The following is a 71,651-nucleotide window of genomic DNA, read 5'->3' as shown; positions in this document are numbered from 1 at the left end:
TAGATGTGGTGCTGCCGGGAATGTTCGGTGGAAGCAGGTTGCTGTTGGGAAGCAGGACCGGAGGCACCGTCTTTTTCCTGATAGTCTCATTAATTGGATCTGTGTCTTGTCTGACACAAAACTCAAGTGACCATGTGTGGATTGTCTCTGCACCATGTGTACACTTAAGTTTTTGTAAGTCTTGCTAAGGTGTCACCTTGCTAGAAACATCACGGTTGGACCTAGTCACCTTGGGAGCTACCGACCAGGCACAATAAGTTAATGACAGCATCTTCTACATAGTTATGCACAGTGCAGGTCATGTTCACATTTTTGTGCAATTGCTGAAATGGGTACAAAAGCTGTCATTTTGGGCCACTGGAGCCAGCGCAGTTCACCATGACCACAGTGTAGCAAAGCTGCAACCCCACAACATCAATGGCCACCAGCATGAGGCTACCGACGGCACTCATGCATAATACATGTCCTGACACAGGCGCAAACCACGTACTGTGAAGATGAATCCAGACTGTTTTTTATACCTACCATTTGGTGGTGGTGGAGCTGCCATCTGTGCTGGGTCCTCACTAGCACCTTTGGCCACAGCAGATGAGTCCTGCATCATCCAATCAAACACAAGTTAACGCACAACAAATTGGCAGCCTTTCTGGTTCTGCGTTAATGTAATGCCCAATTGCCTACACTTTAGAATTCAGGTATCGGAGTGCCTCATGCACAGCTCTAGAGAAATTAACTCGTCAGCTTGAGCGCTACGATCCGAGCTTTCAAAGAAACATCACGAGGCAGCACAGTCGTGCAAAGTCAATAAGACCAAAAACAACACAGTGTCTGTTTACTACAAGTAGCAAGTTTTAGGAGACCGTGTTCTGCGGTGGCCACGGTACGGCTGGTAAGGCTTTAAGCGCGCTGAAAAGCATGCTTCTAAGTTACGGCGCGAGCTCCCAGTAGCAATTTCGCTGCGCACGGCAACGGTACGCTAAAACCGCCCATTGAGATGGCATGCACTTACTTACCGACACTGCAGCCGAGATGCCGAGTAGCGACGGACGAGGCGCGTCCGCCCTCGAAATCATGCGCCTTCTTCCGTGTCTTAGCGAGGAACCTTTCTCATATGGGCCAAGATTCTGTCCTACTCCTCGAGTTCAGCGAGGACACTTGGTTCACGTCCCCCACTAGACTGCCGAGTGGTAATCGCGACGTGAAAAAGCCCGACTTGACAGCAAAAATTCCAAAAGTAAGGCAAATCTTCGTACAGACACACGAGCACTTTTCGTGCGACATCCACCGTCGGCCATGACGATTCATCACGATCGCGATGCAGCTCACGCATTGCGATCATCTAAATTGTTTCACTTACGTAAAAAGACATGATTCATGCGACCTAGACTTGACACCGGTAATTATATTTAGATTGTACCGCATTATACATTTTCAGAAGTTAAAAATGTTGCTTTTACAAGATCCTTCGATGCGGCGTTGCGCATTTCCCTCTAGGGACATATTTTGGGGACAAATCCCGATGAAGTTTCAACTCAATCGCCACTCTCCGTCGACGTCATCAACGCGCCGCGATGAAGTTCCCTGCCAGTTGAGTTCGCCGCCGATTGAGATTAGGCTCCTCCCACCAGCGACGTCACGATGAAGTTTCTTCATCGCTTTTTCCAGCATAGACAGACAGCTGACCACCGTGACTCCGTGACCGATGTGCTCAGCCAACGCTCAGCCAATGGCCAAGTGCCAAGCGGTCAAGCGATGTTTGGAGCTTTCGATTTGAAATTTTGTATTTCTGAATTTCCAACTTTCAACAAACTCCGGTAGAGATAAGCAGTCGACGCCGCGAAAAAGGAAAAAGAAAAAAAAAAAGTGAAAGCATGAAGTTTTCAATTTTGAGACGAAAAACAAATCGCATGATACAAAAAAAAAATGGCCACAAGCACATCATTATCATCATGGCCCGTAGCAGACAACGTAAATTCTGTCTGTTATGCACGGCAGTTTTGAAGCGCATAGACGAGCATGGCAGCAAACTGCTCCTCTTTTGCCAGCGTATTAGATGCACAGGGATGGACAAACAACCTAGTGGAAGCTTCTGCGGTATCGGAGGGAGACATAGAAAGATGTTTCAGGGAAACAGCTCCGATCTCTGCAAGACAAACGCTCGGAGGGCGGAGCTTCAAAGAAAAGTTTGTAAGGGACGTCCAGTTCCTGCGAAACAACGACTGTAGCTGCTACATAAAAAGCACCTGTCTGCCCTTTATGAAGGCACGCCACTACAAGCAGCTTGTTTTCATCTAGGATGATCCGGTGATGATACGTCACGCATTCTGCCAGTGTGAGATGAAAAGACAGCAGGGTGAGATGTTTCAAATAAAGCCTTTTTTTATTTTCTGCAACTTTCTTTTCTTTATCAATCATAGAATAGTCGCAAATTAGATCAATTAAAATAAATGTGCACATACCGGATGAGGTCATTTGCTTTCCAGGCTCAGCCAAATGTGCCAGCACGTCGCCGGCTTGCTGTATGCGTTGGTGGCGATCAAAACGACCTCGTGTACAGGTGCACTTTGCACATGGTTTATCCGAAGCAATGGTATGATACACATGCCAACACTCATGTCCTAGTTAATCAACAGTTAGGGGTGCTTAAGACATTAGAGCATGACTGCGCTGCGTCGCATCAGGAAAGGCATGCGTCCTTTGTTAAAGGATTACAATAGGATGCATACAAAGATAGTACGCATGGTCTCCAAACGGATGCACTGGGTTCAACCAAATGCAGATGTCTGAAGCACCCTTAAGTAAAGCAAAATTATGGTTAGGAAAGCAGGTGATGCAAGACTGAAAAACCAAACAATATCACTTAAAACTGTTAACATGAACAGATGCATATCTACGGATCTGGTCTAGTCTTAACCAACTCTTGTCCGCTTTTCTACCGTTTGTTTCAAGAAAAATATTAGGTCATCCCCTCCATCCATCATGTCAAATATTATTCACAGCTGCAACTGTCAAGAATATGTCCCCACTTTGCTAAGGCTGCAGAATTTGTTTTGAGAAGGATATTGAGTTTAAATCATGTGGGTCTGAAAAACAAAGTTTGTTTCAAGAAAAACATTAGGTCTTCCTCTCCATCCATCATGTCAAATATTATTCACAGCTGCAACTGTCAAGAATATGCCCCCACTTTGCTAAGGCTGCAGAATTTGTTTTGAGAAGGATATTGAGTTTAAATCATGTGGGTCTGAAAAACAAAGTGCTCAGTCCACGAGTTCTTTCTCATTGTGTGTGTGTTGTACTTTTTCATTGCTATTAGGATTACCCCGAGGATTACATTGATGCTTAACTAAACTATGTTAAGTTTTACATGTCACACTTTTTTGTGTGGTATACCTTTGAAGGGCGGTCATTATCAGTGTCTGAACCACTATAACATAACCTGCCAACCAGAAAGGTAACAACATGCTGCCATGACGACAATAAGGTGCCTACCAGAACTATTCTTCTGTCTGACTCATCAATTGGACAACACAAATATGAAGAAATAATGACTAGCTCATGCCATTCAGCCTTTTTGCAGAATGTATTAGTGATTAAAGTCTCTGACTAGTTCATGCCATGCAGCCTTTTTGCACAATGTATAAGTGACTAGTCTTTATTAATGACTGTCTATCAAACCATGATTACAGTGTGACCAATAAAAAAAAAAGTTTTACTTGATTATCGAACTGACCGTCGCTGCTAAATCCCCAACTGACATGCGCACAGCCAGATACTATATGCAGTGAGGATGGTGTTCGTGCAATGGTCACTTCTTTTCCTTGAGAAGTGAGCGTTATTAAGCAATTATTTTGCAAATTATAACGCTACACTCGTGCCCGACATTTATTACTCTGGAAGAATCATTTTTCTATCTTGAGAAGCCTTCATTTTCACTGTTAGGTCGAATGCCCTATACACACCGCCTGCTGACAGGACCTAACATCTGTACATTGTTTTGCTAAAAACTACAGCAGGCTGAAACTTCCACATTTGCGGTACTGCCAACGTAATTCATTCTGAGAGCAAGTGTCTGCTTTAAAGCGAGACATTTGACTGTTATGGGCACATAAGACCTAAAAATTTCTCAGATATATTTATCACCAAAAAACCTGGAATTCGCTCAATGTCATACAGTGGTCGATAGCCCACAATTTCTTGCTATGTTGATGCCTATTTAATCACAAGTATGTCTTCTGCACAGAAGAGACCAGCCCCAACGGAACTGGACAAGGTCCAGTTTTGGAAGGTGAAGAACGGGAAGGCGGCCCTTGACAAACCCAAGCAAAGGCTACCCAGCACATTACTTCGATGGAAGAGGACCCTTTCCATGTTCTTGCTTCGTCGCTGGAAAAGACGGTACCAAATGCGCCCTGGCTTCGCTATGTGAATGGCAGAGCCAGCCAACTGAACCTGTCCCCTCCTTTTCCGGACACAGAGGATTTGCTATCCAAAAGTGCGCAGTCACTGTGTGACGAGCACTTTGAGGCAATCAGGCCACTCAGTCTAGAACGAGACTGGGACCAGACAATCTCAGCTGGGCCGGATGGGTAAAAACCCGCGGCAGTCTTTATTCATGACCTATATACAAAACATAACAGTGAGGCGGCGCCATCTATGATAGTACGTTAGAATCGTGTTAGTATTGTTAAGAGCGACACTTGCCAGTAAAAAACAACACTACATCCCCCCTTCCAGAAGGATGCACAACTCTCAACTGAACTAACAACAATCACAAGTTCAGTCTCACGGGTGGAATAACTCATCGCCCTCATCTTGTGTGGCGATGCTGCTGCTGCCTGAAGTCCCCTGATGTCGAACTTCCGTTCACCCGTGAGCTTCCACTCGTCGCTGCCGATCGTCACTCCTCAGGAACTGGAGACCAGCAACAGGCTCCCCAGAAACTGGAGCCCCAGGAGCGTGAGCACCACAAGGTACAAGATACCGCCGTTTCCGCTGCAGCATGCCCCGTCGAGTTTCCACGACATAGGAATGTGCACGCTGCGCACCACTGAGCACCCAGGCAAAGCACTGAGCGTCCGTCACCCAGACTTCTTTTCCTGGCGAGAGGTCTCGAAGCACCTGCCCCCATGGCGACGGTTGAGGTCCGCTGCCTGCTGCCACCTCGCTGCACAGTCCCCTCTCTTGGAAGGCACCCAGGGCCGGCACCTCAGGGCCCAGTCTCTCCTTGGCCCTTGGCATCCGAGAACGCAGACGCCGCCCCATCAGCAGTTGCGCCGGGCTGAAGCCTGAAACGCCTCAGGTGCCCCGGTACGACAACAGTGCCAAAAAGACATCCTCACTCTTGCGAAAAAGGTCCTCAATGGTTCTCACCGCGTGCTCCACCTCCCCATTCTCTTAGGGGGTAGCCGGAAATACTAGTGATATGTTCAAAACCATAGTCTCTTGCGAAACTTGCGAAGTCATACAAAGAAAACTGTGGCTTGTTGTCGCTTCTAAGTACTTCGGGTATACTGAAGCGAGCCATGGAACTCTCGATCACTGAAATCACAGCCTCGCTTGATGTACTTCGAAGTGTTACGAATTCTGGGTAACGAGTGGTGGTCCACCAGAAGAAGAAAATCCTGACCATCCAGAAGAGATCAGCTCCCACCTGTTTCCATGGTAGATCCACCAGAGGCATTGGCAGCAGGGGCTCGGCTTATTGCGTCCTCGTCATAGATGCACACCGTTCGCAGGTTTGCACGATGGCCTACCTGCTGTCCAACATGGAGCCACCAAACCGAGTCTCGGGCCCGCACCTTGCACCTGTTCACCCCCTGGTGTCCTTCATGGATCAACTGCAAGACTTATGGTTGCAGAGCTGCTGGAATCACTACACGATCACCCTTGAGAAGCAGCCCATCGCAGACGCTCAGCTCACCATGGAAATTCCAGTACTTCATGACATGGCTAGGAAGCTTGTTCCTCTGAGGCCAGCCGTGGTTGCAGAACTTCTCCAGTGTTACGCACTCGCCGTCTGATGCTTGATGCCGACGGACATCTTCAGCGCCGACTGGAGAACCTTCCTGGATGGAATAGACGACGTTTTGCACGTAGAGCTCCACAGAGCTTGCTTCTACGGCTGATGTCAATGGGGCCCTGGACACTGTCGGTTGTAGTCAACAGCTTCTCGGGAAAGTAGAAGATCCTGTACTGGTACCTCATCAGCTTGATCCTCAGCCGTTGGATCCTTGGAGGCAAAACGTCCACGTCCATTTGTCTCAGCAGGGCTGTTAAAGGCTGGTGGTTTGTCTCCAAGGTGAATTGTAGACCTGACATACTCGTTGAAGCGTTGTACAGCCCAAACAACTGCCAAGGCCTCTTTTTCAGTTTGACCATACCTCTGCTTGAATGGCGTGAGTGCACGAGATGCAAAAGTCACGGCTCGGCGTTCGCCTGTTGGCTGGCCCTGCAGCAAAACTTCTTCAAGTCTAAACAAGCTGGAATCTGCCGATATGATGGTTAGGTGCTGGGGGTGGTAGTTGGCCATGCAGACAACTCAAGAAATCGTGACCTTCAGTCCTTGGAATGCCACTTGCTGACTTAAACCCCAGAGCCAAACACTCCGCTTGCTCAGTAGCTCGCGGATTGGTGCTGTAATGTCGGAGAGATCTGGCAAAAACCTTTCCATATGGTTGACCATGCCCAAGATCCTGCACGGACCGCCGACGTCAATCGGCGGTTCCATACGCCGCACGGTTGCCACCTTCTCCGGATTTGGTGCCATTCCGTTTCCGCTCACGATCACGCCAAGGAAACCGACGCTTGTGACACCAAGCTTGCATTTGGCCTTGCTCAAGGTCAGTCCTGCCCTCGCCAGATGATCCAAGACTTCCGCCATGCGATCGTGTTCCACGCTATCCTGGCCGAAGACGAAGACATTGTCTATCATGTTGACGACCCCGTTTTGACCCTCGAGGATGTAACTCATTTGGCGCTGGAAAAACTCTGGTGCCGACATAATCCTGAAAGGCAACCACCGGAAACAGTAGCCCCTGAACCGAGTTATAAACGTCGTGAGTTCCTGGCAGTCTTCGGACAACTTCACTTGATGGAAACTGGATGTAGCGTCCAGCTTCGGAAAAACTCAAGCTTCACCAAGAAGTTCCAAGACCTGGTCCACCATCGGAAGAATATGGCACTCTAAAAGCACCACCTTGTTCAGCCTCGTGAGGTCGATGCAGTAGGCGCCAGACGGCTTGGGCCTGATACCATTCCCGCGCACCACGGCGTAGGATTTGACACCAACCAGTGACGCCCTGGGCTTCCATTTTGTTCCACTCTGTCTTCATGACGTCCCGCAAGGGGATAGGAACTCTTGCCAGAACGTGAAGCGAGAAAGGATCGCATCGGGCTGAAGGCGGATGATGTACTCTCTTTTGAGCTCAACCCAACCCTTGGAACAACCGTGTCGGTGAAGTATCGTTCCTTCCTTGCTGGATGGTAGCCACCGACTCAACGAACTTGACCACGCCGAGTGCCTGGATACCCGGCAATCCCAGGAGCGGAACGACCTGGGACCGGACCACATACAGCTTCTGCTTGGTCGTCTTGTTCTTCCATTCAAGTGTGGCGACGAACGCCCCAAGAACATCCAAAGGCTGGCCCGCTAGACCGGTCAGCTGTCCGTCCGGCGGCTCGAGCCGCGCCGAAATCCCAGAAAATGTGCTGGGGTCACCGTGACTTCGGCTCCGCTGTCGACCTTGAAACTCAGTTGCATCCAGTTGACCTTCACCTAGACGAACTTCGCCCGAGTGCTGCAGTCTGCACTGACGGCACCCAGCTCAATCAACGCGAGCCTCTTGCTGTGCCTCTCCAGCCTTGTCCCGGAGCGACATACCGCTGCGAAGTGGCTCTTCTTGTGGCATTTGCTGCAGAGTGCCCATCTTGCAGGACACTCAGGCCATGGATGAAAGGTACGTCCGCAAAAATTGCATGGTGAGGAAATCGCATAGCCTACGGCAACGTTGCACGCTGATTTCGGTGGACAGTTCCCCGTGACTCTCGCTGCGTCGATGCTCATCGCCTTCGCTTCGTCAGATGTCGCCGAGGCACCAGTAGAATCGCGAATCCTCCACTAACTCTTGGCATCTTCAGCCTGACTGACTTAAATCAGGGCCTCTTCGAGTGTCAGTCTTAGATTGCGACAAAGCCCGTCTGACAACTCGATGTCTCGAAGGCCCAACACGAAGAGGTCCCGCGTCAAACGGTGCTCAAGCGGGCTCGGACAAGTGGTTCAGGCAAAGAAAGGGCAGAATCATGGCGTCAATCGTAGCTAAGGTGATTTCATACTGCACAGGAGTGGAGGGGGTTGTCTCCCAGGTCGTGGGCTACACGGAGGCGCCGAAAGTGTCCAGTGTAAGATAGGACAGAGACAATGAAGTAAAAGCTAAGAATTGCTTCATCAATGACGAAGGACCAAAGCACAAGGGCTTCGAGGTCAGAAGTTGTGGCTTGTTCGTAGACGAAAAGAGGCCCTACTTATACTTCGTTTCAGCTTCCGTCCGAGCGCAGTCAAAGCTACGTGTGACCGGAACCAATCACACGCCGGCAATAGGTCACGCGATCTCGCCTGCACTTTTGTATCACTCCGCTGCGCCACTGGTCGTCCGAGCCGCCCGCGCTCTTCGAGTATTTCGTCTGCTACGGGTGTACCAACGGTATCGTCTGCTACAGGTTTAAGAAGTGCCCTTTCACGTTCTGAAATTTAGTCACAGGGCATGTTAGCATGTAGGCTGGCCACTGGCGTCTGTGTCCGAGCTCTCCACCTGTTAGGCATAGTTTCAAGATGTAAATACACATTGCAAGGGCTGCGATGACCTGGCCGTTGATGTTCCCTTGTATTGTCTGGATATACCAGGCCTCGAGGTGCAGTCCTTTCTATCATCTTCTCGGCGTTCAATCTGATCGGCAGGTAAAAGGGTGCCCTGACTTCGCAGCGTATCAGTGAATTGTAGTGGCCCGGATGCTTTTCTTGTATACAACGCATTCGCGTATACGATGCGGCCCGGCCGGAGTCTTCTGTCGAATTTGAAAGTAAACATTCATCATGACCGCTCGCGCCCGACGCCCAGACGTGCCTTTGCGAAAGGACGTTTTAAAGCGACTCTGTGAGGAAAGCGGCGAAGCACATGAATCGGCCATTATGGGAACGTAATCACCCAGAAAAACCGAGCGCTGCAGCAGTGTTGCCAGCAGAAGTATGTGTTTTGCCCAAACCACATGCATTTACGTATATTAATAAAAGCCTAAACTTCAGATATTTCATTCCTTTTGTTGCAAATCCTTCTCAGCAGTACACATCTGGAACACTGTGCAATGTTTACGCACAAAACAATTATTAAAAAGAAAAAAAACAACTTTTGCGGACTACTTTGTGGTGCGTAAGAGTTCTGTTCTCGAAGTTGCGAACCGCCCCTCAGCCTTTGGCTGCGCTCCGACGGAAGCTGAAACAAAGTATAGGTGCTTCTCCTGATGGGATAGTGTCTTGTAGCTGCTGCCAATATACGGTATTAGAAATCAAATGTGCGGCATCATGTGCACACCTAAATACTGATGCCGCCAAGAAGGTATTCAAGAATGTGGACGAAGGGGGCCGAAGCACCCGCCGAGAAGAGACGACACGCAGCCTGGTTGTGAGGGTGGACGATGACTGACCGGGGCGGCGTACGCTCCACAGCGTTTATTTGCGCGGTGACCAATGCTGCCCGCTGAGCCTGGCAACCATCGACAAGTGGACTGGAGGGGGCGCTACATACTGTCACATTCCTCCCCCCGTTTGTTTTTCTAAAAAAAAAAAAAATAACAGAATAAACAATGCACATGGCCGACAGATTTTGTGTCTGATCGTGCCAAGTCCTGGCCGGTCGACGACGAAGGTTTCCCCGAGTAGCGGTCAGGTGGCCTTCACTGCCGCGCACTCCGCCTGGTCACTGGTGTCGACGGGCTAGGTGCGGCAAAGCCGGGCGCTGCCTGTACTGGTCGTGCTCCATCCGGTGGAGCAGCAGGGACCGGATTTGAGAGTGGCACCGGTCCAACTGGTACCACAGGAGTGGCGACGCTTGTCGCCTTCGTGGTAGTTGGCGCTCCACTGGCCGCGACTGGTGCTGTCGTTGGTCCCTCTGCAGGCTGGTCCTCTGAAGCGACGGCCAAGGGTGCAAGCCAGGTCCCAGAGCGAGGCCTTACATGGTCGGCGTGCCGGCGCCAGGTCGTCCCGTCGGGCATGTGGACTAGCAGCGACGAGGCACTCGCTGGAGAAACCACATGTCCGGCAGACCAGGGTGGACCAGGACGGAAGTTCCTGACGTAGACCGACGATCCCGGCTAAAGGCCCGGCGGGACGGGACCCTCGGTCAGCAGCAAGCTTCTGCTTCAGCTGCTTCAGGAGCACCGTGAACCGGAGGTCTGGATGCAAGACGTCCAAGAGTGTCTTGACCACCCGGCCCAGCAGAAGCTCGCAGGGGGCACGGCCAGTGACCTCATGGGGTGTGGTCCGGTACTGGAATAGTACCCGGGCCACCTGTGTCCGGAAATCCCTGGGCTGGCTCTTCTTGAGCTTGTCCTTGATAGTCTGTACCACCCGCTCGGCTGCACCATTGGAGCGGGGTGGTACGGCGGAACCAGCATCCGGCAGATCCCATTCCTCTGCAGCCAGTCAAGGTACTCGGTGCTGGCGAAAGCGGGACCATTGTCGGACACAATACTGTAAAACCCTTTATTTTCGCGGCCCCTATTTTTCGCGAATCGGTCACAGATGCATTGAAAATCTTAAGAACCGAAATTTTCGCGCGGCCTTAAATTTCGCAAATTCTTTAATTCGTGAAATTCGCGAAAATTGAGGGCTCGCGAACATTAAGGGTTTTACAGTTATGTCCGGCAATGCCTGCGCCGCGAAGACCTGTTGCAGCGCCGTAATGGTCGCGCTTGCCGATGGAGTAGTGACTGGCAGTGCCTCCACCCACTTGGAGAAGGCGTCCACTAGCACCAGGAGGTAGTGGCCCTTGAGGGGTCCCGCATAGTCAATGTGCAGGCAGGACCACGGCCTCTGTGGGAACGGCCAGAAGGTGATCTCCACGTGGCGCGAGGCTCGCTGGTTCTCCTGGCAGACCTGGTAGCCTTGCACCTGGTGCACGATGTCCTGGTCCAGGCCAGGCCACCAACGTGCGACCGTGCCACCATCTTGGTCTTTTCAACGCCAGGGGGCCCACAATGCAGCAACTGCAGGACCTTGGCCCGGAGACTCTGTGGAATAACGACCCTGGAACCCTGTTCCAAGCTCAGCTCGGTGGCCTTGTGGCTGTGGGCCTGGCGACGCAGCTCCTCCCCTCGCGAAACCGCCTTGACCACCTGAGACAGGACCGGGTCCATCGTAGTCGCCTGCGCCACCGCAGTCCTGGTGAGTACCCCCGGGTAGGCCCACTTCAGCCAGAAAATGTCAGTTGGCTCTGGAACGGCAGCAGGCACCTCCGGCAGGGGCAGGCGGCTCAGGGCGTCAGCAGGTCCCAGGTCCTTCCCAGGGCGGTAAACCAGCTTGTAGCTGTAGGCCGCCAGCGTCAAGGCCCAGCGTACCACACGAGGCGATGCTTGCACTGGGACTGCCTTGTCAGGCCCCAGCAGCGGCTTGTGGTCCGTGACCGCCTCGAATTTCCGTTTCCACAGGTACTGGTGGAAGCGCTCGACCCCGAACATGAGGGCCAAGCCTTCCTTGTCGAGCTGGCTGTAGCGTTGCTCTGCCGCATGCAGACGACGAGAAGCGAACGCCACAGGGCGTTCCCGGCCATCCTGGCCCCGATGCGACAGGACTGCTCCTACCCCGTATGGCAACGCATCCATGGTGAGGACTACAGGCTTGGCCGGATCGAAGTGCACCAGCACCGGAGCCTTGATGACTAACTCCTTGCTGTGCTGGATGGTCAAGTCCTCCTCCTTCTTCCAGGCCCACTGCTGACCATCACGAAGCAGACGATGCAGCGGCTCTAGATGCGTCGACAGGTTGGGCAGGAACCTCCTGTAGAAGTTGATGAGGCCGAGGTAGCTCTGAAGCTCCTTCTTGCTCTTGGGCTTCGGCGCCTTGAGCACGGCCTCAATCTTGCGGGGTGCCGGGGCCAGGCCAGCCTGGGAGATGTGTCCCAGGTACTCCACACAGGGGATCAGGAACATGCACTTGTCCAGCCTCAGCTTGAGACCGGCGTCCTGTAATCGTGTGAGGACTTTGCGCAGGTTCTGCAGGGGGTCCCCGTCATCGGTACCGGTAACCACGAGGTCATCCAAGTACACCGCCACGTGCCTCATGCCCCTGAAGAAGTTGTCCATCTCCCTCTGGAGGATGGCTGGGGCCGAGGCCACGCCGAACGGTAGGCGCGTGTACTGGAAGAGTTCCATGGTTGTAGAAATGGTGACATACTTCCTGGCGGCATCCTGGAGCGCCAGCTTTGCGAGCAAGATTTGTGAACGAACAAAGGTGACCCTTTCACACTGTCCCTGCCACTGTTATTTCCTTGGTACAGGATGGACAAGCCATTTGCCATTGTGAAATTTCCTCTCGAAAAAGACTGCGTGGCAGTTGTTCCTGTGACAACCGAAATTTTTTTTGAAATAGGTTTGAACCACCGGGAGTTTCCTCCCATAGAGATGCGTAGGGTGGGAATTGCATGTTAGTTTGAATTAATCAGATTTGGCTAATTGATTTTCTCTAGTCAGAGGCATTGTGCTTTACTAATGTTCAACCATGGGATATCTTTGCAGCAACCATCTCTGCAAAAATCAACAAAGATGACAAGACATTGCAGGCAATCATTGGAAGGTGGCTACCGGGATCGGGTGACCGGGGTGGCGGCAGACAGCGTAGATTCATTATGATGATGGGCGATGCTTTCACCCATGTCCCCAGTCAAGGGGGTTGTCAGGTCGAGTCATGTAGGGTGGCATTTTAGCGGTGCCTTTTCCATGGACACCGTGGTTCAATGCCACCCTATGTGACTCGAGCTGTTTCGCTATTACTTTTTATTACTTTTTTTGTTTTGCTTCTAATTTTTTTATTACGTTTCCTTTGAAACACTAAATACCAAAATATAAATTTAGAATTTTTTTTACTTTGGTTTCCAAGTTTTTTCTCTTTCACAGTTATTCCCCTTAACAAGCTTCCTTCTGAAGCAAAAGAATAAAGGCAATTGTGCAATAGCAAAACAAAAAAAGAGGCGTCTTGTTTGTACCGTCTTTGTAGCCTCTGTTAAAGTGTTAAATAAAAGTTTCGCAAAACCATTGGTTCTGAATTCGTAATTTGCATGCTGTAGAGCACGGTACAAAGCAGAGTAGTTTTTCTGTACACAGTTCTTTAAAATGACTAAGTATTGGAGTAGTGGATATCCAGAGCACTATGCCTAATACCCAGGTCATGGAAATAATTCCTAACCATAGGATAGCTGTGGATCACCGGAACAGCCAATGTCGGAGTAAAGTATCAGTGGTAAGAATACATAGCAAAAAGTGGCCATATGTCTGGAACTGTGGTTGGATAATTGCCTACTAATGGTATCGATGACGGCCAAAGTTGGCTGAAACGATGGTTGAGCAATGGCCAAACATTGGCTGGAACGATGGTTGAGCAATGGCCCAACATTGAATTGGGTAGTGCGTCCAGTATTGTCCAAGATTACGCCGGTCTTAGCCAATGTGAGACAACCATTGGCTGGAATGATGGCTCAACGATGGCCGAACCTTGGCACAAATGGCTGGGCCAACGTTGGATTGGGTAGCGCTTCCAATATTGTGGCCGATGTTTGCCAATGTCAGGCCACTGTTGGACCAACATCGGTGTGCCGCCTGGGTATGCACCTATTCTCAGGATCACGCTGTTTACAGCTGGGTACTATTAGACGATTTTACTGTTTAGAAAAATCGCGGTCCAGCCAGCGCACGCTCGCCACTGCGGCCAGTCAGAAAAGGCTTGTGCGAAATGAACACACAAGCAATTAATGTGTCCTGAAACGTTTACATTGAAAGGTGTTTAGTCAGTAACACGACATCTTTCTTTCGATGTGGTGAACTCAGTCTGGATGCCCTCATGGGTAATGCACAAGTTAGCTGCCCCAACAGCAAATATGGGTCACGCTTAATCTTGAGGAGACACTGTGTGATCTCCCGACAAACAGGCAATAGCCCCTGACTTCTGCTCGGACATTTTGTATATCTGGGCTATGCATTATGTGCAGACAGTGTAAGGAAAGGCAGTTGTTTTCTATCTAAAGTTTTCCCTATGAAGTATACACTAGATGAAACGTTGAAGAAAAAATATCTTTTCAGCCTAAATAGGCACAGGTGGACTGTATGAGGGGTGTCAGTTATGGCTAGCTGAAAACAAACAGTGCCATTACCTCAGGGCATTGTAGGGGCAGCGGGAAGTCATCACTCTGATTGGTATGCCAATGAGAGTGCGGGCCCGTCCGTCGAGAGAGCCGATCTCTCGGCGGACGTGCCGCAGCGGGCCGACGGAGCGAGGCGATGTTTACGCTAGGATCACGTTCAGTTCTCCAGGTTTACGGGGCCTGGAGAAGACGACCGTTCTCGTCCGAGGTTCGCAGCAGTCTCCTAATATTTGTGAGGAATGAACAAAAACATATTTGCAGTCTTTTAGAAATTTAGAAGGCACAAAAAACGGGTATCATTGTTTTTTCTTTCCTATTTCTATAATAGAGTGTGTGCCTTCGATGACCCACGACTTTGATTATCTTTGGTGGTTGTGTCTAAATTGCAAAAAACTGCACATGACCACAGAGTTGAGACCGAGCGCGACTCAAAGCGGCCTGTTCTTGATTAACGGTGTTCGGGCAGAAAGAAAACTAATTTCGGGTCGCAAATTCTGTTCCGGTCCCGAAACGTCGGGTAAATGTTTATGAAATTTTTGGTAAAAGTCCCCATTTTTCGCCTCATATGTTATGTACAAATAAAAACCTTGGCGAGCATAAATACCCAGTCAGTGTCCCTTTAAGGCTAGTTCACGCGTACGTCAAAGCTAAAACAACACTAGGCACAGAGCTGATCGCAGATCATCGGAAGATGTCACGGTTGATTGCCCTGCGTCAGTTGTACCACGGCCGCTGGATCTTCTTTCTGCGCGCTCCCTTCTCCGGCCTCCCACTCCGGTTCGAATACAATAGGAGGACCGTGAAGACAAAGCTTCTCGACTCGGCCGCTTTTTTCGCGGGCGGCGCCACAAAGCGCGACGCCCCGCGTCCCGTGTCCCCTCCGTATCGGCGAGCTCTTCTCCCGCCGTGCTGACTTCTCAGCGCCGCTTTTCCTTGTTTTTCTCCCGCGCCCACGGGCTGCTGTCATCGTTGTTTTTACTCAATGTTCAGATGTTGTTATTTATTCTGCTATTACGCCCTGTTTACGTGACTGTATCTTCAACGCCGTGAAGGATCGTCCGTCGTCGCATCAACGTGCTACTATCATCGTTGTGTTGTGCGCCTTCTGGTGCAAGGTTAGTCACGTTTTTTTACTGACATCTGCAATGTCGTGAAGGAACTGTAGAGCCTGTTCGGTTTATGTGCGCACATCATGCCTGACTGACCGAAACAGCCCCGGCGACCACTATTTTGAAATACCAAGCAACGTGGAGCGGCGAGCGGCTTGGCTGAAGCGAATATCAAGGCAAGGCACCGCTAAAGGTAGCCCGTGGCAACCTGCTTCGAGGTCGGTCGTGTGCTCGCGCCATTTTATTGATAAAGACTACCGAGAAGGCTGCAAGAGAAAGCTCCTCCGGTCAAGCGCTATTCCCACAGTGTTTCCGGAATACCCCTCCTACTTGCAGGGCGGTGACTGTCCCAAACGAAGAAAGCTAAGTCGGCAAGAAAACGACGAAACACAATCAGATCGACGTTCCAACCAGGAGCGTGCCAATGAGAATGACAGCCAACATGCAGATGACAGGTCTGATCGAGTGGATGAGCCCCCGGCTGAAACTGATCCCGAGACGGAACCATCGGAAGAGACGACAACAACTGATCAAGAAAGCCAAACCGTGCTGAACGTTGCCGCAATGCTTGAAGAAAACAAAAGGAACACGCACCGCTTGCAGATGAAGGTGAACAGACTAAATTGCTCGATGCAAAAACTTCAAAAAAAGTGCGATGAGTTGAGCAGAAAAGTTCAAGAGTTTGAGCAGAATAAAGCGGTACAAGCTCTCAAGAACATCTTCGCTGCAGCAGACCGAGGGGACAAAACTGCCACTTTTGTGAGACACCAAATAATGTCGTTTGGAAAAACAAGGCCCAGCTATGAGGAGCATGTTCTCCGTGAGTGCGTCCTTTGGAAGGCATGCTCAAGCAAGGGATATGAGCACGTCAAGGCTCGGAAACTGTTCAAGCTGCCATGCCGTAGCACCCTCCGAAAGTTTGTTGGGCGTTCCACCGGAGAAGTGGGCGTCACAACTCTAATCAAAGACCGTCTACGTGCCGAATTTCAGGCATTGAAAATTGACCAAGAAAGGCACTGCTCTCTCATTATTGATGAGATAGCGATACAGCAGAAAGTCGTGTACGACCGTCAAGTGGACAAGATTTTCGGACTAGTTGACATGGGTATAGACTCGTCCGAAGCATCCAGTTCAGGCACGCCCCAAGTAGCAAACAGGCTGTTATGTTTTGTAATTCGCGGGCTTTCGACAGCCTACATTATCCCTGTCTGTTATTTTTTCACAAGATGCCTGAGGAACGACGAACTGAAGAAAATGACATTGAGTGTCGTGCAGACCATTGAGGGCGCTGGATTTCACGTCACGAGGATTGTCACGGATAACCACAAGACGAATGCCGCGCTCTTCAGGAGCATGTCAGAAGACAAGACACTGCAGCATGTAATCGCACATCCTTTTCGGGAAGACGACCCTTTATTCTTATCGTTTGATCCCAACCATCTCATAAAAAATTTGAGAACTAATCTGCTGGAGAGAAGCATGTTTGATGGAGATGAGGAGATCCAAGGGGGTCTTTTCCTCAAAGAACTATACGACATCCAGAGTGGCCTTTTGGTGAAGCCGGTAAGGTTTCTGACACGGGCACACGTCGACCCCAGCAACCTCGAGAAAATGAAGGTGTCTAGAGCAACACTCCTATTTTCTCCAGTGGTTATTGGGACTCTTGAGTACCTCAAAGAAAACCCCAGCTGCCATGAAAGGGCGCCTACTTTCGAAGGCTGTGGCGCGACCGTCCGCTTCATGAGAGCCATAGGGAAGTGGTATGCTTTGCACAACATTGGTGGGTGGACCGATTGACATGACCAGGAGCAGCCCTTCATAACTACAGATGATGAAAGACTGTCGTGGCTCGAAGTGGACTTCGTTGAGTACATGGAACATCTAAGAACTTCCGGCGATGGTGCACGCAATCGCTGTATGACGAAAGAAACATATGAGGCGACTATGATGACGACAAGGTCCACAGTGGCCCTCGCCGAGTACCTTCTTGACAACATAAAGTAAGTCTATTATTCACATATAAAATTTATAGCAATATTAGTAACCGTATGCATAATCTCAATTCCTTTCATATTCTTTCCACAGCTTCCGGTACGTCCTAACACGCTGCTTGAACAGCGACCCCGTGGAGTCTCTTTTTAGCTGTTTCCGGCAGTTCAACGGTGGAAACGACAAGGTGGACGCAAGGACCGCTGTATTCACTGCAGAGAGGTTGTTGAAGGTATTTGAGCGTGACTACGATCAACAAGTAGTAGATTATTAAAACACTTTTTTTTTGTCAGGTCGGAATCATCGAGGCAGCAAAATCTGGAAATGCGCCAACAAGCTACGATGCCCAGACTTCAGTGCGATCGTCCGCTCCCCAACGTCCTGACGACAACCTTCCACCAGTCATAGAGATGGCAGCGAGGAGGCTCATGAGGGAGCTGAGGTCACCGGACGTTTGTGATCAAGTGTCAGAAAGCCTGGAACTCGCTCCACTAGCCTACGTGGCAGGCTACATAGCGCTTGCTTGTGATGAAAAGGTGAGCCACGTGTTAATATAGTCAGCACCATTAGAAAAGATAAAAAAAAGTTCAGTGAAGATGTTGAGTGGCCACATATTTTATTCACGTGAAGAGCCGAAGTGTTTACTTGAGCGCTTTCTAAAGTTTCTTTAATTTGTCTTAGGTCACCTGTCCTTCTTGCAAGACACTACTTCATCAGCCTCGCACAACGGACAGCCCCTTCAACTTGCTTAGAATTCTCGATCGTGGAGGACTAACGTATCCGACGTTAGATGCTCTTTGGGTGTGCAAGATCACCTGCAGGTTTGTGCAGGACGTGCTGCAGTCCTCTGATGTCAGGCGAAGCAGTCAAATATCGAAGATGTTACTCGCCGCGTTGCTTCCTTGCATGATGTCGTGCCCACTGATGTGGTGCAAAGAAAGGGATTCCCAAGAACATAGCAGGGAACTTTGTGAATTGTTTCTGCGGAAGCTGCTCAGGCCACTCTTGGCTAACTGGACTGGAAACGTCAATGACTCCCTCGATAGATATATGAAGCTTTATCACAAGCCACTTTCACGAAAGGTCTTACGGTTGTAAGGTTGTGTTTCAACGAACACAATTCTCGCAACGTTATTGCGGTGATTACGTTAAAGTTTTCCGCATAATAAACAGATATTTTCATTTCTGATTTGTTTTCTTCTCACAAACTGCATCCTCACGGAGCACACGAGAGCTGAAGTGGCTCCGAAAGACGGGGCCAGGCACGACACGCTAGTACGATCAGATAAGGCACTGGGGGTAGAACAGGCGCGAAAAATCCGCGCCATTGAAAAAAAGAGGACGAGGCTGCTTTTTTTTGTAGGGTGACACAAGAATAGAAGAGTAATGGCCCATAAAAATGTCGCGTGGAATGGGTCTACCGAAATCGAACCAAGAACTAGGAAGGGCACTGACGTGTCGTGCCGACTCAACCCGCAAAGCACGCAGCCGTCGGCCAAAAGCGGGCGCACATAGCCGCGAGCGGCCGGGAGGATCTCCCGGTACCTCCGCCCGTCACGCTCTCCAGCGCCCTCACCAGTAACGCGGCGAATAACGCAACTAGCTTGGTATCTTCCTCCGGAGGGCGCATCGGCAGGCCGGAGAAGGGAGCGCGCAGAAAGAAGATCCAGCGGCCGTGGTTGTACTATCCTTTGCCATCCGAAATAGATAGGTATTGCAGTCTTGCAGAGCCACCAGCCACATCTCATCACACACAGACAACACATGAAAACTTCACGTCGCCACTCCTAGGACTAACATCTGCAAATTTTCCCCCTTACAGCTGTCTATTACTGACTGGAATTCCTTCCCCGATAACATCGTAACGATAGAAGAGCCCAGCACGTTCCAAGCCGCACTTGTCGCTCTTCACAACATGTAGTCTAACCTAAAAGTTATTTTTTTCTCTGGTCATAGCGCATTTTATTTTATTCCGAACTAAGTCCTCTTTTATGCGATGGTGGCCACAGCTTAGATTTCTTGTTTTTCAAACGTAGAATGCCGAACACAAATGCTGGCGTCCAAACAGTTAGTAGAGACCAGTGGTGGAGACGTTGCCTGTGCTTTGACACACTGAATCAGAGTAAACAAGTAGTGCTTAAAAGGTTTTTTCAACGACAAGCCCCAAGTATTGCAGTAAGTTACTCAACGTCCCTCTTTCAGATGCCGAGTGGACACCAGGTGAAACTAAGCTGCTGCTGGGCTATTACGAACGCTAGTTCCCCCAAATTGGACTGCTCAAAAAATTTAAAAAGAAATGTGTATTCATCAGAATCTCTGAAGACCTGCAGCACATTCTCAAGTCACAAAAAACGCCAGACCAGTGCAATAAGAGGCTGAAGACAATACAAAAACGCAAGCGAAAAGCGGTCAGCTATAACGGCCGTTCTGGTGTGGGACCTGTTGGTGTTCCCTACGATGATAATTGAGAGTTTTAAGGCACAAAATGCAACTCAGGCCAAAGTGCACCTAACTAGGCTATATATTTTATTCTTTTAGTTATGTCGCGACTTGACAGATATGTGTGACATTAGATCTTCCCTCATTTCTGTCGCCCAAACGAGGTCTGCTCGAGTGAGCTATCCTAATAAAAATAAATTTTGTTGTCAACTTAATGCTCTTGTTTGACTGTTTGCCAGCGTTATCACTTGTTTATCGGCGATTTCGGCGTCTTTGCTTGTCTCCAACAACCACGCCATTCCCGGAACTCCAGGTAAGCGCTTAAGTTTACCTGAAATTACTTCTGAAATTGAACACTAGATTTGTTTCTAATTTTTTTATCTGACTCTATATTTATTTTCAGGTGCATACACAATGGTAGAACTTGAGCCTCCGTCTTGGATTTAAGACGGTCAGTGTGCTTGGCCGAGAGACAAAGAGAAAGGACGAGATTGGCAAGGAGATGTAGTTCTCCAGGAAAAGATACAAGTATAATGCACAACATAATTGTCAAGAAATGAAACGGCGAGTGTGACCTATGTTTATATTGTTAGCAGTACTCATGTTAAGTTTAATTATCAAGTCACGCATGTTGTCAATTCGTTTTTACGAGTCTTATGTGTCATAACGCAAGTATCTAACAACTTTGGGAACCCATTTTGTTTTCTCCTGTTATTTTTATCTCTTCTATGAAGGAACATTGAGTTTGCTTCAGTCGTGTTGAACTCCACTGGAGTGACAGAATTGTCTAGAATTGAGCGTATCCAAAGAAAATTTATTAAGTGTTTCATGATAGTCATTTACAACCCAGCATATTGTACGACTATAATAGAATCTGTAATCCGATTTGATTTGAAAGGAAAACAGCAAAGCAGTAATTTGCGTTTGGCTCACAAGCACTCGTTGCCCTCTTTTTTTTTTTTTTTCGAGGTTAATATGTCTTGTTGCAATGCTTGAGCACTTTTTTAATACAATAATGTGGAATGCAAGGTTGCAAACTTGGAATTTCGAGGGTGCTTAGAGCAAGCAGATTGCATTATCATCATAAAAAGATGATCTCTGAAACCTCTTTAGTGACTTTTTAAATCTTGACTACAATTAACATACTCTACCTCCATTTCATTATTTATTTATTGACCTTAGGTAGGTAGTAGATGAGGGAGGACTTATATTCATATTTTTATCACAAGATAATTGCCGACTGTGTACCGGAAGTTAGTGCTTCCCCTGTTCTTTTCTCCAGTAAGATGCAGTGAGGAAACAGAGGTAAGATATCTGAGAGTTATTAAGCCACCTTTGGCACATCTTCATAGATAAAAAAAATATAGAATTTATAAACTTAATTTTTATCACAACCAAAAAAGAAACATGGTGCTGTAAGGAAACTATAAGAATGCACAGTCAGGGAGCTTCAAACAGTACAAATGACTTCTGGGATCTTCAGCGTGACATTCTTATACAATTCATAGATGATTTTAGTTTGATATGGTTTTTCTCAGAAAATACTGTATGTAAATCTGAAGTAAAATAATGATTGAGAGCTGTTTTCATAGAAGTTTTGTTTTTAGCAATAAAAGGTAGAGGTTTTCGGGGCATCAGAGATTGTTCAATGGTATCCATCTCATCATACTTGCCACACGTATATTGCCAGACCTGCCACCTGCTCCTTTTGGTGCTCATCGCAAGAGGGCGCAAAGCCTGCGGGCTCTTCGGGAGACAACATGCCGCTGAAGGCTCCAGACCCATCAGACATCGAGCAGCCAGGGCCATCAGGCAAGCAGCGACCTGGTTCTCCTGCTGAGGTGGACCCTACATCCTGGAGCTGCTCTATGCAAGGATCACAACACTCCAACACCAAAAGAAAGCTGCAATCAACAAGACATTGTCACTTCAAAAGAATGGCATCCTCACAACAAAACTGACACAGTGCATGACTCCATGCCAGCTCAAAATGCTAGGGAGAAAGTCAACGTGGGGACAGAAATGGGACAATGCAACAGTAAAAAAGAAACTCAAACTGTGGCTACCTTGCGGAAGCAGTGGCTATGCAGATTTAATATCAGAGTCGTTTCTGCTTCCCTCTGCTTCCACACTTCGTGGCCGCCTCAACACCTGCAGTTTACTCAAGGGATTCTAGATGAGGTTTTTGAACAGCTGTCTGTGAAAGTGAGCCAAATGACGGACATTGAAAGGCACTGTGACCTCACCATGGATGAAATGCCGCACAGGAGGCTTCTTTGGGCACTCCGCCATGCCAGAGAAAGATTCAAAAGCAACACAGGCCTTGGTGTTTATGCTGTCTGGGCCTGCATCCAGATGGAAACAAACTGTTGCCTACTGCCTCACCACTAAATTATCCGACCCAAAGATGTGTGCTGATGCAGTAAAAAGCATCATTGAGAAGGCTAATGTGATAGGCCTTAAAGCTTGCTGCTTGACGAGCAATGTGGGCTCCCCGAACAGAGGTGTGTGGAATGCCCAAGGAATCCAAAGCGGAACGAGTTGCCTGAATTACAAATGCCCGTATCCCGGAAATGAAGAAACAGCACTGTACTTCATCTCCTGAAAAGGATCAGGTCAACATGCTTGAAGTTTCAAGTCATCACAGCAGATGACATTGTGGAAAATTTTTAGTTGCCGACAAACAAGGTTAACTTCCAGTTTGCTCGACAACTTGCTTGCCGTTCCTCGGAAAGGGAGCTTAAGCTGGCCCCCAAGCTAACACCAAAGCACTCGAACCGGGCTAATTCTCGTCAATGAAGGTGATAGTTGCCATGCGGGTCCTCAGCCGAGACACGGCAGCTGCTCTCTGGTACCTTGTTCAGCACGAGCACTGGAAACGACAGGCGTTGACAACGGCATGGTGTGTCGACAATGTGAGCAAGTGGTTTGATGTGATGTCAAATCGATCTCCATAGATGGCACTCGGCCAAGCTCACTTGGAAATCTAAGAGAACGCGATGAAGTTCTTGAAAATGAAAATCCCCCTGCGTCGGAACCTGAGGATGACCAAAGGAGGCCCCCAGATGGAGCCTTATAAGCCGTGGCAATCTGGAGCAGTGCTCTCAACAACGTGCGTGCTAAAGCCGCACGAGGTGCTCTTCCAAGAGGACTACTTTGTAGTCGAGAGGCAGTAGAAGTGAAACTCCATCGGAAAGATGGCGACCCTTACCTTTGGGTTGTCGCTTTTAACTGTGCATGCCAAGCGAGTTTCGAGAGAGCATCATGACGCTTCCAAAATGTCAAGGGTAAGGTTTGTATAATATTACCAGAGGGGCAGTGTAAGGATCGACGAGGACCTGCGGGTGGGCCGTTAGTACCAGAGGGACTTGGCAGGTAGGAAAGCGTTAGCATAAACACTTCCTGTGGTGGGCGGCCTTGAGACAAGCATACTTTACGACGACGCAAGGATCGGAACGCACGTTTTCTGCCGAGAGAATCTGAGCGTGCGTTTCGGGCCGGGAGAATGCGATGGGCTTTGGCTGGCACCGTTTACATCGGTGTAGTCTTTCTCGCCCCCGTGTTCGGGGGCACGACAGAGCGGCAATGTCGGACCGCGTCTGGCAGAACAAATGACATGATGGCTCAGTTGACACTATCCACGACAGAACGGCAATGTCAGACCACTGTCTGACGACTCACCTTCGGAGTTTTAGATAAGTTTGCTCGCATCCGAACCCACCTGACCTTTGGCCGCGAGACATACGCAGATCGCGAAGTCTTATCCAGGAATATATGCAATAGCCCCATGGTGAGAAAGTTAGCCAATTGGATGTGTCCTTTCGGCCAGTGGGAAACGCCTGCCTGACAAAGCGTTGAAGATTCATTGGTCCACCAGAAGGGGATGGGCCAACGAGATATTTTTAGTGGAAACGCAGCAAGTGAGTTGAGTTTGTGCTGAAGCTCGAGAGCTAACACTCTGGAATCGAGCCCGGTCGTGGGATTCCGAGGGACTTTTGTTCCCGCAATCAGGACGTAATCCTACAAGCAAGCCAACTCCTGAGCTTGGATAAGCTAAAACCCGAGCCCCTCTTTCCCAACCCCATACAGGGGAAGTTACCTTTGTGCAGTATTGTTTCGTTTATCTATTTTCATTCACTATAAAAGTATTAAATTGTATATTGAAAAGTAACTACCAAGTTCAACTGAATTAGTCGTCGACGGCCAAGGGAAGCTACTTCGTCTCCGACAACCCCCCCCAGCTGCCCAACCCGAAGTTCGTCACCCCATCCAGACCCGGGAACCCGGACGGCGCTAGGTGACCAGCAAAGAACCCGTACTAGCAGCTTCTTGGCTCTGCAACAAGCTTGAAAACAAGCTTCAGCGGCATAGCGTTAGGCCTCATGACATCACGGTAGAGTAGTAGGTGCTCGCTGCTCTCAGGTTTCAAGGCACAGTTGCGAGCGACGAGAATATCGCTGTTCATCACTGCACGGCGAGCCGTGTATTAGCGGACATAATGAAAGCCATTCTTGGCTGCATCGGTGCAAGATGGATGCAGTTCCCGCACACGTGCGAAAAAAGAAGGCCAAAGCAAAGAGGAAGTTCTTCCAACACTGCAAATTCAGGGGTGTGATTGGTAAATAGCTTTGTGTCAAAGCAGTAGCATTCTTACAAAGCCGAGGCCTGTTCACAGAGTATCGTTTAGCTACATATGAACACAAGTCACCAGGATATGGAAGCCTTGATCGCAGCACAAATGTCCCGGACTCGCAATAGTAAGTCGTCGCAATGTAGTCGATCGTGGTTCAACGGAAATGTGTGAACGAGCCTTAAAAATGGGGGATCTTTTTCAATGTGCTTGCTCGAGAGCTTTCCCTATATTCTGCTCAACCTTGAGCTGAAACTAGAAGCGGCCTCCTTCAGCACAAGCCCAATGCCTTCTGTAGTGCTTTGGCTGCGTATACAATTAGGGGGAAGCGAAAACACTTTTTACCGCTCATCCTGATCATCGCCCAACCAGTGACAGCATTACCAGTGTTTGTACAGCAATCTTTAGCTCCACATGCTACAAGCTGTGTTGCACTAACACACTCGGCTACCAGTCGCCCCCAACATATAGACTTACCAATGTGGTTGCACCGATAAAAGCTCTTGCAACTCAAAATTAAGAAACCAGTAATTTAAAGCCAACTGCAACACACTTGGCCCATTTACACATTTGCACTTGCCACAACATGGCGCCAGCAGTGTTGTTTGAACTTGTGGTTGTGTATTTATAAACTGAACACTTTGACATGGGTAATGAAGATGCCAAAAAAATGTTTGCGTTACAGGGTGCATCGATGGCACACAGATCGCAATTCGGGCTTCCTCGGAAGGCAACCCAAGGTTCTCCAAGGCTGCCTACTGGTGCCGGAAGAGCTATTGTGCACTTCATGCTACGGTAGCATGTTAGTTTTGTTTCAAGGTGCACACTGAACTTGAACATTGTTTGCATGCAGGAATGGCATATGCTTGACTGGAAGCGCTCCCTCAATGAAATCTAAAAAAACTCACTACTGTTTATCAATTCACCACGACAGCCGTTGTACAACTCTGATCTGAAAAGCTAGTCTTTGTTCTCCACCTACGACAGTAAGGAACAGCTCACATATATTTGTCCACTTTATTCCATTTTATGTGTCCTCCTCCAAAACAATTTTTTTACTTTCGCTACACACCACGGAATCTTTGACATCCATACCCTATGAAAAACCGCTAGTCTCAGAAACAAAAGAAAAACAAGTCGCATTAATCCCCTCAATTCGCAGCTAAAACATCCAAACCAGTTGATCTGGTGCTGATTAAATGCTGCCACTGTTAATGTGGCGCCAGGCTGAGATTGGCAGTGCACATGTTGTACTCTGTACATTATTAGAATTTGGTTGTTCCTGAAACTGCCGTTATTAAACACAGGCCTAAACTCGGAAATTTGGCAAGGCATTGATTGTTACCGAGTCAGAGCCGAACGCTGTCACAGCGCTTGTGTTAAATCCAGAAAATGCATTAGAATAATGTAACCACGGTAGTATTGATTCCTGTGGCTATATCAACACCCTGGTCCTCACAACTATGTCAGCAAGCTTTGAAAAAAATGAACTGAAAAAAATTTGTATGATTTTGTTTTTGAAATTATGTTGCAGTAAAGCTTCGGGCTCAATAGCTTTGTGTACAAGTATATAGCAACACGTGTGTTAGACGTCAGACTGCAGAGGTAGCGTATATACTCAATGACATATAAGCAGATGCTTAAACGCTCGCAAAACTAGTTCCTGCAGAAGAATTTGGTGTTTTTGGCGTAGCAGCAATGGAGGCCACAGTGCAATAAGACCGAGGTGTGCATACGTGATGATGTTCAAAGATCCTTCAGAAACTGTTGCTCAGTTTGGGTTACACATGCCAGTTTTTAAAGTTCTCGTAAAAGAATAATGCTTTTTAAATATTTTAAAACATGCGTGTATGAAACACGAAGTTCATCACCAATTAAAAGTGTAATATGACACGGTATGTGTTCATTAAAAAAGATGGGAGAAAAGGTGCAAAGTAGCTAATGAAACTGTGGACAGACTAGTAGAATCTGAACTACGCATAAATCCTTGGAACAATGGTAACAACATGGTTGTTTCTCTTTCCTTAAATGGTTACTCTGGAGCTACTTTGGACGTTTTCAACTGGACATATTTTTGGCTTCAGTATTAGAAACCGTGCCGAAAGCAGCGGTTTCATTAGCAGAATAATATTCAATAAATATATAATTGCATACAAACGGCAAAACCGAAACCGAAACTACTTTGGACCGCCATTTTATCATGATATCAGAAATGGTACAAACATTACTAGTATGTGAACAGCCGTGCACCGTGCAACCCGTCGTGCGGCCGCTGTCGAGGTCGTCAGCCTGTCGAAATGGAGTTAGAAACCAGCTCTTCATCAAGCTCGTCCAGGTCTAGCGATGCAGTGGGAATGCTGCTGCTGGACTTTGAGGATGATGGCTCGCCGTTCGAGTTTGGTCTGCTGGCATCACCACCGAGAGAACGGCCCCCCAGCGTGTTCCCGATGTGCCGCCATGTGGACCCAGATGCCGTTTCTGAAGCAAGATGGTATGGCTCAATAACATTCTTCTGAAAGCCTTTTTTTACCACCGGCTCAGTGTCACAGTTTGAAGCACTTTTTTAATCGTTTGGATCGACCTGTCAGAGCAGGAGTGGAAATGAAAAATTGGCGAGTTTTCGCGACACGTTAGAGATGATTGTGATTGTTTCCAGATTCCCAAGCCTAATGTCAGCTTCAGGTAATTGCCGCTTATTTATACAGGTCCTCCTGTGGCAGTTGTCAGCCGACGCTGCCTGACGATAATCTCTGCTGCTAAGAGATCAAGAAATCAAAAATAACGATTTGTTTCAGCTCATCTGCTTTCACAAAGATCAGTTGAAAGTCCACGCTCAGCTCATGAAGCACTTCAGGCCCATCCATCTCAAAACTAACGATGTAAATAGGCACGTATTTAGAACCCAGATTACCGGACCTATGCAATCTAATGTTTGCTTCCCTTTTTTCTTTTTTCGCATTGCTTTGTATGGGGTGGTGGACTAGGAGGTGCGTAGTAACAGCTGGGGCTCTCGCAGTTCTGTTCTAGCTTTGCAAGCAACCGGGGTTACACATCCAGAGTATTAGTTTTAGTGACTCCTCAGTTTTTGTACATATTTATAATAATTAGTATCTAGAAATGCTGAGGAGTTACCAGGTACCAGAGCATTTTGGAGGCTTCCATTTGTCGACTCTCAACAAATAAGTATGGTAGTGGACTTTTTAATTTCCCCTAGTAATATAAATAATCTACTAGGAAGCTGAGATACACAGCATACAGGATATTGGTAAGCTGGGCATGGGGATACTGCGGAACGTCCAGTCGACACCGGTTACCTGGTTGTGTCCTCCGGAAGATTCGGGAAGAATTTCCATCGCCTGGCTACACACTTTTTTTCTCGGGCATACATCAGTACACCTGCCTCACACTTTACCGTTTCCCAAGTGGGTTATTGGCTTATGTGTTTTGGACACCATCAAATAAGTTTACTGCTCACAACATTTATTTCAGTTCGATTACATAAATATTTACATCAGAAGCTATAATCAGTGCCAGAGAAGTGTGTTTGCAGAGCATACACCAGTCAACCAATGTCATTCAGAGCAAAACAATATTGTCGCGAAGTTATGCCTTCGCAGCTTTGTTGTTTCAGTTTTACTTTGTTTTCGGGCCACTACTTGGGCCCCCAGTGTAGTCGGCTGCTGGCTGCCGCGAGGCGGATAAGGGTCTTCCCTCAAGGTAGTTTCCAAAGAACCCAGCTCTGGGTGTCAAGTGACACAGTCCGTGTCTTTCGTTGACATGCTTACGACTCCCTGGTCCACGAACCGTTCGTCTTAAAGCTCTGGTCGTCGGCAGTGGTTAACCGAAAAGATCCAGGTTCAGGGAATTTCGGAATGGGTACCACGTGTTGAGTAGGGTTTGTTTTTGGTGCCATAGATTTGTTTTGTTGCATATGCAGTTGCGTACTTGCTTTTGGTTGTTGATTTTTTTTGTGTATGCGCCTGGTCTTGTTATCCTGACTTCGTACTCGCTTTGTCTTGTTTTAACTGATCTTTTGAATTTGTTCAAAATGTTTTTTGTCTTGTGTATGCGCTTGTTTCTGTCATGCTGATGTTTGATTTAGGCTCCGAGCCTTTTGACTGGTGCTAAGAAAACCCTCTGTGATTGGTCACCTGGATAGCTCCAGAATGCTGCTGAACCCAATATAAGCAGCCGCCAAAGGCCCGCAGAGGAGTTGGCTCCTGGACACCAAGCCTTGAACATCACCCTGCAGCAACCTGCACGTCCGACCCCCCCCCCCCCCCCCCCCTTTCGACTGTGGAGTCTTCCACCCACCGACTCTAGAACTTGGCCCCCCTTACGGCTATGGAGGAGTTGGGCTCGCCCACCCTTTGTGTGGAGCTTGGTTCGTAAAGTTTGGCTATAGTGGGGCCCCCCACTGAGGGTGTGGTCAAAAAGGGTGGCAGGGGAAGTTGCTAGAGCTCTAATATTATTCTACCAAAGTAACAGTTGTCCTAGTGTACTGTAACAATTATCGTCAAGTCAGTTAGAAAATAAATCGTTATTTGGACTTAACATTCGAGATCATCAATGACGTAGAAGGCCCCCGGCACTCCCTGATTCTGTATGGATCATGGACTCGCTCCGAGGGCCGTACCGGAGTTGAACTTTTGGCCAAACGGCTCACTTTTCACCACAGTGGACAAATGGGGAAGACCCAATGTAAAGGTATCAAGGGCAGAGGTACCTTGGCTTGTCTTCGCCAGGGTCAACGACCTCAATGTTTGCCAAACCAGGCAGTTTGCATGCAGCCAATTTGCAAATAGCCCCCATATGCAGACTGACTGGTTTGGCTATGTCCGCGAGGAGGTGGCTGCAACGAGGGCAGCCATGCCAAAGCTGGGAGGACCAGGTAAAGTCGTCCGAGCCGACGAGGCCCTCTTCCGCTCTAGGAGAAAAGCCAATGTCGGTCGGCTCTTGGTGCATAACGGCTTCGGACTGTGGAGAAACAATTTCGACAGCAGGATCTGCGGCCCATGGATCTTTGGCACGATTGACGTCGACACTAATGAGCTGCGGATGATAAGGGTGCACAAGCGGGGCACCCTGACCCTTTGCAGAGAAATTTGGAGACATATCGCGCCAGGAATGACGATAGTCACCGACGAATTGGCAGCGTATCAGAGGATCCCTGCACTCATGGATGGAGCCGGGGCATCACTACAGTACACGCACCATACCGTCAATCATAGGAGGAACTTTGTGGATCCCAGGAGGGGCGCCCACACTCAGAAAATCGAAAACACCTCGGGACCAGCGAAGGCTCTCCTGCTCCGTAACATGAAAGGATGGTGCGGTCGGGGGGCCAACACACAGAGAGGGAGAGCGGAGGCAGACCGAATCCTGCAGACCAACCTCGACTGGTGCTAGTGGAGGTCGCTAACGGTCTCATCAGGTGTGCCGACCCCTTCCTCCGCGTGGTCGATGCCATCGCCCAGTTATATCCCCAGAGCTGAAGGTATGGGCACTTCATAGTCACATATACATTTTTTGTTCACCTGCACACCATATAATTATTGGGGACAGCGATATCCATGGCATCCAAATCACCAGCTTTCTAGAACTACACATAAAAAGTTATACTTCCGAATATGTAGCTTATCGGCCTACAAATACAATGTACGCTAGAAAAAAAAGTTATCGCTTCAAGTGTAATCTTTTGTCAACTTATGCACACCTTACACAAAAAATCTGTTAGTGGTTTCCTACAATGCACACGAATCATCATGCGAAAGCAAAGCGAGTTGTGCAAAGAAATAGCGCCCCGTGACTCCTAAATATTTGAACACGAAAAAAAAAAATCTAGCGCGGGAAGGCACGTTATTAAAATTCACTCTCCTCTCCCTCATCCAGCTTCTAGTCGCTTCACTTTCTCCATTGACGCATAGACGTTTCCAACCCTTATCACCCTGGCGAAAAATGCCCTGACTGGGCTACGGACGCAGATGCAGCATATAATATTTTGCGGAGGAGGACTCGACTCCGAACGCATCGCACATGGTGGATTGTATCCAAGATGGCCGCTCTCTTCATTTGTTGAGCGACCAGCGAGCTCAAAATTGCGAGTCGTCTTCCCGGAAACGCGAGCGTCCTCCACCCCCTCCTTCCCCGTTGAGTCGCGAGTTGAGACCTCCTCGCCCGATCGTTGCCCGCTGTTCGCGCCGCTCACATTACCCTCACCGCAGAGAGCATGCACGCCTGTTGTGCAAGAGCATTTGTTTATTTTGTGGCCGCCAGAACCAAGCGCGTCAAGAATGTCCTGCATCTGGAGCTACGTGCTTCTCCTGTGGTCGTATGAGACATTTCGCCAACGTGTGCCAAAGTCGTCCAAGTGGCGACCGTGATCACCGTCAGGTGACCCTTCCTGCGGGACGGCGTGCCTCTGTCCGCAACTACTACCAGTGTCGGCGAGCAGAGCCTGGCCCGACAAGCACCCTCGTGCAAGACGTCGTCAGATTCTCGGATGACGACGACGACGACAAACTGCGACCCAGCGTCTACACGGTGGGGTTGCCCGGTGGTCGTCCGAAGCAACGACCTTGTCCTCAGCGCCGGAGCTTCACGGCCTATGTGGAATTCCGGTCGGAAGCACCACTCCAGTGCTACCGCATCGATGATGCTGCTTCCACAACAGCAGTTCCAGGACATGTAACCGAGGCCGAGGTCCCACAGCCACTGTCTACGTTCAAGTTCGTTCCCCAACTCGTCTGGTGCCTGCAGCACTTCGTCGTCGGCTATACCAACAGCCCAACGTCCGGTAAACGCTTCCGGCAACTGCCGTGCACCAAGGGTCCTCCCTAGAACGAGGTACCCGTGCCCGAGCACCAAGCTGCTCCGAGCTCCAAGTCCGACAGCGCAGCGCCAACAGTGCTGTCAGCGGTGCAAGTGTTATCCAAGTCATCTTCAGAGACTTCGCCACTGCAAGAGCGTGACTTTCACTGGCTGCCGGAATGATTTAAGAACGATTTAATGAACTGGTATGACACCAGCCCCACACTGAAGGAACTTTTATATTAATGGTGCCAAGTGCATAGAACTACACGACACTGCTCATAGCCAACATCGGTGAATTTTATTTTTAACTTAGTGTACTGGCTCAGCGCAGCCTTTCCAGTGTGTATTTCTTCGCAAATGTTAATTGCGACATGTCTTTTCAGTCATTTTTTTTTCTTTTGTCATGTTTTTGACATAGAGCTTGCCAGACAGTCATTTCAGTCAGCATTTCGTTTTTCAGTGCATTTTTCTTAAACTTCCTTCCAACTGCCCTGCAGTTTGGCATTGTTTTTTTGTCCTTCTGCCATTGTTTTTGGGGAGAGAAAGTATATATATTCTTTCTTTTTCTCTCCAAGAAAGGGAAGAATATAAAGAATTATTTTTTTTTAAGAAAAGAAAAGATGTAGTATTTTAATTTTTCGTTAAACCATCTACAATAGCCCGATGGTGCCACCAACCACCATTGGCGCCCGTGTCTTCAGGCTTGCACCCCCTGGCGCCAAGCCCCATGTTGTTTACCCCTGATTAAACGGAGTACGGTTTGAGGACTCCAACGAGTCAGACTTCTCATTCTCCCGGGGCTTTTCCCGCCCCCCCCGGACTCCACCGGTCACCGCATCTCATCAGCGTGCAAAACCCTCTCAGTTCCGCAGGCCCGTGTGAGCTCTGCTCTTCTTTTTTTTTTTTCACGGGTTCCCTATTTTATGGCAACGAGGTTAATTCCAACATTTTGGTGACGAGCGATTAACAACATTAGGCATGTGGCAAATGTTACAGGCATGCCGTCATGCATGAAAGTTGTTCCATATGTTCACAAACTGTTTGCATTGTTCTAAAAAGCGAACCTCGTATTTCAGGCATAAACAACTAAGCACTCGACAAGCACACGGGCCATGAAGGAGTGTACAACCGCTGTGTCCACGACATCCTCGTTGGGGACAGAGAGTGGCTCTCCAGGTCAGTAGATAATTGCTTTAGAAAACTTAGCTCTACTCTTCTGGGAGTGAATTTAGTACATTCGCACATTAATCAGAAAAAATAGAAGCTATATAGTGAGTAATCATGATGCCAGGTACACCTGCACACAAGCGCTTTGTCGGCATTACAACGCAAAAAGTGCTTCTCAGGAACTTGCAGCATGTGTCACCCACAGGCCACACATACAACCTGGGGTCCTATCATAGCATGTTTGTCAGGTTCGCACCAAAGTCTGTGGCATTAACAGGCCCTATCATGCATGCAAGGCTTGTTTTCCGTAAACTAATTAGGTACATATGCAAAATGCAAGTCGACTGTTTTTTCTTGCAGGTCCCCTATGAATGCTCTTCACTGCAGACAATATTTCTGCTTCAAAACCAGATTGGCTGCTCTGCACCACAATGAAAACTCTGGAAGGGTTCAAGCTGTGACGCCTAAAGGGCAGCGAAGCAAAGGATGCAGAGAGGGAAGATGGGGACTGATCGACTCAATGAAGTAAAAAACCCTCCCACCTACGGTGAGTATCATACAATTTCGTTGGCAACGTAGATACTACGCACTGCACAGCATCGTTCCGAGGCAATTTCAATGCTGACTAGAGCCTTTTAGTTCCTTGACATAAGTGATGGGTAACATCGTTTACCAGTGCTTGCCCTAATTACGGCGTACGTGGGCCAGCTGTTGTTCGAGGCTGCTGCGTGCTGCAACCCTCAGAGAAGCCTTGAACAACAGACCCCGGGGGAAGCTCCTGGGTGTGAATGCCGCAAGAGCAGCAGGGAAGCAGGAGAAAGCCCCGTAGAATAGAAAGAATCGGCTCAATATAGGCTCTATAAACATACAGGGAGGTAGGAACAGAATAAAGTGGAAGGAGATTGGTGAACACTTAGAGGCTGAAAACTTCAGTGTATGGGGTAGCAGAGACCCACCTTAGAGATGAGGAACCACCATTTTTCAAAAATCCCGTATTTGGGTGCCTTACATATCTAGGCACCTCTCTCCGAAATATTATAGCATAATTGAAACTCAAAGTATAAAAAAAAACGATATTTACGTCGCGCGGAACGCGCCTAAAATCTTGCCGAAAGAGGAAACCGACGTCGAAATGCGCGCCCTCCGCGCTCCGCCGGTGCGCGCCCGTTCGCAGCCATTTTGGTCTCGTTCGAAAGCTTGCTTCTTTGTCTACATTTTTGGCGCCATTAAAAATGGCGTCCACCCGGGGAAAGCACAGATTACCGCGTTTCCCCGGAGAAAGAAACCGAGCTAGCGATTGGCTAAGGAGCACGGGCTGCAGCGAACGCTGTCGCTATTGGCCGAAGCGCATGCCTCCTCTCCTGAAATATCTCCTTCTCCTCTCCTTCCTCGCGGCGCAGAAGGAGCCGAGAGCAGTCGAGCAACACAGTTGAGATCGTTGTTTGTCATCTGCTAGCGGTTGCGTTTTGGCTTCAAGCACGTTATTTTTCGGCATCCGCCTGCTTCGTTTAGCTTGACGTCTTTAGGAGACATCAGTAGCGATCGCGATGCCTAGCGTGAAGCGTTGAATGCAGCGTGTGTACGGCAAGCGGAAGCGTCGGGCGTGGAACAAGAGGACTTTGCTCACATCGCCAGCCGCGTTGCTTGAGATGGACATGCGGCAAGTTCAGCTGCCAGCAGCTACAACGTCTTCCGAGATGCCCGCCCCTGATGTGAGCAATGAAGGAGACGACGGCTTCGGCCCTGGTCCGTCACGACTCGACTTGCATTTCTACACGGCAAGCAACACTGCCCAACGTGCGGCGCGGGCTGACGAGTTGAAGGAGGATTTGGCCGCGAAGTCTGCCACGGAATGGAAGTTTGACCTCCTCAATGTCTCTGTCGAGAATGAAGAGACAGATTCCGGCACGCAGTTCGTGATCGTCGATTTGAACGTGCTGAACATGTTCTTCGCGAGCACCAAATGTGGGCAGTGCGGATTGGCCGTGCCTACGCTCGAGAAAGCCAAGGAGAAAGAGTACGGGCTGGCTGTGAAGTTGGTGCTGATGTGCCCGTCAAGTGGCTTCTGCGAGAAGCATTTTTCGTCGCCCAGAACTCAAGGGGAGGCACGGATTACGCCTTTTGAGCTCAACATAAGAGCTGTGAAAGGGATCCAGTCCATTGGAAAAGGGTCCACTGCGCTCTCCGACTTCTGCGCGGCCTTGAACGTTTCTCACAGAGGCCTTCACCATAAGACGTTCCAGCACCACTTGCCGACAGTGATGCCAGCCTGTGAGCTGTCAGCAGCAGCTTGTGAAGCAGGAAGTGTTGAAGCTGTGAGGTCAGAAAGTCTATGCAGACTTTCTGAACCTTCTGAACAACATTGACGTCATGTATGATGGCACCTGGAAGACGCGGGGTAGCATGTCTCACATTGGTGTGGGCTGCATCGTGGAGCTATACACCGGCCTGGTGATCGACCACATCGTCCTCTGCAACCTCGGCTTGGGATGTTCACTTGGCCCAAAGCCCGAAGAGGAAAGCTACAGTGCATGGTTGGTCGAGCAAAAGCCAGACTACAAAAAAAACATAGACTGCAAGTTGGGGCGAATGGAGGTGGAGGCAGCACTCATCATGTTCAGGAGGTCCTTTGAGAAGCATCGTCTGCGCTACACAACGGTCCTCTCTGACGGAGACAGTAGGACGCATCATGCTCTTACAGATGAAGCTGTCTACGGGTTTGTGGATATTTAAAAGAACGACTGCCTCAACCATGTCCACAAGCGGATGGGATCAGTCTTGCGGACGCTTGTTGACAAAAAGAAGGCTCAAGGCGAGGTGCTCGGAGGAAAAGGCAGGCTGACACAAGAAAGGATAAAAAAGATAACCAACTACTATGGTTATGCCCTTCAGAGCCACAGCCACGACGTACCTGCGATGCAGAAAGCTGTGCAAGCCACCCTTCGCCACATGTCGTCCACCGACGAGTGTCGGTGGACGACATAGCAACAAAGCAGTTGCCAACAACGAGCAACCCCGTGGCCACAAGAATGTCGTCCCAGGATTTGTTCAAGAAGCACTGGAACCAGTGTTTGCCAGGCTTAGCGACAAGGACTTGCTCCAGCGCTGCAGTGATGGCAAGACGCAGAACTTGAGTGAAAGCCTGCACTCCGTCATCTGGGCGCAGGTCTTGAAGCACACCCATGCATCACTGTACAGTGTACAGAGGGCTTTTGCTGAAGCTGTGAGCGTCTTCAACCAGGGAGTGAGGAAGACAAACGAGAGCGTGGCTAGCAGCCTGGGCTACACGGCTGGCACTGCCCTCGTCAGGAGGAGCACCGAGAAGGACAGTCGGAGGCTGCACAAGGCCAACAAAGAGTTCTCTGATGATGACAGCATGAAGAAGAGACTCTCCACAAGGCACAGGGCAGGCACAGACCAGGATTATAGTCCTGGGCTTCTCTGAGAGTCAGCCACGCTCATCGCCCATTCACAAGCTGGTGTTTTGAAGACGCCCCCTAAAAAAGCACTTCTTAGGGCTAAAGCTATTTTTATTATGATATTTCTTGGTACATAGAACTGGCGGTTCATTATTAGCCATTGTTATAGCCTCTATTGTATGTCTTTTGTTCACTTTAATTTTTTTACATGATTGTATGGCGCTATAGAAATAAAAATAGCTTTAGCTTGTATGACATTTCTTTAGGAAGCAATTGATACCTTTTTTTTCATTAAAATTTTAATAAGAAGGTTTTCAAAAACTTTTCATGAAATTAGCTAAATTATATTTTATTTTGTTAATAACTTTTCACAAAAATGTGATATCTGAAATCTGATAGCAGTTATGAAATCAGCGCAATAAACTGCATGCCTGTGCCAAAAATCGTTGAAATAGGCCAATAAACAAAAAATAAATTTTGAGAACCCACTTCCTCCCTTAACAGCTTAAAATGCTGCGTTTAGCCTGTTTTCTTTCCCTGGTTCCCACTCTGTGTACTGGAGACACGCCTGACAACACCGACCTAGTAATCAATAACACAAAACATCTACAGAGCAGCAGACATGAGCATATTGGCTGCAATTGTGCTAAAACATGTTTTTATTCAATTGCAGATTCTGGATGAAATCAAGGAAAATGATGACTGCACCAAGATCAGCCTGCCACACTCTGCAGAGTCTTGCATAAGCTTGGGTTTGCACTTAACCCTTTCGGCCCTAGCGGTGTCAATTGACGCCACAAGCTAAAATTCGTCCTGGCACTTTAAAAACGAAACCAGAACTGTCAATTTTTTTCCCGAGCCAGTCTTTAGGAATGCCTCCTGCCATCGACATCAGTACTCACGTGATGGTATCGCGCTGGCGGCAAGAAAGAAAAAGAATCTCCATCGAAAGCATGGCGAGCCGCGTGCCAGGTGAGCTTGTTTTTTGATTTATTATAACTAAATAAATCCTAGAATAGATGCGTTCCAACTTATATATAGCACTTTTCATGTTTACCTGAGCGTACCAGCCCTTGAACTGGTGTGATGTTGAGCGTAGTTTTTTCCTAGTGCCTTTTTTTCACCATGTGCGATTTTGACGCCATCAGGGCTCAGTGGTTGCAGATGGCTGCCACTAAGTTCACGACGGGCGCGGAGTTTCTGGTTAGCCGTTTCTTTTTTCTCGCAGGTGCGCCCATACCAACGCCGTTGTTTTACTCGCACCAGCGGCTCCAAGCAGCCACAGACGCGCTTTTTGAGGACCTTGATAATGGAAATTTGTCCGATGTAGAGGGCGAATGCGATGAAGAAGGCGATGCTGTCGAGCTTCATGGGACCGATCCAGCACAACCGGACAGTGAGAGCGAGAGCTCTGATGATGAGTGCGGACTCGGAACATCCGGTGGATGGAAAAGGAGACCATTTCAGAAACCAGACTCAACATTTCAAGGAGGCTTCCATGAAGTGCCCGAATTGGAAGAGGAAATACCGTCCCCGTATCAATATTTTAGACGTTATGTTCCAAAAAGTGTGTTCCTTGAACTCGTGGATAAAACAAACCAGTACTCGGTGCTACAGGAGGGAAGCTCAGTCAAAACCGATGAAGAAGAAATAAGGCGTCTTGTAGCACTTCACCTCACCATGGGTGTTCTGCGCTATCCGAGGTTGAGACTGTACTGGAGGCCAAGCATGAAATCGGCTCTTGTAGCGTCAACTGGACTGTCACGCAACCGCTTTGAGAAGCTGCGGAACAACCTGCACATCGTTGATGTCAATAACCCCAGCACGACTGACCGCCTTTGGAAGGTTAGGCCGCTAATGGATGCTCAAAAACGGTGCAATGAGCTCGATGTAAAGGAGCGCCTTTCCCTTGATGAGCAGATTGTGCCATTCAAAGGCCGTCTTGACATCAAACAATATATCAGGGGAAAGCCAAACCCATGGGGCGTGAAAATATTTATGCTTTGTGGCGAATCTGGCCTTATCTACGACTTCCTTCCATACCAAGGATCGACAACTAGCTTAGCTGAGGACCTAAAGTGCAACTTTGGTATCACAGGTGCAATAGTTCTGCAACTGGCTCAGCGCATTCCATCTGGTTTGGGACATAAGCTGTTCTTTGACAACTATTTTACGTCTGTGCCTTTGCTTCGTGAAATGCTGAAGAAGAAAATATTTGCTGCCGGAACAGTAAGGTCCAACCGATGTGAAAAATGTCCCTTGATGAGCGAAAAGGACCTCAAGAAGAAAGGACGTGGCTCATCTGATTGCCTCGTGAGTGGGGATGGACAGGTGGTCGTGACGAGGTGGATGGACAACAGGGTGGTGACCTTGGCATCCAACTTTGTTGCTGTGGAGAACGAAGACACCGCTCGCCGGTGGAGCAAAGCAGACAAGTGTTTTCTCGACATCAAACGACCAGCTGTAGTCGGTGCATACAACCGCAGCATGGGTGGCGTCGACAAAGTGGATTTTCTTGTAGCTCTTTATCGCACGACCATCCGGTCGAGGAAGTGGACACTCAGGATGATATTTCATTTCATGAACCTGGCAGTTGTGAACGCCTGGCTCGAGTACAGGAAAGACGCTGACAGGCAGCTTATCTTGCCCACTAAACAGCTCGACCTAGTTGACTTTACCTTAGGTGTCATTGAGGCACTTTCAGCAGCTGAGAGCAAACCTGTGTCGCGGAAGAGAGGGAGGCCCTCGGATTCTCCTCTGCAGCCTTCCAAGCAACTGAGGTTCGCAGAAAACAGGCCTGTTCAAGATGTCAGGTTCGATCAAATGGGTCATTGGCCTGTTCACGAAGACTCAAGGGAGCAACGATGCAAGATGGAGCGCTGCACTGGGAAAACTCAACCCAGGTAGCACAGCTGCTTGGACTAGCTGGGGCCAGGATTGGCACTTAGTTGTGATAGCTTGGCCACGACTGCCCAGCCATTTACGTCTGTATGCCAGCCTGGCGTTTCACAGTCTTTCCTTGCTCCGGAAAGCCACGGAACTACCAGGGAACGTCTTCCCTGGTTGACCAATCAATTTCCTTGGCCATTGATGGCCAGGGTAAACAGGCCACTGCCAGTCTTTGATGTACCCTGGCTGTCTATTGACTTTCCTCGGTCAGAGATGGCCAAGGTAGCAATGCCTCTGCCAAGCTTTGAGGTTCCATGGTGGTTCATATGAATTCCCTGGTCCACTCAATACAAGCAACAGCCAGTGTTTGGGCATGTTGCCAGATCAAAGATATGGTGAGCCAAGGAATGGCAGGGAATTGCCACTATGCAACGTTCCCTGGCTCAAGGTTGTATTTTATTGGACCCAGAATGCCCGCTGAAAGCCAGTTATACAGTTCGTTTAACCTTTTTACTTTTTTTTTAATCTGTATGAGAGTTCTCTTAACATATTTTTGGTGCCTAGTGCCATGATCCCTTGCACTAGAAAGCGATGTTTCAGTGCAAGAAGTCTCTTTTAGTTAGAGAAATGAAAAGAACATGTTAAAAAATAACGTGTTTTGCCCTCTACCTCTCCCCTGTGTCAGGTGTATTGGTTCCCTTTTTGTCTTAATCTCCAACTCTTCTTCTATCGCAGCTGTTTTTGCTGGCACCGAATGAGAACAACGGACCGCATAAAAATAAAGGAAACGACCGCTCGACAATAGTGTACCTTAAACATACCGTTTTTGCACCGTGTTCATATATGTGTTGATCATGTTGTTAAGTTGTGTGACAAAGTAGTAAGTTGGGTGAGTTGATCATCTTGGAAACAGCATAAGCTGTGCATTTGCACTTGTGTTGCAGTATATAGGTCCTGGACGGGTTGCCGCAAGTACAATATACAGCATAGCAAACATAAAAGAGAAAGGAGAGCAAAGGCAGAGTCCTACCTTCTCCAAACGAGAACTTTTTATTCTTCCTTATATATTTTTTTTATTATTTTTAATGGCATTAAGAAAATCTCCCCCTCACATTTTGAAGAGAAATGTAACAAGGCACTTTAGCCTGGCTGCGGAATGTGTTATAGCCTCTCTGCAACTACGCAAGAAGTTTGCAATGATACTCAACAACTCTTATTAGGGTATGTAGATGTTTAGTTCAGACAGTCTATAGAGGATCAACATATGTTAACTCTTACCAAAAGAATGACACAATGCATCCATAGTTTTCAACAAAAAAGATCAGGACCGTGTGAACCACAAGCTCAGTTCCGGACACCAAAAGAGACGAGAAGTACACATCTAATTGTCACAGGTTAGGTGAAAATAAAAAAAAAATATTATCTTGAATTTGGCCCTCAACAAACACATTTTATAGTTTGTCAGGACAGCTGACCAGACATTCACACCCAGGTGAATGGACTGACCGTGAGGGGTGAGGAATAAGATGGAAGTGGCCGCTTCCAAAGCATAAAAGTTACTTGAAACTTTTTATCTCAAGTGCACTCAGTTGCTGAACAGGTCTAGCTACGCATAAAGTTCGGAGTTTTCGGCTTTTATTTTTTCAAAATTTGGCATACTTTTTTCGGTGTTACTTTTAAAACTCAATTACCTTTTTTTCGTTCGGTGTATATTTAGGCCCACAAAGCTTTAGCGACACAGGGTCGGAGAAGATTATGTAACGGCACAGATACATCAATCATCTGAGGTGATGACTGTACAGGAAGCAGCGGAATGGCAAAAAATATAAATTGCATTTATGTTCTACCAGAGGGAGGTTTGAGAGAAGGTGTTAAGGTATTAAAGGAGCTGTGCAACGATTTTAACATTGAAAGAATTGGCATCTTCTGCTTTTGATATTGTTCACCTTGTCACAAATGACAGAAAACACACCTCCTTTCATTGAAATGTTGCGATTTCGCCGCGTAATCGAGAGGTAAAAATTAGAGTAACCCCCGACCTGCAGCCGCGAGCGGCCGTCATGGGAAACACGCGGCGTGACGTCAGTTGGGTAGTTGTAAAAAAGATAGCAAGTTCTGCAAATACCTGCTCGATAAAGGGTATTCTTTCCATAAATATTGTTGTCCCAACAACATAAACGCTTAAAAAACGTAGTATCATTGACAAAAATGTTTATTATACATAGTCTTTTAGTAGCGCCATCTACCCGAGGTCAACAAAACCGTCAGCTCGAGCAGCGTCAGCAGCTAGCACGAGGAGCCGAACGAGCACCTTGGGACGTGGTGGTGAGCGGATAAGTTCTCGCCGCTCACTGACGGCGTTAGAGAGAGGAATTTCCCGGAACCCCGCGCCTACTCAAATGACGTCACTGCGCGCACGTGACCCGGAAGACGATGTACGAGTTGGGAGGCGGCAAAGACCTGGATCTTTTTCATTTTTTTAAAATAAAAACTAGGGTATCCAGGCATAATCTGTTTTCTGTAGTTCACTGCAGAGGTGTCAGGCATCAAGTTCCACAATTATTTAAGCAAAGCCCTGAAATTGTTGCACAGCTCCTTTAACGGCTTCCCCAGATGTCCTCTGAAGTGCATGAAGTGAAAAGTCTTGTACAAGCCCACACCCAAACATTTTTTTAAAACCAACTTGACACACTAAAAAAAAGGAAAAAAATATGCCTGATCACAGAAAGGACACAGATGCCCTGTGAAGGCCAACCCAAGACCTCTTTTGTTGCATGTTGAAAGGCATCAATCACGAAAAGGAGATGCAATGTCGAACCTTGCAATGCCCTCTCCCTTTGCCCACTTCGACGCGGCCCTAAAAAAGACGGACCTTTTTCGGTTCGAACCGAATATCCTGAAATAGGGTTGGTGCATTTCTATCGGTTTAAACCAAAACTCCGAACTCCAGCTACACACAGTGCTAGTTACTACAACAATAAAAGCCTACACCTGAGAAACCAGAACAAACCAAAGTAAACAGATACCGTAAGTATATACAACAACAAAAAACATACAAATGCTTTGATGCAGTGTTACAAAAATAATGAAGAGGGAAAAGCCAGCTGGATATTCCATTGTGCGTCACTCAATACCCTCGCATCACGCGTCACTCAACCCCTCGCAAAGACAACCAACTAGCTTTGCTTTCAGGCATGTCCCAGTTGAAACGGGTCTTAACCAAGCCCCCACACGCCCTGCATTCCAACGAAGGATGTGTCAGTCCAGACGAACACGTAATGTGGCACTTGGACGAATTTTGGGGCACTCATTTTGAAACAAAACCACCAAATCTTGGCTGGGAGGAAACCAAAGAAGGCTTACTGCATATGGAGCAGTGGCAGGACAACCCGACTTGACTTGGAAGGCAGAATTAAGCATTGCTGTGCTTTGTTCAGAACAGAGAGTTCCAGTTCTTTAACACAAGTGCCTTGGCCATTGGTCTTGAAAATGTCAATAACACTTGATGGCAACGGATATGTGAAGAAGTCTCGAACGTTGCTGAGTGGAGCTGCTTTACATGTTGTCTCCGACACTTCAGTGATCACTACCGGTTTTCTGTTGATGAGGTAGCAGTTGCCCTTTCTCACCACATGCAGGACACGTTTTGGTGTGGGAAAGCAGGTTCCTCCAGTGTGCTCAGAGAGCCTGCGGCTTACTTGAGCGAGGGATGCACTCTTCGTTCGAAGCAGTGGCTTCAGTTTCCCCAGGAAGCTTTCAAATGCAAACGCACTAAAAGCATCAAGTGGCCCATGCAAAAGACAGTCGTCAGCCAGATGACTTAGTGAGTGGACATTGTATGTTAGCTGTCTTTCTCCACACAGGGCTGACGTTCCATACTCTTGAACAAAGAAAAAAAGAAGGTCCTTGGCAAAAGTATGGTACTCTAAATAAAATGCAGGTGAGGCAAGGATCCTTACTGCCACGTGCAGCACTAGAAAGTGCTTGTATACGGCGTCTGGAAGGAGTCCCTTCAGTACAATCGGGCCAACATAAAGCAGAAATGATCGAAATTCTGTCGCCTTCCATCGCTCCACTACGTCAACACCTCTTGGCTTTCTTTGGAAGTATGGTGGAAAGGATTTTCCACACAACTCAAGTCTTTCAGTGAGCTCTTGCTTTTGAGCACCGCTGAGACATCCTCTGCCACGCAGCCATGCCTGTAGAAGACGGCGCATCACGCCAAGGCACACAAGGTGCATATAGTCCAACGGAAAGAGCGCGATCATGTCGAGTTCCAGATCTTCGAATAGAGAATGGCCAACATGATGCAGCACATCTTCTCTGTCTCTGAATGTTCTGTCTGTTCGTTTAGGGGCATCAAGCTCTGGGAAGGTCATTCTGCCTTCGAGGTGCAGTCCCCTTTGGTTACACCTTTCACAACCATGATAGCCAGTGTGGCCCTTCATTTTTTTGACAAAACTTCTGGCAGGGGCATCGCATACGACTGCCGTCAAGCGAACACTGACGCATGATCCTTTATAAAAGAGGCCGTTTGCTATGAGTCCCTCCATTTCTTGTAGAAAAGGCGCAACAAAGCTTGACAGGTCAGGAGGCTTACCTCTGCCACAAAAAAGACTGACAACGAACGGGGTACTTTGGCCACAATTCGTGAGGCGGCAAAGAACGGGCCAGAAACCCACATTCGAGCTCTTGTACAGTGGAAGGCCGTCTATGTTTACTTGGATGAGTAGTTCCTGCGGCACTACTTTTCCCTCCAGGGCTTGCTCGAGTCCTTTGATGAGGCCGAAGTGGACGAATGTGTCATCCTGCTCTAGCGGAGCCTTCCTCTGCGTCCCTAGAATGGTGCGGGCATCTCTGGGGACGTCATGTCCGAGCCTCCTTAGAGCAGCCGCTGTCGCGTTCACGGCTTCGTGACTGAAGTTGAACCGGCGTGCAAGCACCGCCAGCTCTTCTGTGGCCGTGAGCGGAACCTGTTCCGGAAGCGCTGCACCCGTTATTTCGGAGCTTGAACATGGCGTGTTGCACCGCACGTCTTGAGGATCGCACGCTTCAGCATCGTCACCTTCGATCGTGCTAGCGGTGCTAGCGTGGCTGTTCCCACACGTGTTGCGGCACGGTCCATCGTCATTTGAAGTGGAACCATCGCTGGCATCACTCGAGGAGGCATCGGTAGTGGCACTGGCGATGTTTGAAGCGGTTGCAACCGAGATCTTGCAAGCAATGTCATCCAAATCATTCCTTAAAGTGCGTGGTTTTTTCCACCTCGAACACATCTTGCGAAGATCCGTGAACAACACATACACTGATGATCAAAGATACCCGCACGATGCAGCACGAGCACGGCGCATATGCTCAAGATACACGCATGAAACAGCACGACCACCCCAACCCAGACATAACGAGCGAAGAAAGGAGCCGGTTGAGTTAGTATGTCGCATCATGTCGATCACGTGGTGCACGTGGGTGCGCGCTTACACTTACACTGGTCGACGGCTACGAGTAATCAAAAGTTTCTCATACGCCTCACGTCGGTTTTTTTAAACTAACCTGATTCGAATCCGAAATAATGGTTTTGTAACTTGGCCACCCTCGAGAAACTTAAATCCGCGTTCGAGAGACGGGTTTTGCACTCCAGAGTAACTCCTGTGACCCCAGCGTAACACATCACTGCTGTATTACAAATGTGTACCTTTACTTCAGTAGTTCCATCGTGTATTGAAACTACTGAAAGGTTTGAAAAGTTACCATAACTTTATCAAATCGTCTAAAATTGCCTTGCCATATTATCTAAATATTTTATTGTGTTACTTTAGGTGTGTCGGCAGCGCCATCACTACGAAAAACCGGACAAGGCGTTGAATGATGGGTAGAAATACGATGTACGTCTTTGGGAAGTTTCACAACTAAAAAAACATCGGTTCCACTCCGCGAGAAAGCTTTTCTTTTTATAATAGTTCAGTTGAACGCAGAGGGGTCGTCAAGCTGCGACGACGCGAATCTACTGCCGCCGCAGCACTACAAGCGGCGCTGTAATCGGCTTTCGCGATCGAGTTCCACGAGCCGATGTGTCGTCTGCTTCTGACTGCTCTCCGTGTGTGCGGCTTATGCCTGAGTTTTCAGTAAAGTGCATGCGCGCGTGCGCGAGTGAGCGATAGCAAGTTCGTTCCACGGCACTTGTGGCCACGCCTGGCCACGCGTGCCTACTCGTAGCGTGGAGCGGATTCGTTTCGGTGGGCACTCCACGAGCGGTTGCACTCTCCGAGTTTTTCAGCGCCGACACCCCCCGCGTGCATGCACTTTGTGCCCGAGGAAATCGAGCGTGTGCCGAAATGCAATCCCGCCATGCCCCGTCCCGGCAAGGAGCGGGAGCAGACGTCAAGGGGTCGTCTGCTACGATGTGTCATTCCTAAAGCGGAACCGAAGGGGAAAAAAAGTAGTTTTTCTGATAGAAATCGTGTCTCGCGGGCAACGGAATCAAGCACGAGCTTGAATTGTGAGCGTCTGCTATTTCACGAAGGAAGCAATTGACAACCAGTGTTTTATTTACACGCTTTTAGTCGCTCTGTTGCCGTACTGACGCTGAAATATACCAGTGTGAAAAGAAATGCCCAGAACAAATGCATCAGCGGCCCCCGAGATGTTTATCACAATCCGTGTGCGGGTGAAAAATTGAACATTCGTCAACAAAGATCCCCCAGCAGAAACCTGTGACTGCACAATACGGAGCCGAGAGATATAACTTTACCCGAGGCTTGGGCAACATCATATGCGTGCTACTGCGAGGGTGAATGCGCACTCACTCTCGCACTCGCACGCACGCTTTTGCGGGACCTGCGAGCTTTTATTTTATTTTATTTGGCATCTTGGGTGTCGGCCTGGCAGGCGCTCTCGCGTACCAGTTTTCACCCCTTTCTGTACAGCCTTGCACGCTACACACAGGATGTCCTTTTTAAGTGCAAATAATAATAATAACAAGAAGAAGAAGAATTATTATTATTACTTCTTCAACGCCAAATTTGGACGCATCTGCAGTTCTTATGGTTACCATCTGCTTTTCATTGGTAATAAAGAAAAAAAATGCAGGTGTTTTTTAACTGCGAACATTTTCATAAGCATTCTATCGTCTTCCAACACGTTGTGCGCCACGATAGCGTATGTACTTTTGTTTACTGAGAAAATATATATTCAAAATCTCGGTCATCATATTTCGAAGATACCTTCGCGCCTTCAGACGATGTACCGTTAGGAGTTATCGACAGCTGTGTAGCGGAATGGCGATCGACTCTTACACGAAAGCGACGGTCAGCTCGACGATATCGCCAAATACTAAAGTATTTGATATCGCTACCCCGGCCTCAATTATTTCGGCACGGAATTACAGAAATCGGAGGCCTTTGTATTACGAAAAGGTAATCTACCGTTACTTTCACTTCGAGTTTAAGCGTTTATTCAGACACGGTTCTATAACCCCAGACCCACCACTTTCCAATTCGAGGTCAAAAACCTAACTCGTTTCGATTGGTTCCCTAATGGGCTTTTGTCCAAAAAATTATAGGTCAATCGACTCTGTGAAGGTGGTTGGTCAGCGAAGTTGTGGAGAGCAACCTGCAAACCGGGAACGTATGCGGGGAGCATTACGTGCTTTGCATTGTTCGCGCGTGCCGTGCGAACACGCACGAACAAGCGCAATTGCGCGTATTCGCGCGTGGATTTTTTTTCTTTTTTTTAATTTAATGTCGACCATTTTGCTGTGGAGGGAGACGAAAAACCCCCGGGATTCGAGCCATACCGACGTCACCAGCCAGTTTCGCAACGCCACCGCTGCCGCGATGCGCTGTCTTTCTGCACGTGCGATAACCATCGCTGAAGCTCTGTACGTGCAGAGCGCGAGCGACAGCGCGCACCTTGCGAGCTGTATCGTGTAGGGTGCCTTCATGTGCGCTTTGCTTAGGGTGGAGACATCTCGCCATTTTGTTCCCGACTTTTATTTTTCTTTTTTGTTCAGAAGCGCGTGAAAGGGCGTGTCCCTGCACGCGTGTGTGGCGCTGACTGTGCTACGGCGCCATTGTTTTCGGCGATTTCTTTGTATTTTCCCCGTGAGCGCGTGCTGTCGGCATCGGGTACTACAAAGGGTGGCATCACTCTAAACAGAAGGATATTGAGGCACCCTAGTATCGTGCACTGCCAGCTGCCTCCTGAGAACTAAAGCTATTGCGCCGTTACGCACGCGCAGAACGTTTGGTGAAATCGGTGTGAATTTAGTACCTGGGATAGTTCAGCTGGACAGACTTAAATTGCAAAAACAAATAAATTATGTTTTTTTTTTTTTAATCTTCCCTTTTTTTTTGGGGGGGGCTTATATTCGCAAGGAATCTGTGAGCATGAAATAAGCTTAAATATATTTGCTGGTGCTGTTAAGCAAGCACATATATAGCGGAATGCGGCTGAATCGCCTGACTGAATCGTAAGACCTGACTAGTCCTTGTAGGTAATCCCTGCAGTGACATATGCCTGCTACCACCAAAGGAAGAAAACAAGATCAATGAGACGGTTGTTACGAGTTTGATTTCTCACGGATTCTAAACGTACGTCTTTAATGCTGCGAAAGGGGATGAATCCCGGGCACTCGGAGACTCGAGTACTGCCTTTCGGAGCTCTTAGTGCCCTTCTGTGGTAAGACGGTGTTTGATTAGTCCCGGTCCCACTCACTTACATTCTTGATTCTTAATTCTTTATAATTTGCTCTCTCAGCCGTATCAGCATTGTTGAATAAGTATACACAAATTTTATTCAACTGCTATATCATACAATGAACACGGAACAGCGGGAGCATAGAGTGACAGGGCGAGAACGTTGTACGAGCTGGAGGGAACGAAGCATTAGAAAATTTGGAGTGGAGTGGAACCTGTCCATTCCAAGCTTTCGGCTGTTTCCGTTTTAGGGGCGAAGCTCCCTAGGGGCTATCTATGTGCGAGCGAAGCCAAAGCTAAAAGCGCGAGATCAGCGCTTTTTGCGTTTCTCCCCAGCTCGCGCGCTCGAACAAAGCCTGAACGCACGGAGCTTTCGTGCTCGCGCTTCCAGCTTTGCCTTCGCTCGCACATACGGTGAAACGAAGTATAGCCATCTCCGTATGTCCGTCCGCAGTCGGGTGCACGTGCTCCTGCTCGTGAGCTCACGCGCTCACGAGCACGTGAGCACGTGCTCCCGTGCTCGTGTAGGGCAAAAAAAAAAAAAAAAAAAAAACAACCGCATCTCCACGTGGTGAATGATGTTGATTGAGGCGAAGCTCTGGTGGTGTTTGTCTGCATAGACGGTGACGGCAGCATGCCGAGGCTTTCGTTCGTTTTCATCGATGTCAGAAAGAGAATGTGTGGTATGGAACGTTGTTATATACGCATTTGACCGCAGCGTGACATGGATGACAACGAACGAAATGCTCGGCATGCTGCGGCTCAGCGTCTACGCAGACAAGCAGCACCAGAGCTTCGCCCCAATCAACATCATTTACCACGTGGAGATGCGGTTCTTTTTTTTTTTTTCAGTTCGTGCATTGTTCTTGACGTGCCACAAACCATATCAGGAAAGCGGTGGCAACTATTTCGTCGAACCACGTTTCCTCAGCACACTGTTCCAGCTGTGTTTTAATTACAATTCGAGTCATCGAAAGGAGTCTTAGGAGCCCGCTATCGTCTCATTGACACGTGCCGCTTCGTAGGCAGCTGTTTTTGTCATTCTACGCCACTACGCACAAATGGTGGCCAGGTGGCGCAAGTTGCCGCCCGGTAAAAATGGTTCAGATGCATTAATGGATCCAGTTATGATGTACAAAGAGCTGATGATGAGTTAGTCAAGGGTAGTCAAGGGCTGTGTTCCAAAGATTCCGAGTTACCCCGGCGGGTCGTGTCACGTGACAACACAAATTGAAAAACGCTGGACGCGGGTAGGTTTTAGAACGCCAAGGTACAAAGCCCTTACTCTGGAGTAGGATCGAGTAAATTTTGGAACACGCCGGAGCAGACCAAAGACAGGAGATTAGAAGATAACAGTGAACCGGACCCGGACCTTCCGAGCCGCTCGTCCCGTAGTAGGTCGCCTGTTGTCCGACGCCATAGCTGCTATCTGCGCGACATCCGGCAAGCGAAGTTTTCATTCTCCGTCAACTCTGCCGTCTTTGCTTTGCTGCGTGGAACCTACTGCCATGGCTGGGTGAGTGCATATTTTGTTACGCTATTTTAGATAACAACTGAGGAAAATTAATGTACGAAATGAGAACAGTGACAGAAGCTGCGCTGGCCCCGTTGAGATCATGGCTGAAGTATTTGGCGGTCTTCTTTCCAGGCGTTGTCACTGCCCGCCATAATCGGGAGTTCTACCGAATTTCTTTCGGTATGCAAACAAATAGCGTCGTCGGCACTGCACAAGCGCTGAACGCATACCTGATTTGAGGTTTTGCGTCGGTGACCTGCCCCGAAAAGAAAACAGCGCGGTTCTCGCGGTGTGCGAACGCCGACATCCAAGTCCGGCGTCGTTTGAGACGGAACGAAGTGCGTAATGGCACTCCCCGAGATAGCAAGTGGCAGCTGCCCGGCTGCCCCGCGAACGCGATTTTCAGTACTAGACAACGCGCTCTGGACGACTTGCGTGAGCAGTAGAGACCGCCCGTGCGAAGACCATGGCGAAGACGATGTCAACAAACACGACCGCTCGTGTCGTATTCCCCTATTGAAATGAATTATCGAAGTCATCCAGGCCAAACATTTTTTTTTTATTCAAGCTTTTTTTTTTGTATGATTAATAAAACAATGTCTAGAATGCCACCGGCTCTATTGCACTAAAGGCCCTTTCACACTCTTGCAACCAACTACGACCGAAAGAAAAAAAAAAAAAAGAAGAAAAAGTCGAATCTGCAGCGTGGTTAAGATGTCCGCCTAATACCAAAGCGGTCGCGGGTTCGAGCCACAATAAAACTTACTTTTTTTTTTTTCTTCTTTTTTTAAAGTAGCGGCATTTGACGATATTTACGACATTTATTTTTTACGATTAACATTGAAAAAAAAAAAAAAAAACGATGATACACGCGCTGTTCGATAGTGATACACGCGCCGTCCGACTCTTTCCGACGGAACTTATAGGCCCGATTGGAGTGCCGTCGGACGGCACTGTAGACAGCCTTAAATCTAGTGATGGGACGAATTGTTTTCTGAACGAGATTCGGACTCGATTTGGGGAGATTCGGAAAGCTTTGGATAATTGACCGAATCTTCTAGTGATTCGGTTAGATTCGGCATATTTGTTGGTAATACTCATACAAATGGACAAAAAACAATTGCGGCAGGAAGGCTTTTGCATTTGACCACTCACGCTTCGATGGCGCCACCAAGAGTTCTAGTTCTTGGGCCCCTGTCTCTCTCTGCCCTTCCTCTCCCCTTTTCCAAAGGCACTCTTTTTTTGGTATCTGAAAGGCTTTTAAAAAAAGGAGGCTATGCACCATCTCTCAATATCAGCACCATACACGGCTCTTGAGCGAAACCAAGTCATCTAGGCCGGTGTCCATAGCTAAAGCATTTAAAGTTCTAATTTGCACCATATATGTCATACATCATAGTTAAAAAAAAAAAAATTTACCAGTGAATACATCAAAATAAACTATAAATGATCGCTGGAGAAGGGGAACGAGGGGACAATTAGGACCAACAGAAATCTCCAACAACAGCGATGTGACTGGTGCGTGCGGAAGAAATTCACCAGGACCAGGCAAATTTTTTCAGTGCGCACCAGTAACATAGTAGTTGACGGGAATTCTGTTTGTCCTAATTGTCCCCTCATTCCTTTTCTCAAGAGATGATGTATTGTTTACTCTTATATAGCTTGCCTGCACCGCCACATTAATTGCATTAACAACACAACACCACAGTGAATACACGTGTGAAGGAAGTTTCAAGTTTACTACATGCATGGGCTGATTATTTTGGCTTGGTTTACTGCGACATTCAAGATCAAATTCAATTTTGTCTTACATTGGCCTAAATTTCCCTTTCATTTCAGAGATGAGGACCGAAGATTTTCGGTAGTCGAATTCACGTCTGAAGGCTGCAACGTATCGATAGTACCAAGCAGCTGGGTTCTTCATTCAAAAAAGGAATGCCTCTGGCCGCCATTGATGCGGGGTTCCTCTGTAATGGACCTCGTCCGTGCTTGTTCCGAGCCGGGGCAAGGCTGGAAGAGCTACCCGGCAAACATACTTGCCAAATGCAGTAAGTGATGCTTTTATGTTTTTGGTATGTCATCAAGTTGTTCCTTTATTTCTCACACCCACAAGTACTTAGGCAGCCCAGGTTCAGCAGGATGTCTAAGCAGCTCCGAGTTAAGAGTAAAGTCTGCGACTCATTTTGCTGGAAAATCCAAATTTTGTTTCAGTGTCTTTTGAAGTGATCCTTTCACAAAAGTACAGTTGAGTGCACCGTGTGTAAATATTGGTGTGTTTAATACATTCATATCCATACTATTTGCGCGAAACTGGAAGGGTCGTCTGCATTGAGAACTTTCATTTTAGAACACACGCTTAAAGACCCTAGTCAGTTTTTCATGTGAAGTGGTCGCACTCGGTCACGTGGCATGCACATGCTGCTCGTCAGAAAAAAACATTTGGCCTTGGAGCTGGAGCGTTCTGTCTCACCTGCTTAGTACCACGTCTGCAGAAGCTCCCTTTGGCTAACAGGTTGGGCAAGCATAGCTTCTTTTTCTCCTAAAATTGTCATCATTCTGTACTCCTTACACTCTAAAAAAAAGCCTGTGCGTCTTCTTTCCCGTAGAACACGCGGACCAGGCACGTAGCCAGGGGGGGGAGGACGCCCCCCCCCCCCCCCTTTCCGAAATCTTCCATTTTTCTGGGACCTCCTCTTCCCCCTCCCCCTCATACAGCACTTTGTCATGGGCGGGACCTCCCCAAAACAAAATCCTGGGTACGTGCCTGACGCGGACAGCCAACACTGCTGTTTGCAGGATCAGTTCAGCGAATGACAATGCCGAAACATATATGTTTAGACGAAAAAGCGAAGTCTGCGATGTAGCATCACGCATGCAAGTGTGACATTTTGCATTGCTTAATGCTACGTTGCAGACTTCGCTTTTTCGTCTAAACATATGTTTTGGCATTGTCATTCGCTGAGCTCATTTCGCAAACAGCAGTAATCAGCTGTCTGCGTGTACTGCAAGAAAGGAAACGCACGGGCTTCTTTTAGAGTGTGTGGTTCAGAGTCACTCCTTAGCTGCATTGAAACATTACTTGCTCCAAAAGTAAAGTTTTGTGCTCGTAAGACCTCCAAAACTGAACTGTGCCGAAACTTATACTATCTGTCCTACAGCTTTTCGGAAAGTGTTTCTTCTTGCTATTGTTTATATGATAATGATGATTTTCAAAGCAGTACATTGTGATTTTTTTTTTCATGGTAATATCTTTGATATTCAGTTACGCTTTAATTTTTTTGTGCACATTGCTGTAGAAATATCTGTGTTTTTTAGGGCAAGATATATTTTTGGCAGAAATATCACAAATGGTGTTATGTTATGAATAAATGAAGAACTCAGATATAGTCTGCAACAAATTGCACAACAATAGAACAAGTGGTTTATTGTTAAAAAGTGGGACATTGTGCCCCATTGGGACATATGTGTCCCATTGGGACATATGTGTCCCATTGGCAGTAACACATATTCCATAAAAAGGGACATATTTGTCCCAATGTCCTTTTATGGTTCCAACCTTCAGTTATTTATCAGCAGGCCCTGCGCATGGAATGGTCCAAATCATGTCTCACACAGCGGCACAGCATAGGCGACACGCAACAAACTTGTGCGAACCTCTCTTTTCGTTGAACACCAACGGCACCGGCACCTCTTCGTCGCCTTCTGGGGTGGTGCTCCTTTCCCAAAAACCCTACCTCGTCGGATGCTCCTACCATTTTCCGTCCACTCCTGGAGCCTTTCTTGTTGATGTGAAACGGCATCTTGTTGTTCGAGCACTTGGAGGTTCGCCCATTGATCAGTTGACGGCCAAGCACAAGTTGAAACCACAAGTAGCCCTTTTTGGTCGTTGCCTTGACTTGGATGAACGCATTTACTGTAGCTGAGTCCAGAAGAAACTTTTACAAATCCGATACCATGACTTCTTCGATCACCTGTCGGCTGGGTACGCAGCTCTCATTTGATCGAACTTATCAACTCCCCCCTTATAGATGTCGTAATCTGATATCGCTTTTGGACAGTTCACAGCAACCGAGGAGCCATTGGCAAGTTTTCTCACGACTTCTTCAGTGTCCTTGGGGTCGTAGAAATTTGAAAGTGCATGAACGTTCTTGCAGTCACGCCACTGGTAAGCAGTGACATTCCGCTTTGACCTCTAGATAAATTCACTTCTCTGAAGCTTGTTGTCTTTTTTGATTTCATCAGGCAGATCTTTCCAATTCGTCTGCACTGTTTCCACCGCTAGGATGTTCCTCTCTGCCAGATTTTCCATTAGCCCAGTGGAAGTAAAAAAAATTGTCGAAAAACGGCTGAGTACCGGGCTTCACCTCTTTTGTCAGTGATAAGACAACATGTTCACCGAGACCCTGTTGGCAGGTCGATTTGCATATTTTCCTTCATACACTTGAAACTCTAGCAGGCAACCAGTCTCAGAGTCTGCTCTGCACCAAACTTTATAACCTCTTTTTATCAGCTTCATGGGTTGATATTGTTTTAAAGATGATCCACCTTTAAACCGGATCTCATTCTCGTCGATGGCTTGGTGAGCCGATGGCGTATGTTCATTCTGAAAGTTCTTGTTCAGCAAGTCAATGAGAGGGTGCACCTTCGCGAGTTTGTCGTACCCGTTCTCACCCTTCTCTTTTACTTTGCGCTTGTTGTTCTGATGCAAGCAATTCATGATAGCTTGAAATCGTTTGAATGACATAACCTTTGATCTTTCAGGAACGTTCGAAAATGCATCACTGCTCCAGGACAGGTGCAGTTGATGAGGTTCATATTCATCACGATCAAGATATCGAAAAGGCCCGTAGCTCATCATTGTCATGTTTGGCTTTTCTTCATCTTATCCACTAGCATCTGTATGATGTTGTCATCAAAATAAAGGGCAAAAGCTTCAGCTGGGTTTGTAGGCGACTTTGCGGAATACACAGGATACCAAGTTTTAGGGTGGTGCACGACTTGTTCGGGCTTAGTGCTACTCGATACTCCGGGTGCCTCTTCCTCGTCTTCAGCCCCATCTTCAAAAGCTTCTCCAGCTTGTTTCTGCTTCTTTGACTTTTTCTTTGCGTACGCCGCCCGGCGTTTTTTTACGTTTAGTAGTTGACGGCACTGCTTCATCTTCGCTACCGTCCTCTTATGAATCGGGAGATGTAAGCTCGGAGACGAAATCAGCATCGTCGCGGTCGCCATCTGAATCCTCGAGTTGGCGTCATCTGGGAGATTAAAACAGCTCCAGCGCTTCTTCAGGCGTGAGAGGGCCTTTCCCTGCATCAGTATGAATACAATTCGGTCGAATTGTTGTAATTCCGACCGCAATCGAGCAGGTAATGATGCAACTGTTCGGGCGGTGATTGGGAGCGGCAGGGCCAAAAATTGTGTTCCTGATTTCATGTGATTGCCAGACTAGCTTGCCAAGCTGAGAGGCTTCCCAAAAGCAGAGCACAAGATTTTTAAAACCCCCGAGCGGAGGAAGCCCACAGGCTCGAGCTTTTTACCTCACCGCACGAGGGGTGACTGTACATAATGAGGTCTGTTAAGAAGTCTTGCTTGCTTTTCTCAACCCGGCTCAATTGCTGAAACAACCTTTCGCTCAAACTATCTCTGTTCGCTAAACCCATCATTGACTAGGACGTTATTAAACCATCAAATATAGACCTAGAGCGAGTATTTGCCGCCTCCTCCCCTCTATTTCTTTTTTTTTGCTCGAATACCATTTAGTTAGCCGCATTGCGAAAGTTGGGCCTTATTTTTATACCTCTCACTCCAACTTTTAGAAATTAGCATTTATTGGGAGCTAGAGATGTTCCCCTGAAAGCACAGAAAAGGAAAAACTCACCGGGCATCTTGAATAATCTCTGAGCGATCACATGTGGGCAAAACACACAAGACATACCCATGAAAAAGAAAATTTTCAACTTTTTATGGCCGTCATGCCATCTGGTGCACGACTGCAAACTCATTGCCAGGTGAAGGGTTAGAAGCTCTGGAAGATGGCTGCACCAAAGAAAATGGGATGCAAGTGTCTCTTTGTTGTTGATACAGACTCTTGTGTATATCATGAAGTGGGACGTATATGTCCTACTGTCTAACAAACGGCGAACCAGTTGGCAAAGTTGTAAGTGAAACACACAAAAAAAAAGAATAAGAAAAGAAACACGTTGAAAAGCGTGCAGATCTTATTGATGCAAGAGCACTGGGATAAAATGCGAGCAAAAAGCACTCTCACAGTGTTGAAGCACATTTGTGTGCAGGACAGCTCTTGAGGAGTCTATTCTACAGGATGTCCACGGGAAATCCAAACTTGTTTTCGCACCACAAAAATAAACAGCATTGTGGAGAGCTCCAACTTCGTCAGAATGTAGCCCCCATCCGTTGCAGCAAGATGTCAAAGACTCGACACTTAACGTTACCAAAATAACAAGTTAGAACTGAAAACTTCTTTCGTCTATGATAGGACGCCGTCTGGGGGAAGCGGCAGGCGGAAAGCCACTGTTTGTCACCAGATCCCACTGGTGGCATCTCTATCGGCATTTGCGAAGACGAAAACAGATGACGTCTACATTGGTATTTATCGGGATGCCTTTTGTAAAAAACCCCCTGAGTGACTACAATTTCAGGTTCTTTATTTAGTTTTGTTTCCTTTAACAACTGACAAAGTTGGGGACAATTATACAATACTTTTGTCAGGTATTGTAACTTTGCCGCCAATCGTTCTGATTAGTCAAGCAAGGGACCGCGGGAAGCCTTCAGTGCAAGTGGCTCCATCTGTGAGATGCGGTCGCAAACATTGGCATTCCATCTGCCGCTTCCGTTGGGTAGCCCATCCTCTCGTAGACAAAAACAATTTTTCACTTGTATGTGGCAAGTGTTGAAACTTTGACATCTTGCTGCAATGGCTGGGGCTACATTCTGACGGAGTTCGAGCTTTCAGCAATGGTTAGTTTATTTTTCAGGTGCGAAAAACAGGATTCGGATTTCTCGCGGCCATTCTGTTAATTGCCCCCCATGACTAAGTAAGTGGCCTCAGGTCCCGTATTCTAGGGCTCAATAAAGAAAGCTGCAAATGTATGGATAATACAGGAGTGATTGGCATTGCACATGTGCAGTGGTTATAGACCCTTTTCATGGCAAACGCCACCAGGATGTGTTCTAGTCTTTTACGTCCCAGACAACTTCCGGTTCATAAAAGTATGAACAAAGTCCAACTAACACCGCTGTTTGAAATGTCAATGAAACGTTTAACCACCAATTCTCCAGGTGAACGCCAAAAGAACGAAGAAGCCCGAGACATGTTAAATATTTTCTAATACTCTTGTAAACCAAATTGCCTCCTCCAAGACGTTAAATTGACCGGCCGAGGACCCTCGTTAAATCTCCAACTTTGATGTGTGTGTAGCGTTTATACTTTCTAGCGCTGGCGACATGGGCAAGATCGACGGACTTGCAAAGACGGAGCGACCGGAAGTTGCTTGGGACGCAGGAGGCAGTTCATGTTTGTAAACAGAAAAAGGGTCTATACACTAGGCATGTGCTCTCTTAAAAGCTTGTTTTAACAGGGCGCATCTACTATTCCGTCGAGTATTGGTCCTAGGCGCCTAGCCTAGGACCAATACGATACACACCTTTTTTTGCCGATGCGCAGTTTTCGCAATATCGAATTCTTCCACCTTTCGTGAAACACCTTGTATATACAGGGTGTGTCACGAAAAGTGGACAAATCGGATATGACGAAAACTATGCGTCGCAACAAAAAAAGGCTTGTGTCATTATGGTCCTGTGCCAGGGGCCTATCTAGGAAAATTATTAATGTCCGGAATAATTAGATTGTTAATTATTTTTGCATAATTACCTTTGTTAATATTGTTTAAGGGTATGATTTCAATTAGAATATTGATGAGAATCATCAAAAAACACTAAATCCACAAATTGCAGAACGATAGGAGGGACGCGCGGTATTTTACAACTTTCTGAAAAACCGCACGAATTCAACGGGTTTTTAAGTTCCGGTTTGCAATCGGAGCGCACCTGGGCCCCGAAGGCACTGCGGCCCGTGGAGAAACAGCGCAACCAACCTCTGCTGCGCTGTTTCTCCATGGGGCGCGGTGCCGCCGGTGCCGAGAAGCGCTCAGATTGCAATCTGAAACTTAGAACCCGTCGAATTTGTGTGGTTTTTCAGAAAGCCATAAAAGGCTGCGCATGCCTTCTATCATTCTGCTATTTGTTAATTTAGTATTTTTTGATGATTCTCATCAATATTTTAATTGAAACCATGCCCTTAAACACATTAAAACGTTAATTACACAAAAATAATTAACAATTTAATTATCCTGGACTTTAATAATTTTCCTAAATGGGCCCCTTGCCCAGGACCAAAACGATACAAGCCTTTATTTGCTGCGACGCGTAGTTCTCACAATATCGAATTTGTCTACCTTTCGTGAAACACCCTGTATATGCTAAGAACTTTTATTCTAGGTTTACATTACAGGCACGAGTTCTATTATTGTGAGGCAGGTTTTGCAATAATGAATCTTGCAAATTCGTTTCCTTCTTAAGAGACCTACAAGAAAGCCAGCAAAAAACTGGTGGAAGCCGAAGAAAATTCATGCGTCGAGAACACAGACGCTGGTGAGCATGGAGGTATGTGTTGAATACTGTCCATTGGCAACTTAAGCTTACATACTTTGTGGAGCTCCCTTTCACTGTGACCATTTTGTTTTACTAGACACAGACACCCCTGTATTCAATCGCTCCACCCTGAAGCGGACCTTGCCCACTCTGTGTAAGTTTTCTATTACAAAAAAAAATGAAAACGTTAGTTAGTTGCAGCTTCTACCTAGAAGGGCATTAAAACGGTGTTAAACTTTACGATTAGGTAGCCTAATACCTACAATCCACGAATTAACTTTTCACAGTTAGCTTATTCAGAGGGTGTTCTTTATCCATTTGTTAAAGTAGGCTACAACAGTTAAATTATACTGGGGAAAAAAATCTTGCCTTGCTATTTTCACTGAAGACATCAGACCGCTAAAGGTCGCCATTTCGAAGCTTTGCAAAAAGAGCTGGAAGAGTGTGACACATGTTCCTTTAAAACCACATGATGCCTTTGTATTGCATCTTGCCACTGGCCAGTGACAAGATGCAACAGGGTAGCAAGACGATCTTGCTACCCTGTTGTGCAAATGTAGCCACTGGAAGTTCTCGATTAAGCAAGAGACCTCACCTTCACCGGGTGATTGGGGCTATCAAAGCTGTAGGATATATCTGTCCTCACCTTCACTTCTCATGTTGTCATCTTTCATATCTTCAGTCTCGTGTTGCTTCAAAATGTGAAATATTTTTTGCTCTATAGCCGTCGGAAATTAAAGAAGCCCGCTGCATTTGAGGATCCGTATAATATTTACGAAAGCATAGCATCGCAGGGTAGGACTGACGCAACTCGCCAAAAGCACTATTCGACGAAATGGCAGTCAATAGTGAGCCACCTGGTCACTGATAGCAATTATGGCATACTTTCCAGGGGATCATGGCATGTAGCCAGATAAAAACATGCTATACTGCACATCGGTGCAGTTATACATGTTTCTAGCCGCTCTGCGATTGGACCTGGTGGCCCATAGCTTTGACTTTTAGTCTGTTGTAGGAGGAGGTGGAATATAAATGGTGTTGACAAACCACCTTCTATTGAAAGAGAATTTTGGCAGAGGGTAACAGTGACGGTGTGGGGCATGTTACCGACTTTTCTTTGGCTTCTTTAAAATGAGGTGGAAGATGTGGGGGCTGACTCGCAGAGCGGCAGGGTGACTGGCCTAGCTGAGAGTGGAAAGCGTGCCTTAAGCACTATTCGGGGGGCTTGACGGGGCTCGTGAGCACCTGTAGTTCGTGGCTCTCGCCTTGACCATTTGCGGTGTTATGCAAGGTTCACGCTTGTCGTGATTTATGACTTGCAACTCTCACGAGCACCACGGCCACCTCAGACGACGGCCGCCTTGAGCCCCACAGCCACGTAGACACCAGCCACTCTGTGCCATGATTTCCCAAGGTGGACACTGATTGGTATTGCGGCACTGTGCTTCCTTAAATATAACCTGGATCCTCAAAGCCAGTGAGGTTTGACGGGCATTTGAAAATATCTGGTGGCCACTTTAGGCAATGGGGATAAGGTGGTGAAGCTAGATGCCGAAAATATTAGAGATCAGTCATGCACTAACAGATTATCCCCCTTGTGCAGTGAACACGAGCATTACTTCACGGCTGCACTTAATACTTTTGAAAATATAATGACTGCAAGAGCTTTTCTAGAGAGTGACTACAAACCTCAGATGTAAACATCTGTTCAGGCAAATTTTTAGAAAAAGTAATTTTGCATTATTGGTGATGGCCTTTCTAACTGTCGCTTCACACTCGTCATGTGTCATAGTTGAAACCTATCAAAAAACAAAATTGCCATAAGCATTTTTTTCAAGTGCTTGCATTGGTTGAAACCCTGCCTATTTTTATTTTTGGAGCATCTTCATTATTACATTTGATTGAGAACTTGCTAGAAAGTATCAAAAGTAAAGGTCAATAAATTCCTCAAATTAAAAAAAAAAAAGAAACCTTATAAAAATAAATTACTTGAACGTGAAAATTCAACAGAGGTCTATCTGGTTGGATAAATAATAATTAAGAAGAGACGACCAATCAAGCCCTAAAATACAGGGACCCGACGTTTCGAGACCTACTCGGACTCTTCTTTAGGGGTGATTGCGGCAATGGCCGTTAAGGAGCACTGCTGTGGATGTTCTTTTTCCTCTAGCGTGGTGTTTTCCTCTTTGCATCGGTGATGCGTTGAAGCCCATTTACGTATGCGGATGGTAAAGCGTCAAGGGATCTGTTCATGTTTCCTGACGTGGTTTGAATATGCCAGAATTTTAAGAAAAGTCTTTGCCAGGAATTGGGTTCCATTGCGATGATATGCGTGTTCATGAAATCAATACTCCAACCACCCAGCCAGTCACAAAGCATTGGTAGTCAAGGCACTCCTCTCGAGAGCGAACACCATCTGCTCATCCGAAGAGGGGAGGAGGAGGGGGAAAGAAACAATCTTTTCCGACCTCTGGAAGAATGGCGACACAAGTAGCTTTATGAACCATATTGCCCGTCGTCAAGGCCTCGATTGACACCGACAGCCACCGACAAATGCGCAGTCTCGCCCAACCACACGCATCTGTGCCCCTTACATAAAAGGAACAAGTGAGGCGGTGGCACGAGTGCTGGCTAAAGAGGGGATTTAGATGGCCCACAAGCCAATCTCCATGCTTGGACGTTTTATGCCCCGTCCAAAAGACTGTCCTTCTAAAGAGTGAGCATAAGGAGTTGTTTATAAGATTCTTTGAGCGCATTGCTCGGCCACATACATCGACAAAACAAAAAAACTTTCACAAGGGGATCCGACTGCACAAAACCGACGTGCGCGATTTCGATCACAAGCGCAGCACGGTCGCTGAATACAGTGATGTCAACGACCACCGGATTGATTTCGAGAACATATGTATCATCGCAATTGAACCCAATCCCCAGCAGAGACTTTTCTTAGAATCCTGGCTTATTCAAACCCCGCCAGGAAATCTCAACAGATCCCTTGGCTCTTTACCATCTGCATGCGTAAATGGGCTTCGTAACATCACCGATACAAAAAGAAAAGCATCACGCTAGAGGAAGAAGATCCACAGCACTGCTCCTTAACGGCCATTGCCACAGTCACCCTTGAAAAAGAGTTTGAGTAGGCCTTGAAACGTCAGGGCCCTGTATTTTAGGGCTTGGTTGGTCGTCTCTTTTTAATTATAAAAATAATAATTTTGTAGTGTTGCAGTTCAATTAAAATTCTGCCTTTGCAGCGCCTAGCCGGATCGGTGCTCGTTCACAATGTAAGTTGCATTCTTACACATGATTTTCAAGTCAATAGCTATACGTTTTACAATACTTTTGGTTGCTAGAAAGATGTTCTATCAACGTAAAAGTTTGGGCTAGTTGGTATACAGGCCTTAGTAAAAACAAAACAGCGCAAAGACAAGGACGAAGTAAAAGGTAACTGCCGTGTCCCGTCGGTTGCCTTTTACTTCATCCCTGTCTTTGCCTTTTTTTGTATTTAATTATACTGTATCAGTGTTAGGCACCATGTCGGCATAAATGTAACGTTGCTATATTTAATGTAAACTCACTATGTTATTAAAGATTAAAAAATGCAGCCATAAAGTACAACCTGCAGATTTTTTAACAATATCACGCGAGTGCCGAATGGCTGCAATATCTGCGCATCACCACGGCGTGAATTGGCGAAATCAAGGAGAGTAAGCGCGTGCACAGAATGCAGCATCAGTGTTGGGATCGCCTGCTAGGCTGTTCCCTCAAGCATGATCCACCCCTGCTCCTGTTACCCGGTCTGCACCCCCTTCACTCCGGCCCTATGGTTGTCCTGTCGGGCCTGGCAGGAGCAGGGTTAGGATTGGTTGAGGGAACAGCTCGCAGGCGATGCCCACTGCGATGTGGCTTCAGCGCGCGCCGTTATTCTCCTGGATCTCGCCAGTTCACGCCGTGGTGACGCATTGATAAAGCGGCCGGCCGACGCTTGCGCAATATCGTTAAAAAATCTGGAGGCTGTACATCTGCATAAAAAGCCATCTAGGCACTTGCAGGCTCAGTGGTTTAAATTGAAAAGTTTGTCATCTATATCTTTAAGACTGCAAAGAGAGCTGCTATATCATGGTTTTATCTTGCGCTATGGCAGTTCAACAAGTCCAAAAACCCCTTTGTAATGTAAGGCCCTGTAACAGGGCAAAACAGAGTTTCAGGTGTTGGAACTAGTTTCTCACTAATAAATTGCCAAGAAGTGTAAATTGCTTGCAATGCTTGTGACCATTTAAACGTGACACTGAACATACAATTCTTCAGCCCTGCCCAGGCGCAGCCCTCCCCAGCAACCAGTCAGCAAGAGGAGGCTTTTCGAGCCCCTAGAAAACTCCACACCTCGTAAGTCTGTCACAGTCAGGTGTTGCACCTATGGGCCACCACGACTGAACCAGAATTTCTCATACATAAGAAGAACCTCGTTGATGTCTTTTAAAGGACAGCTAGAAAAAAATATGTAACTTGGGGAAACACGAAAAGCGAGAGGACCCTTTGGTAGACTAGAGATTAGAGGAAAAGCAACTATCATGCTAAAATTTATCATGCCGAAAAGAAAAAAACAAGCCACAAGCATTGCTTAGGTGAATTTCGGTGAAACTGATGGTGAACAAGGGTGTGAGGAGACATGCCCCTTCACAAAGGCATGACACCTCACCTCTTTTCTCTTTTAATCTTTTTGTTGTGCATCCAGATTTACCATTTATTTTGTTGGTTTTGTAAGTTGTCTTTTCACCTTGCCCACTTGGACCGTGGCGACACTGGTGGTGTACGGTGTTGTACAACGGTGACAAACGTGTGGTGCAATGTCTATTGGGGGCGTGCATCGTTATGGTGAATTCGGGTGGTCAATCATCGGCAACTTATTTTGCCGGGAAACCGGCAATAGTGTTTGCGTGGTCAATTTCCGGCCGGTGTGCACCGTTCGGGTGGTGGTTCTCCGGCAAGCACCGGCAACTTTCCGGCGCTTTTTTCACCAGAGCCCCGAACGGCCGGGCGAGTAGGCGCCAGACCGTATCCGGTGTCGTCGCTTCTGAAATGGGAGAGAAGGTCCGAAAGAAAAAAATGACCGAAAGAACGAAACTGATCTGAAGTCAGCTTAGCAGCCCCTACGAAAGTCAATCCAAGTCGTTGGGACATGGGTGACGGCGGCGACAGGTTCTCGCTAGGGAGGCTCAAGTGAGGGTGGGAGCAACTGCTAGATCGGGGATCACGGGACATGGACGCCATTTAATTGCTAAATTTTGCTGGGAGTCTATGGGGCAAAGGGTCGTTTTCTTTCCTAACTCAGGTCATAAGAGACCATTAAGGTGCTTGAATAATTTACAGAAGGTATAAATGATTACTTTTTCATAGCCCCCGGTTAAGTATTTTTTTACGCGAAAAATGGTAAATGCCGCCATCTTGGACGTTGCTGCTTGTCTGGCAACCCTGCTTTCTCCTCTCGACGTTTGCAATTCTCGGAGTGAGAAGGAAGCCAGAGAGGCTGCGCCAAGGCGTTCGTTGCTTGCAATGGGAGCCGAGAAGAGGAAAGGCGCATGGAGCAACTTTCTCGAATCCTCTCCCTCAGGCGCCGCCATTCAATTGCAAATGTTCTCCAGGTTTTGAGTTGTGCCCACCCTCACTAGAGCCTCCCTAGTTCTCGCTAGCGGTACTAGCGGTGTCGCGTGGGCAAGAGGCGAAGTAAACTGCCACGGTCTGGCATTTCGTGTTCGGGTGGTGAGGGTCGCGTGGTGCGGCGCCGGCGCGTTTCTGGTTGCTGGTTCCGCCGGCTCGTTCTCGCCGGCGATTGACCACCCGAATTCGCCATTAGTTTTTTGGGCACAAGAACTGGGAAGGAAACATAATAAGCTGGAAATTAATGCAGACTTCATCTGGGAGTTTGGCGGGTCCTGTGTGATTTTGATTGTAAAAGCCAGGAACATATCAGCGAGGTTCTACTGTTTTGCCAGGAGCATAAATTTATAACAGGACTTGTAAACATTTTTGTAAGAGGCTGATCGTGCAATTTTTCAGTCGTGCCCAGAAGCAGCCCCACCCAACAGCCAGCTTTTTTGGAGATACCCGAGGACTCTAGCTCTCGTAAGTGTGTCACAGTTGCATGTTTGTTTGCAGACAAATTGATTAGCTGATCAGGCCTTATTTTGCATATTCCATTTCACTATTGGTTCGCAGGGAGTTCACCATATATGTTTTCGCTTTGAGAACTGCAGTAAAAAAGAGTTGAGCTGCTTGCAGAGCATTCAAAATTTTCTGTTATATATACAAATTTAAATTCCTGTGTGCATTTAGTATTAGTAATTTGATATTTTATCTTAACAAACTTGTTTCAGATGCTAAAAGCACAGTTTTCCTTCTCGCAGAACCAAACTTTGCATGAAACTCTTGAGAGGAGAAACAAGTATAGTGTGTAGTACACAGTTTGCTGAAAATGCTTGACAGAAAGGAGACATTGGTTAAACCATGATGGTCCCCCTTACTACTGGACAGCGCCTGTTTGCCCATGCTCCTGAGATCGAACCTCATGCTCAACAATTTTTTTCTAGCTCTGCTTGAGAATGGGTCCCCAAAAGAGCCAGCGTCTAAAAGGAGGCAACTGGAGACAACACGAAGTTCCATGTCCAGTAAGGTTGCTGCAAGCAGTTGTCTTGCTTCTTTGTTTCGTTTGTTTCTTGGTTTCTTTATCGCTCAACCTACTAAGCATTTTAACAAACCAGAAATTACAATCCTGTCCATTCTCAAAGATCGCCGACGCGCCTTTTTTCCGGGAAATTTCACTGAAAAAGAAGTCGACAAAGGGTGATGTCGGCCAATTGCAAGCGATGGTGTTCTTGCGGCCAAATCTGTGCGTAGTTGTATCGTCCTTCTTAAATTGAGTTATAATGAAATCGTTAAGAGTGCATATATTAAGTATATTCATTTGTCCAGAGTGTGCACTCTGAAGAAATAGTCTAGTTGGTTTTCAACTCCCTTGGGTTTTATAGGTGTTTTTGTAATCTAGAACCTAATGTATGTTTTAACTCACACTTTTACAGTTCAAAGTAAACATATTCGACAGATATCTGCCTGGTTTTCAAAACCATGTTGGTTTTGAAATGTTGGGTTGCCTTTCAAATTTTGGTTGGAGATACATTTTTGGACTTTAGCCTTTTTACAGTTCAACATCGAAAACAATCTTCATTTTAAAAAATACCTCAGTGCCCCTTTAGATTTAGATCATTAGTGCACAAAGATTTTGCACATCAATTTTCTAGATGCCTCTTATAGTTTGGTGTGAGGTAGTTGATTATATCACCACGTTTTTTCTCATTATGTATGCCAGGGGTTGGCAAAGAAGGTTTGAATCTTATCATCTTTAAGAATTTTAGCAATTTGAAAAATGTAGCAGTAGCAAAAATGATATAGGACATCCGCATTTCTATGTTATCTCTGTACTATTATTATTGCATTGTTGGTCGCTATGATTAGGGACGATTGTCAATCATAGCAGTTTGTAATGTAATGCAAGAAATGATCATTGTGAACCAGCCTTGAAGGGCGAAGATACAAGTGTGAGTTCAAAGGAAAGAAAATGATTTTAAACTCGAACCCATTATCAATTTTTTTTAATAAAATGCCCAAATGGTCTAAAACACTCCAATTTGACATGAGAAAGCTAAATGCTGTTAGTGGTTTATAGGAGAGCTCTGGCTATAGTTAGACTTGAGCGTGTTGGGGGGTGATCTAAATTAACTTAAAACGAAAGAAACACATCAAGTCGGCTACAACAAACCTCTCCAGCCCTTTCCTTTCACTCTCGGAGAAAGAGATTCGCTCCCTGCGAGGGGGGGGAGCCCCCCAGCCCGCACGACTCTAGAGCTTAAAGGTTTGGAAAAACAACAGCAAACAAAAACAAACCGGGAAGGCCGCCCTCTGTTCTTACTTCTTCTTTCCTTCTGTTCTCGCTTGCCCCTCTGGTCCGTCTTGCACTTTCCCCAAGAAGTTCAGAAACGCCCACCCCACCCTCCCCCCGCTCTCTGCTGCGCCCCCGACGGCACGAAGTGGACGGCTAGCCGCCCCAGTAAATCTGTCGTTGCAAGTCGAAAGCTGTCCGTATCCCCAGTCTCGGGTTTATAACTATGCTCAATTTACACCAGCTAGCCTGCACCCTCACCATTGCTTCGAAAGCTGTGTCGTATTTTTCGTCCTCTTGTGTGTTTCTTTCGTTTTAAGTCAACTCTGGCTAGTATTTCACATTTAGCAGGTAGAGTAGCAAAATTTAACTAAATATCATTTGGGCGCACACAATTAATATTCATTATTTATTTAAAATTAGTTTATTTCAGTTGGTTTGCTCTCTCTCAGTTTATCATTATTTATTACCTTTTACACTAATAATGCCCAATGCATTTGAGCCTGGGTTTGCTGGGTTGGGTTGCATAGTGCTGGTGGCAATTTAATCAAACCATAGCACTTTCTAATTGTTGTTCCCCATGCATTTTCTTGCGATAATGGCCTTGTTTGTTTTTTGTTTGTTTTTTGTCTATTTCAGCATATGAGCGAGAGCACATGCGAGTGCTTCTGGAAGTACGGTTCGAGCTGCGGCAGCTCAAGGATCAGGGAGCCAGCATCGTAGCAATGCAGCAGCAACTTCTAGCTCGGATGGCGGACCTGGAGCAAGCCCAAAGGCACCCCGACTTGCCCGCTCCGCCAGCGATATTTGTCCTGCCGTTGTCTACGATGGCAGATTTTGAGATGGCCGAAACTCGCCTTGCGAATCCCGCTGACCAGGCTGTTCTGGTGATTATCTGGCGCTTTTTTTGTTTGTTTGTCTAAACTATTCAGAAAAGCAGCTGAAGTGATAGAACTACTACTTAAAAACTTAGGTTAGTATTAAAAATTTTAATTTTAGATACCTGTGGAGTTTTTTATACTCGGCTATATACTGCCTCTGCTTTTAAAATTCCTCCTAGCCCTTTTATTATCACTCCTTCACTTTTTCGTAACCAACCCATGCATGGGATGTATAGAGGCTCACAGTGCACAACGGATAAAGAATGGAAGAAAATTATAGACGGTTGCAAACAGATAGTGTTCCTCTGATTGGTTACATTAGTTTTATTAGCTTCACTACAGTTGCCTGACCACTGCAAAACTGCTGGTTTTGGCAGTAAGCAAAGTATAAAGTGGCCACTCACCATCTCCTGTAAATGTTTCTATCATAATAACTCATTTATCATGAAAGTAAAGAACTTATTATGAATGTAAAGAACTTAAGGATCTTGAACTGAGGTTTGCAAAATTTGTTGTTGGCGGTACATATAGATTACGATACATTCCAGGATCTCACAAATATTGTGAAGGACAGTAGACAGCACATGCATTTGAAATGCTAAATTAAGAAATACATCATTGAGAGCCTTGGGAGGCAGAACCTAATAGCTGCATTTAAATATTTATAGGTTCCCTGACTTCAGTTTTATATTTCACATACATATAAGATGTATGGTACAAGACTAATCTTCAATTTTGTAATATGTGTCAATTATATAGCATTGGTTGACTTGATAGGATGATGATAGTTCACATAACAGTTTTACATTGTTCAGACCAAACTGTAGCATTGAATATACCAGGCTTGTACTCTTAATATTCGACCTAAGGGTATTTGACTGAACAAAGTATAGTAAAGCGAGACATTGCGTGTTTCTATATTAACAGAAAGAGCAGCTCTCAAGCCTGGGGGGGAAGACATTGGTGGAGGCTGCCCGCCGGACGATGGAGAGGTTGATGCGGAAAAAGGTCCAGGTCAACTTCAGCGTCTGTGGACGCCGTGGGCAGAAGCGGGCCTTCCGAGGCACGCACATGTGCAGCGTGGCAGTTGGTGAGAGGTTCTCATTTCAATTTGTTAATAATTATATAATCTTTATTTTATCTCTGAACAGTGTCTGCATATAATAATTTGGACAATAGAAAGAGTTTCGTGGGCAGCATATACTACGGACGTTAGTGAAGATTTCGCCAGAAAGAAGTAGGATCTCTTTGCCACAACCCAAAAGACAGACACCCCACACTTCCAGACCACCAAGGCCATCAAACAGGCACGAAACCAGTAGGGAGCCCAAGGGGCCCAGCCCCCCCCCCCCCCCCCCCCCGCCCCGTCCCATAAAAAAACAAACAAAAAGACTTCAATTTTTCTGGGGCCTCCTCGCCCGCCCCTTCCCCTCATACAGCATTTTGTTATGAACGCCACGCCCCCCCCCCCCCCCCCCAAAACAAAATCCTGGCTACGTGCCTGCCATCAAACATCATTTCAGTTTTTATTGTACAGTTAAACCTCGATGTAACGAAGTCGGTAAAATTCGCAATTTACTTCGTTACATTGAAATTTCGCTAAATCGAAATTTGGCTTTAGCATGCAAAAAAAAATTCCGAAACATTTTACGGGTATGAAAACTCACCGAAAATGACATTTATTTTAAGGCAAAGTAGTCCGCGAGTTTTGCTTGCGCCTTGTCCGACAGTAGCAGCGGCGTCATATGGCGTTCGAGCGCCCAGAGCGCTTGCACGGCATCTTGCTGCCCATGCGACGCCGTGTACAGTACCTCCTCAGTACGTCCATTGCGTCGAGCACTTCCCGAGCGCTCGCGATCTCAGCAGTTTCTTCAGGATGGCGTCCAAAACGTTTGCTTTCTCATCCAAAGAAAGAACTTTACGTTTCCTTATGCCCCCAAGCACGTGAGTGAACCGCCCGGTTGAAAAATAAAGCTGTTTAGTTTAGGCGGTGCCAATGTTTCCAACCTACACAGCACTCTTGCCCGCACAGTTTACTTGCGCCCACAGTGTGCTTGCGCCTTTGCTTTACATCACGGTCGCAAGATGATAATCGGTCTTCTCGGTCTTCCCCTAGATGGCACTGCCCGTGCGGTCGCGATACGGCTCTGGGTCGCGCCATCACGTCGCTCCCCCGCTGAAGTTGGCTCCCGCGCTACCCGCGGTACAGTGGACTATGATGATCAGTGAATGTCAGTGGTGATGCTGTTATGCCGTGCAAACTTTTTGCTCGGCATTTTCTGGCCAGCCTCGCGGAATCCGCTTTGCCGCACGCCTCGCCGGCGCTACCGGCGCCGCATCCTCGGGCAGCCTAGGAACGTTGGAAGGCCTGTCCCTGTGAAGTAACCTATCAAAGCGCTCGCGTTTGCACATAATTTTTTTTTTAACCACAATTTTTTTTGCGAAGTTGTTTTTTAGAGTCTATTTATTTATTGCCTTCTATGGCAATGGCGCTTTGTTATATTGAAATAGCAGCAAAATAGACTTCGTTATATAGAGACTAAAAATACATGGGGTCTATGGGCAAGAAATTATGAAAAGTAAAATACTTCGTTAAATCGAGGATTTCGTTACATTGAAGTTCGTTATATCGAGGTACGACTGTACATATGAAACTTCATAACCTGGCAAAAAGGAAGCTCTTGTTCTGAAGCGGTCTGATACTTCTGTCATTTAGAACTCTGCTTGTTGCGAGCAGCTGGCAAGCATTGTTCATGTTATTAGGTCTTTATAATAGTTTGTGACCTGAACTCACTCCTTATACCTCCCACGATAGTGCGATTGTTTTCTGTACCGAACATAGGAGTTGCCAGGATGCAGCCACCACATTCTTGCTTGGGAGCTGCAATGACTGTTAAGTCATTGCAGCGTGGCTCTGTTTGGCCTTAGCCGTCTTGAGGGAACGACGCAAGGCATATTGGGAGGATTTTGTGCACTCATGTTATTTTTTAAAAATAGTGAAAATAGCGGACCCAAAACCCAATACATTGTTTGAATTTACTGCATGTGCAGCGATAACGGTGCTCTTTTCTTAACAGTGCAAATTGCTTGGGTATGGTATTCTAACATAAATGCTGGATCATTTGGAAGGAAAACACTGATTTTCAACTTGTAAATAGTGGTACAGTACCTGCTCTCCATGATTTTCCATGCAAGTTTAAGCTTTCTTGAAACTTTTGATTGAATATAGGGGCTGGTTTATGTCCAGTCATTTTATGATTTCCTAGCTGTAACCCCCAACTGTCATTATTGCTAAGGTCCTTCAATTCACCACACCAAACAAATTGAAGTTCTTCCTCATAAACACTTTTAGTTGTGCATTTATAACTGCACATAAGGTAGACTGTTCTTGAGAACTTGTTTTTGTAATCTTTATTCTTGTTGCCTTTCGTTCTGCAGCCATTATCACTAGCCAAGTTGCGGCCAAGATGGTAGATGTGGAAGGAGCCATCGGCGACTATCTGGCTGGGGCCCCGGATCGAGAGGGGGGCAGAGCCGAAAGAATGGCCAAGAAGTTCCTGGACCAGGCCATCCTGTCAGCCCAGCCAAACGACCCACCTGGCAACCAGCCCAGCGCATCAGGCCAAGGAGCTGGGCAACCAATTAGCCTGCCAGCAGCCTAGCAAAAGAATAAACTAAGGTCTTTGTAACGAATGACTTCTACGTGTCTGTGGTATCTACATATGTCAAAATAGTAAAACAGACAAAATTTTCTCATTCAGTTTACTGGTCTGTGATCATGAATTAAAAGGGATCTGTATGAAATCAAAGTACCGTAATATCCCGAGTCATCGCCCACCCCCCAACCGCCTGAAGTTCTTTAAAAAAGTGGGGTGGGCCACGTCTCGGTGTGTGAGCACAAACACTTGAAAAAAGCGGAAAAAACCGCCTATTTTTTTATGCGTATCTAGCGCTGATGCACAAGAGATACATCAAACTCAAAACTCGATTTAGTTTCATTGTTTTATAGAAAAAAATGCTCGCGAAAGAATATTTTACTATAGCGAAGTCCGATGCTTGCATTCGCGCTAGAAACACCGGTGATCTGCATATAGCACGAACGTTTGTTCCGTGAAAGAATATCACCATTATGTTCTCCTAGTTAGTAAAAAAAAAGAAAGAAAAGTCTACAAGAAAATAGAAAAACCGACCAGGCGCAACGAGCGAGCGAGCGAGCGAGTGGACCGAAGAAGCGACCAAGAGCAATGCTGGGAAAGCGGGAAAGCCGGCGGTCGCGTTGGCAAATACTTTGGCATCAGGCCAAGTCGGGCGCCTTGTCAATTGCAAGCCCTTGCGCAACTTTCTTGTTTGGTGCATACATACGTGCGTCCGCGCACGGCGGGCTATCAATGCACGGTTGGGGCGCTCTGCAAACGTCTGTGTAGGACGTTCCAGCAAAGCTTTATTTACGCATTGGCTTTGCCTAAAATATTGCACAACCGTGGTCGCGACGGGCGGGAAGAAGGAGCGGGTTCACGGTGACCTTACTTCGGCGGAGACAGCTTTGACCTAACACTCCGCGGTTACGTTAACAAACTCTTATTTTGTTATCTCCATCGTTTTCTTTTCGCACGGATACACGACCACTTTGGGGTCGTTCACGGAGGAAATGCGTAAACAAAAAGAAGTGTCTTTCCCTCCTTCGTTCTACTTTGTCACGGACGTCCTCCAACTGCAAGGTCCGCGGCCGCGTCATTCGGGTAGGATGAGTGTTCGCGGATCGCAGAGTCCACGCTGGGGTATTTGAAGGGGTGGGCGATGACTCGGTGTTTTTTCGGAAATCGATATTGGCCCAAAAAATGGGGTGGGCGATGGCTCGGGGATGGGCGATGACTCGGGATATTACGGTACACAGACACTCACGTAAATGCTTCATGTTGGCTGCTTTCATATCTTTCCGCTTAAGAAAAAAGAGAAGTGTCTGTAAACTTGTCAGATGAGCCCTTGCATGCATAACTTGACTGCATGCAAGCTGGAATGTTATGTGTAATTGTGCATAATGCTGGTGCACCTGCAAAAGCTGTGGTCGGGTGCGATATTTATATAATTGACTTGCCACATGGTCGTA

The 71,651-nt window shown here is 47.2% G+C and overlaps 2 protein-coding genes, 1 non-coding gene and 1 pseudogene across 3 annotated transcripts; all 4 read left to right on the top strand.

Annotated features, from left to right (window-relative positions):
• The first annotated feature begins 16,075 nt into the window (after positions 1-16,075).
• Positions 16,076-18,665, top strand: LOC115327593. The gene is made up of 4 exons (XR_005715356.3): positions 16,076-17,511; positions 17,597-17,732; positions 17,794-18,036; positions 18,182-18,665. It is a non-coding gene; the product is annotated as an uncharacterized LOC115327593 (transcript).
• Positions 18,666-32,666: 14,001 nt separating this feature from the next.
• LOC120839635 lies at positions 32,667-36,773 on the top strand (annotated as a pseudogene).
• Positions 36,774-36,921: 148 nt separating this feature from the next.
• LOC120839636 (piggyBac transposable element-derived protein 2-like) lies at positions 36,922-38,875 on the top strand. The gene is made up of 3 exons (XM_040209931.1): positions 36,922-36,940; positions 37,197-37,364; positions 37,458-38,875. Exons 1-3 carry the CDS (start codon positions 36,922-36,924, stop codon positions 38,873-38,875), a joined length of 1,605 nt encoding a protein of 534 aa, XP_040065865.1.
• Positions 38,876-48,895: 10,020 nt separating this feature from the next.
• On the top strand, positions 48,896-70,237 carry LOC115324097. Its single transcript, XM_040209926.2, has 11 exons — positions 48,896-49,066; positions 50,906-51,114; positions 57,662-57,745; positions 57,831-57,887; positions 60,985-61,014; positions 62,039-62,116; positions 63,788-63,853; positions 64,318-64,395; positions 66,303-66,550; positions 67,472-67,634; positions 69,983-70,237. Exons 1-11 carry the CDS (start codon positions 49,059-49,061, stop codon positions 70,204-70,206), a joined length of 1,245 nt encoding a protein of 414 aa, XP_040065860.1. The 5' UTR covers positions 48,896-49,058; the 3' UTR covers positions 70,207-70,237.
• Positions 70,238-71,651: the final 1,414 nt, after the last annotated feature.

The sequence above is a fragment of the Ixodes scapularis genome, unplaced genomic scaffold (genome assembly GCF_016920785.2).
Source record: "Ixodes scapularis isolate PalLabHiFi unplaced genomic scaffold, ASM1692078v2 PGA_scaffold13__105_contigs__length_92229423, whole genome shotgun sequence".
Taxonomy (NCBI): Eukaryota; Metazoa; Arthropoda; class Arachnida; order Ixodida; family Ixodidae; genus Ixodes; species Ixodes scapularis.
The sequence above is the reverse complement of the archived record's forward strand: the minus strand, read 5'-3'. Positions and strand labels throughout refer to the sequence as shown.

Coding starts and splice junctions, on each gene's coding strand:
- LOC115324097 (XM_040209926.2), top strand. Junction 64,396..66,302: donor AACACGAAGTTCCATGTCCA/GTAAGGTTGCTG, acceptor TGTCTATTTCAG/CATATGAGCGAGAGCACATG. Junction 66,551..67,471: donor CCGCTGACCAGGCTGTTCTG/GTGATTATCTGG, acceptor CTATATTAACAG/AAAGAGCAGCTCTCAAGCCT.
- LOC120839636 (XM_040209931.1), top strand. Junction 37,365..37,457: donor CGATCCAGCACAACCGGACA/GTGAGAGCGAGA, acceptor CAACATTTCAAG/GAGGCTTCCATGAAGTGCCC.